Raw genomic sequence first — 72,089 nt, forward strand, 5'->3', positions numbered from 1 at the left:
TGATGAACTCTTCTTTACTCTTCCTTTTGAAGGTGAGAGACTGTTCTTTACTCTTCCCTTTGGAGGTGATGGACTGTTCTTTACTATCCCCTTTGAAGATGATGGACTCTTTTTTACTCTTCCCTTTGAAGTTGGTGGGTTGTTAATTTCTCTTCCCTTTGAAGGTGATGGACTGTTCTTTATTCTCCCCTTTGAAGATGATGGACTTTTCTTTATTCTTCCCTTTGAAGATGGTGGGCTGTTCAATTCTCTTTCATTTGAATATGATGGACTGCTCATTTCTCCCTCTTTTGAAGAAGATGGGCTGTTATTTTCTCTTTCGTTTGAAGCTGGTAGGCTGTTCATTTCTCTCTCAGTTGAAGATGATGAACTCTTCTTTACTCTTCCTTTTGAAGGTGAGAGACTGTTCTTTACTCTTCCCTTTGGATGTGATGGACTGTTCTTTACTATCCCCTTTGAAGATGATGGACTCTTTTTTACTCTTCCCTTTGAAGTTGGTGGGTTGTTAATTTCTCTTCCCTTTGAAGGTGATGGACTGTTCTTTATTCTCCCCTTTGAAGATGATGGACTTTTCTTTATTCTTCCTTTTGAAGATGGTGGGCTGTTCAATTCTCTTTCATTTGAATATGATGGACTGCTCATTTCTCCCTCTTTTGAAGAAGATGGGCTGTTATTTTCTCTTTCGTTTGAAGCTAGTAGGCTGTTCATTTCTCTCTCATTTGAAGATGATGAACTCTTCTTTACTCTTCCTTTTGAAGGTGAGAGACTGTTCTTTACTCTTCCCTTTGGATGTGATGGACTGTTCTTTACTATCCCCTTTGAAGATGATGGACTCTTTTTTACTCTTCCCTTTGAAGTTGGTGGGTTGTTCATTTCTCTTCCCTTTGAAGGTGATGGACTGTTCTTTATTCTCCCCTTTGAAGATGATGGACCCTTCTTTATTCTTCCCTTTAAAGATGGTGGGCTGTTCAATTCTCTTTCATTTGAATATGATGGACTGCTCATTTCTCTCTCATTTGAAGATGGTGGGCTCTTTTTTACTCTTCCCTTTGAAGATGATGGGCTACTCTTTACTCTTCCTTTTAAAGGAGGTGGACTCTTCTTTACTCTTCCCTTTGAAGGAGATGGACTGTTCTTTGCACTTCCTTTTGATGGAGATGGACTGCTCTTTACTCTTCCCTTTGAAGATGGTGGACTGCTCTTTACTCTTCCCTTTGAACATGATGGGCTGATCTTTACTCTTCCCTTTGAAGGAGATGGACTGTTCTTTACTCTTACCTTTGAAGGAGATGGACTGTTATTTACTCTTCTCTTTGAAGGAGATGGACTGGTCTTTACTCTTACCTTTGAAGGAGATGGACTGTTATTTACTCTTACCTTTGAAGATGATGGACTATTCTTTACTCTTCCCTTTAAAGGAGATGGACTGCTCTTTTCTCTCTCATTTGAGGATGATGGACTGTTCTTTTTTCTCCCCTTTGAAGATAATTTTAGAGCTTCTTTGGAGTCTGTTTTATTCTGTTCTTCCCATTCCGATCCTACCTCTCTCTCTTCAAGATCTTTTTCAGACTCTGTCCGACTATCTTTTTCTTGCTCCCCTGCCTCTTCAGGATCTTCTCCGAACTCTCCCTCATTCTCTTCATTATATTCCTCTTGATGCTCCCATCTTTCTTCAGGATCTTCTCCGAACTCTCCATCATTCTCTTCATTATATTCCTCTTGCTGCTCACATCTTTCTTCAGAATCTTCTTTGAACTCTCCCTGATTCTCTTCATTATGTTCCTTCTGCTGCTCCCAGCTCTGTACAGGAACTTCTCCAAAATCTCTCTCATTCCCTACATATTGTTCTGCATGCTGCCCCCAGCTCTGTACAGGAGCTTCTCCAAAATCTCTCTCATTCCCTACATAATATTCTGCAGGCTGCTCCCAGCTCTGTACAGGAACGTCTCCAAAATCTCTCTCATTCCCTACATAATATTCTGTAGGCTGCTCCCAGCTCTGTACAGGAACTTCTCTAAAATCTCTCTCATTCCCTACATAATATTCTGCAGGCTGCTCCCAGCTCTGTACAGGAACGTCTCCAAGATCTCTCTCATTCCCTACATAATATTCTGCATGCTGCTCCCAGCTCTGTACAGGAACGTCTCCAAGATCTCTCTCATTCCCTACATAATATTCTGCATGCTGCTCCCAGCTCTGTACAGGAACGTCTCCAAGATCTCTCTCATTCCCTACATAATATTCTGCATGCTGCTCCCAGCTCTGTACAGGAACGTCTCCAAGATCTCTCTCATTCCCTACATAATATTCTGCATGCTGCTCCCAGCTCTGTACAGGAGCTTCTCCAAAACCGCTCTCATTCCCTACATAATATTCTGCAGGCTGCTCCCAGGTTTGTACAGGAACTTCTCCAAAACCGCTCTCATTCCCTACATAATATTGTTCAGGCTGCTCCCAGGTCTGTTCTAAATACTCAAACTCCATTACTCTCTTTTCAAAAATAGGTTCTATCACTCTCTCTTGCCTCTGTCTGTCTGGTGAACCTGCCACTGCTACAATGATTTGAGCAGCAGAATTCTGCTTTATCATGTTACCATGTAACTGAATGGGTGGGGAAAAGAAAACAGTAGCCTAGCCAGTGGAATGTTATTTGCATGAAGTGCACCATACTGAATAGCATGACATTCCCACTGAAAGTATACACTGTCCAAAAGCAGCTTCTCAGAGCTGGAGGTGACCTTTTTAATTATACATGTGCAAATGAACAAGTTGGCTTCTGGTATAGAGAAACTGAATAAAGCCTAGAGTAACAATGCATAAAATGTCCATGTTTCCATTCTTGTCCATCCAATGTCCATCCTTGGCTTTACTCATAACTCTGTATCTACTTCTGCTTGATTTTCTATGGTAAAGTTCTCAGTTCATTTGTTAGTCTTTCTAAAAACTGCCACAGTACTCTCTAAAAGAACCAGCTTCTGATGCTGTGAACAAACTGTGATCAGGTGGAGAACAACAAAAATACAGCATTATATGTTTGGGAAACAAAGGGAACTAAAAAGTCAGACGATGCTCTGTGGACCAGAGTCCAGTGTACCAGTTTGTGGATGACAACTTGGTCAGGGCAACCCTCCTCAGGGCTGTGTGCTCAGTCCACTGCTGTTCACTCTACTGACTCACGACTTCACTGCAAAGTACAGATCAAATCACATCATCAAGTTCACTGATGACACGACTGTGGTGGGTCTGATCAGCAAGAATGACAAGTCAGTGTACAGAGAGGAGGTGCAGCGGCTAACGGACTGGTGCGGAGCCAACAACCTGTCTCTGAATGTAGACAAAACTAAGGAGAAGTTCCTTGGTGTCCATATCACAGATAACCTCACCTGGTCCCTCAACACCAACTCCATGGCCAAGAGAGCCCAGCAGCGCCTCTATTTCCCACAGAGACTGAAGAATTTGGGAATTGCACTGTCTCCAACTGCAAGACCCTACAGTGTATAGTGAGGACAGCCGAGAAGATCATCAGGGTCTCTCTCCCCTCCATCATGGACATCTACACCACACTTTGTCCGGAAAGCCATCAGCATTGTGGACGACCCTGTCTAGCCCTCACATGGACTTTTCTCACTGCTGCCATCTGGCAGAAGGTACTGGAGCATCCGTGCCACCACTGCCAGACTCTGCAACAGCTTTGTTCCTCAGGCAGTCAGGTCTTTAAACTCACAAGGACTGATCTGAAAGCCCCCATCACAAACACTCAACAAACACAATTCTTTTGATGCTCTACTTGCACAATCTGGCACATTGCTGCTGCACTGTGTTTACACTGTTTACTCAGGTTTTTCTACCTCAGTAACTGCTGTGTTTATGTCCGTCATCTGACTGCGTGACTCACAGATCACAGCATGTTAATATCTCTGCACCTTATTCTCACTACCTCATGTCCAGAATGAGCGTTGTGTCAGTGCTGCACTGTCCTGTCTGTTTACTGTGTCTAATGTCTGTTTATCGTATTTATTGTTTTGTTTCTAGTTTCATTTTTTGTTTGCACACTTTGTCTGCATGTTCGCACTTTGTACTATTTGTTCTGTGGAGGAACATAAGCTTCACTCCACTGTGTACTTATACATAGATGGAATGACAATAAAAGCCTCTTGACTCTTGACTTTTCTAGGCCATGGGGCAGGTGACTTTATGACAGAAGTTCATGATAGAAGTAATTCATGTTTTGATGTACTTATAGAATGTTTTGTAAACAAAAAATAAAAAGAATGAAACATTTTAAAATGTAGAATTCAGTAGCAGATTAAAAGTTTTTGAATAAATTGTTGATTTTCAATGCAGTGTGTTCTTTATGAGCTCCTTCCTCACTGATGATTGACAGGTGGATCTTCACCGTGCGGTGCTGTGTCCCTTCAGAACTGGGGGCTAAAGATAATGTTCACCATATTAGTTTATTAATTATACTGTGGGAAATGTAATACACATTTTATCGTTTTAAACCAATTAATTCATCTAAATCATCAGTGTCAGTCAGTAACTGCTTCCATCCAAAGGACTTTTTTATGAAAAATGTGGGCTGTGGAAGCAAAAAAGTGGGTAATATTTGCAATCAGATGTTTTTATTTTTTAAGATCCAGTTTAATACAAAATACCCCCACCCCCTCCCCTGTGTCCCCATGGCACCCATAAACCCACATCCAGCCATAAACCCAAGAAAATAATAGTACTAAATAATAGTGAAAAAGTAAACAAATGAATAGTCTCTATGACATATCATGTAATGCAAAACAGGTTTCAGTTGCTAACTTTCTTTCCAAACAGCTCAAGGTCCTCCTGTTCGCTCCATGGATCCTTGCAGTTGAAGGTTCCATATTAATAATATCCACAAAGGTGAGGATCCACTGCCGCCAGCACAGAGAATGTGGAAGTTGCCAATACAAGGCTAACATTTTTTTGCAGTTGTGAAACCTGCAAGCCAGATTTGCTTTTCCGCACAATTTAAATTTATCAGCACAATTTAAATTACATTCAGAATCGTCAATCAAAAGCAAAGTTTATACTGTATTTGGAATGGTTTTACTGAGAATGTCTGACATTGTAAAAGAAACCTTAGTCCAAAACTTATGCACATTTAAAATGTGCATCTACCATCAGAACAAAAATGACAAAGAGGAGATGCAATAAGGCGCATATGGCAGCGTCTGCAGGGGATTAAACCGGATCTGTGGATAAAATTGTTGATGTGATGTTATTCCATATAATAAGCCAATTGATTTGACCTTGGCCACTTTCTAGCTCTTTTTCTCATATAGTTTGTAGACCTAAAGGTTTATATACAGCACGTAGCATAATAAGATAAACTTTGGAGCTTACCCAGCTTTTGGTTCCCATGTTTTTCAGTCCATGTCATTTAAAATAAATGAATCTTCAATCAACATTTTAATGGAAAATGTGGGCTGCGTAAGCAAAAAAGTGGGTAATATTTTATGACTATTGACAAAATCTTTTTCCTTTTGCAGGAAAAGTATTTGTTGAAAATAAAAATAAAAATGAAAATGTTGCAAAAAGTTTGATTAGGAACTTTTTTTAATGCATACGTTTAGTGGCATGTCACACTTCCTTCACATGCCTTTTACACTTTTCGTGGAAATATATAGTGCAAAACCCCAATTTTTTTATCAAATATATTATCAGTAAGCCAACAAACAATCCTTAAATTGTTTCAGCTGTAACGTGCTTAATTACAGTTGCAGTAGTATTAGTAGGCCTTAAATTTTAAAATAAGCTTAAGTTGCTTGAATAACCAGCACCCAAAGAGGTTTCAAATCATACTGGATAAAATAAATTATTCTAAGTTGCTCAGAAAACCTGAGGAACCTCATAGAGGGCCTTGAATGCACTTTCATTTTTACATTTCACCTTGTTTTTACTGATAAAGCCAAAGTTATGAAAAGTCTTTCGCATGTAAATCATTTTAGCACTAAAAGTCATTTTGATGGAGACAAGACTCACATTTTTTCACTTTTTTATTACTATCAGTTTGATCAAAAAGTCAATGAAAATGTATCTAATGAAGACTAGAAAGCTGCAGCATCAATAGTCAGCCACCAGGGGGTACTGCAAGCATTACTAGTTTGAGCTCCTATTGCTGTGCAGATAAGCGACACTCAGAGTGGCACCCCTTCATGATCCAGCTGCAGCAGAAACTGTCAGAGGATGACCCTGATAGACATGTCGAGTTCTGCACCTGGGCATTAGACCAACATCAACGGGATCCTGCATTCACACAGGGATCAGCTGGGTTCCCCGGACATCAGAGTCACCTCAATCATCTCTTCTTTCGTCAATTGCATTTCATTCAATTCCAGCATCTTTGGGCTGTTAAACTGTGAACAAATTGAGCATGAGGAAATAAAGGAATGGATATCTTTATTCATGGATTCCCACCAATAGTGATGTCCTAGGAGCTTGTGTGTTCAGGTTTCTCCGGAATGACCAGATGGGCCAATGTTATAAGCTGGGTGTGGAAAGAGTCTGGCACATAATTTCCCTGGCAGACATTGGCTGGGCACTTCGAGATTGAGCAAAGCCCTTTCTATGTCTTCATCAATCTCTCATCGAATGGAGGAGATGGTTACATCAGGCATGACAGAGCATCAGAGGTCATGTGAGTCCCCATAGAATTCTGGGCAATGGAGTCTGTCACGGAGTCAGCGTCAGAAGGGAGTTGCTCAGTCATGTGATCTCCCAGTGGAGTCTGGGAAATTAAGTCCATCTCATTCTGAGAGCTTAATGGATGCGTGTCACACTTGGTCAGTAGAGCTGCCATATAAAAGTCTGTGGAGCAAAGTGGGACTACACTTTTTTTTTCTTTTTTTTTTTTCCAAAGATTTTTTTTATATATTTTTTTTCTCATTTCCTGGAGCTACAGATATACAGTTGTGTATCATCTGCATAACTATGAAAAGTGATGCCATGCTTATTAATAATCTGACCCAGTGGCAGCAAATACAAAGAAAATAGAGGTGGACCAAGTACAGAGCCTTGTGGTACACCACAGAGAATGTCATGCTAATCTGAGGTGCTTATGTTAGATTGATCAAACACTGGTTCTGTTCAGAAAGAGGGCCCAGGACCAGGCCATGCACCACCAAGTTGTTGCAGTCTCTGGGTGGAGGTCAGCTAATTTTGATTCTCTGCAAGTAATGATGTGTAGTCGCAGTAAATGTTGGGCCATTCTCCGTTAACTTGACTACCACTTTTAAGATGTGGACAATGTTTAGGTCCTGAGATCTATATTTTATCTTATCTTAGCTGCTAATTTGTGAAGTAATAGGCTGGGGCTAATTCCAGGGTTTAGGGACTAGTTACTGAGAGTCCTTTTTCTTGTCTCCTGGGCAGGACAGGTGCTTCCATGTTTTTTTTCAGGTGCAACACTATCTGAAGTAGATCTTGGTTCAATTATGAAATTCCTGACTATATCATGCACATGGACACGTGCACGTGTAGAGGAGGATGTAATGATAATACTGTTACTAAAAGCAGCCACCATTAATGTGTTAAAATACTTCAAAGTATTTTCTCCATCTTTCATATCAACAGAAGTAGACATACTGAAAAACACACAGTACTAATCTGAGATGGCACTAAATACTAAATAAAGCTTGTTACATGAGTATTTGTCATACTAGATATATGCTGACTAAATTAAACGTGTTTAAAAGTTGAATTCAGTAGCTTTTTTATCTGTGGCTTTACTGACATAAAAAATTTAATAATCAGTCAGAAAATTCCTATTATGGTTATTTACCCAGATGGACAATAGTTCAGACAATTCTGATAAGAAGGAGGATGTGTGTAACGTTGTGATGAATATTGTAACGTGATGAACAACGTAAGACAGACCATGCAAAAAACAAGGGAACAGGAACCGACACACAAACAGACCCCGGGACAGAAACAGAAGGAGAGACAGGAACAGGAACCACAACAGGAATGGGCACAGGCACAGGCACAACAGTAGGGTACAAAACAACATCACGAACAGAGGAGGGCAAAAACAAAGGAGCAGACACAGATGCAACAGGAGGCCCACAGGGAGCGACAGACACAGAATGTCCTCGGAGGCACGGTGACTGGCAGCAGGTCTGGAGGCGCAGGAGTGCCAGTTTTTTTTTCCAGATTCTCTAGATACTCTACTAATACTTTTAATGAGAGCAGGTATTTTAGATAATGAAATCTCCAAGTTGTTTACTGGTTTACATTGAAAAACTTTATTTTTGAATTCTTGCACTTGCATTTGCATAACTTGCCCCTTCACCCAAATTTTTTAAACATGTTGCTGTCATATAAATTCAAAATATGAAGGTGTTTTAAATTTTTTCTCAATTTTAAAATTTGATATGTTGTTTTTATACTTTTTTCAGTTAAATATACAGTTAAAATCATTTGCACATGGTTGCACTCATGGTTGTTTTTTTTTCACATTTTGCAGTGTCCCAATGATTATTATGTTTACTATCAGTGCTGGACTATGGTGATGTTATCTATAAATATGCTCCCTCCAGCTCTCTCAAATTACTGGACCCAGTGTATCACTCTGCCCTGAGGTTCATCACTGGAGATCCGTACAGAACTCACCACTGTGAGCTGTATAAAGTTGGGTGGCCCTCTTTAACGGTACGAAGGGAAACACACTGGTTGATTTTTATTTATAAGACACTCTCAGGTCATTTGCCAGAATACATCACTTCATTGATGAATACAAATAACAGTAATTATCAGACTCGCTCTAGTAACTGGATCAGCTGCCAGGTACCAAGAGTTTTTACTGAACTGGGAAAATCTGCTTTTAGTCACATACTTTAGGAACATCCTCGGAGTACAGAGCAGAAACAAATTGCGTATTGATAATATTTAACAATCATGCTCTTTTTAATTTCATTTCTCACCACAGAAGTAACATAATTAACAAAAAATAATGTTGGAAGAAAAATAATAAAGGCCCCACAATAAAAGCAAAGCGTACTCATCCAGCAGCTCTAATGACCACAGGAGGCAATGCAAGCAGTTACATAAAGAAAGTAAATTGATTACATGATTAAATGAGATACAGATGTAGATTTCAAACACAATGAAAAGGAAAATCAAAGACCATATATGATATGTTCAGTATAACAGAGTAGTATATTCTCTATATAATCTGAATCAATCTTGAGTGATTTTTCAGTGATCTTGATGGTTGATATCAATACGACAAAGTTCTGCAAAGAGAAAAAAAAATAGATGGAATAAATGGAATAGAAAACAAATGATAAAATGATCACAATATTCACAATAATTTAGGTGTTCTTGCTGCTGCCTCTGCCTAAAAAGAGCCCATGAAGTTATGAATCAGGATAATTAGACTCAAACTCAAGAAATATTGTGAAAATCATAAAAGGAGATTTAGGAATAAATTTGATAATAATCCCAACCATTAACTTACCCAATTTGGTCTCCGAGTTTGACAAATCTACAGCCTGATCTAGTTATTGCCATGGGCAGGATTCCCAGCTTCTTGCTGTACCAAAGCAGAGAGGTTGTTAAATTCAGCACAGAAACGCTTGCAAACGTCGGTCGTACCAGAGATCATGACTGTTTCAAGGTTGCGGCTTTCCATGACACCGAACTTATAAGTAGTACTCTTTTGTACAAAGAGTACAGGGGCAGTTCTTGAGAATGAACGTATTCTTCTCAGCCAGGCTTCACAACTGCCGTGTCTAAAAAGCAGTTTATTTGGTGACTTCAAATCAGGAGCTGCAAAAAGAACCCCAGGATTGGTTTCAAGCATTTTTTCTCTGTGGTCTTTTTAAATTTTTTTTATCTTGGCATTCTTTTCATCCTCATCTCTGATTGTCATCACTTCTGGAGGAATGACAAATCCGGCATACATTGGCCTGACAAGATCCATCTGTGCCATGTTGAAGCAGTGCTCAGCTGGTGTGTAACAGCTCAATTTATTCAGTATTTAAGAGCCCATATGACAATAGCCACACCCCATTCCACACAGCCATGCCCAACTCTATAGCAGAACAGCAACATTCTCACATTCTTTGTCACGTTTTTAACTGACTGTACCTTCTTAATCCATAATGTTTTCCAAAGATAAGAAATATTAAAAGTGAATTATGTTACTGTGTCCCGGGAATCATTACTAATAGGATGCTAGTCTCCACTTCCTCTCATTTCAGAAAGAGAAAAAAATAATGAAATAAAACAAAAATCGTTATTATACTTATACAGACGTGAGGATATATATTATATATATTTTCAGGGCTGTAAAGAGTACTGAAAATCCCTGCTCAATTGCAACTCCTCTTACTGTAGCTTCTTCTGCACTGGGACTCCAAACTAACTTCTCTGTGGCTCCTTTAAGAAGAGTAGCAAGAGGAGTGGTGATGGAACTGAAGTTCCTCACGAACCTTCTATAAAAACTTGCAAAAACTCAACATTTCTGAAGTTCTATAGCCTTATGCTATATGGTCATCTATTGTGATTACATAACCCAATAAAGACACTGTCTGTAAATGGAATTCTCTCCTTTTACAACGAGTAAAAGAGTGTGCAGAATTCGAGTGTCCCGAACAGGGAATACACCAGGACGTCATCTATATATATGCTATAATAAACTTCCCTATCATGTCCTGTAAAATGTACTTTATGAAAGATTGAAAGACTGAGGGGGTATTAGAGCCCAAACGGCATGACAAGGTACTCATAATGACCTCTAGAGGTCACAAAATGGCTTTTCATTCATCTCCGCTGATTCTGATCAAATTGTAGGCCATACGTAGCTGTAGTTTGGTAAAGTACTGGACTCCTCTGAGCTGTTCAAGAGCAACAGTGAACAGAAAAGGGTATAACAATTTCTTGGTGACTTCATTAAGTGATCTGTAATCTATACATGGCCTAACCAGAGGCTGAGGGAGATGTTGGGGGTTGGACAATGCCTTGAGGAGTCAAAATTGGAACTGGAGCTGAAGCTTGGGACCAGATCCAGAGTTGGAGCTGGAGCTGGACAAACTTCTCAGTGGTGGTCGTAATCTTCACGTAGAATGTTTTTGTAAAGGTTGGTCAAGACAAATTGACACAAAAATAAGCTGATCTAAAATCAGTTAATTGTGTCTACATGCCAGTTCCGTCAATACATCAGAAATAAGGTGATCTAAAGTCAGTTAACAAAGCCGGCTCATTCCAACCACTCCTGGCTGCTGTGGTATGAAAGTCCAAGGTGTAGGCAGCGATTACCTTAATGTGTTTTAAATAAGAGTTAAACTTTAGCACTATACGGAGCAATGTAACAAAAATCAACTACATTTGAAGTGTGAGCCATCAATTTTATCAAGCTTACTTACAAGAAAAGTGCTAAGACCAGTTTTGGAACTGGTAGACTGGGGAGCATTACCTGCGTAATGCTGGGTATTGGACTGGGTATTGTCCCAGGAGGTGGCCGTGAGTGTTAACAGCCTGTTGGACGTCTGCATGATGGTGAAGTATTCTGTCAAGCTAGGACAGAATTCATATGCTTGTAGACCACACTGAAGTAAAACAGGTTTATTAACGGAAGGAGTACCCAAAATCAAGACCAATCAGTCCAAAGTCAAAAGCCAAGGTCATGAAAACATGAACCATGATAGAAGTCCAAGAAGTAAAGTCCAGAATCCAGAAAACACGGTCAAACCAGAAATAACAATACTGAGAGGACTAGACAAAAAGCAAGGTCAAAAACAAAAAAACGTCATACACAGAAAAGAAAACAAACAGACAAGAATGCTTGATAAGCCTCTGTAAACAAAGGCAATACTTCTCAGAAGTTCTATGCTAAAGCCTGGTCTTATATCCTGAACTAACTGAAGGCATGGGCCATATTTCCCAGGAAAATGAACAAAAACACACATATTCACATCTAGGATTTGTCAATCGTGTGGGTCTATTTGAAATATGCTTTGTTTAGCAGGCTGGTTTCAACCAGAGTCTCACTCACACCTGTAATCTTACAGGCAGGGTGTGAATACGACTGTGGTTGAAGACACCTGTGTAAGATTTGAACAGTTCTTGATGGTGTCAGTCACGTTTCATTTGACATAGTCCAGTCATTTCTGGAGTTGTTCCAGCTAAACTATCCAGCATCCTGAACCTCTGCAGTGCTCTCTCTGATCATGTACATCAACTGTCAATTTAATTGAATAGAATAAGCGGTGAGCGCCCTCATGAGGCTGAAATAGGATAATGAACACAACAGGAATTCAGGACTTCCTGACTTCCTGCCTGTTGCTTGTTTGTCATGACAAACATGTTTTGTTGGTTAAAAATTCTAACAAACAAACAAAAAATTACTAAAATGTGGTAACTGTTGTTTTTCTGTTTTGGGATCAATAAAGTATCTATCTATCTATCTATCTATCTATCTATCTATCTATCTATCTATCTATCTATCTATCTATCTATCTATCTATCTATCTATCTATCTGTCTGTCTGTCTGTCTGTCTGTCTGTCTGTCTGTCTATCTATCTATAATTGATATGATTGATGCATGTGATCAGTGCGAGCATTGACTGGTGTTTAGAACATCAACAACCCCTGACGTGCTCATCACGTTATCATTTTTATAACCAGACTGGCTTCATGAACTCATTTCAGGTGAAAGTCCTCCAGCGTCTCTCTTGGTAAACCAGTCTTTTAATAGAACGTCATTAATTAGTGACGCTGACGTCTATTAAAATGATCAGAAGCACAAAACACTGAAGGTAAACAGTTTCCATCAGGGAGAACCGAGTGGCTCTGAAATCACTTTTTACACACAAGCAAAGTTTCAGTTTCAGATTTATTTACAACTTAGTTCCAAGTTTAAGTTGAATAAAAACTGGCTTTAAACTCAGGATCACAGATGAGCTCCTTTACTATGTTGATCTGTAGGCGTCTGTTCATAAACATAAACCAGCCCAAACTCATTTACTATAAAATGAAATGGTGTTTGTAGAAATTCAGAAAAAAGCCGCGTCAGTCTCGACTGCATATGTGGACATATTTCTATATTGTGCTCTATTTACACAAAGTTAGGTTAGTTCATCATTTATGTTGAACAGACTCTCCCAAAGTTTTACGCTGCTGCGCTGACGTTGAACCGAGTGCTGCACTGGGTCGGTATGACCAACAGGTCAAAACCAGCTCTAAACAAAGTGACCGCTGGGCCCTGATTGGTGCTCTGGCTTTGCGCTTCTTTCGTTTTGACATGTTACGTTTTTATACGCACAGAAACCAAAAGGAACGATTTCCCAAAATGTAGGAGGAAAAAGTCGGATATTAGACTCTGAAATGTAGTGGAGTGAAAGGAAAAAGTCGCCCAGAATGGAGAAACTTCAGTAAAGTACAGATACAAAAACAACAAGAGAGATAGAAACAGGGAGAGAGATGGGCAGAGACAGAGAGAGACACTGACAAACAGAGAAAGAGAGACAGAGAGAGAGAGAAAGAGAGAGAGAGAGAGTCAGGGAGAGAGAGAGACAGACAGAGAGAGAGAGAGAGAGAGTCAGGGGGACAGAGAGACAGAGAGGGAGAGAGAGAGAGAGAGAGACAGAAAGAGAGAGAGAGAAAGAGAGAGAGAGTCAGGGAGAGAGAGAGACAGAGAGGGAGAGAGAGAGAGAGAGAGAGAGAGAGAGAGAGAGAGAGTCAGGGAGAGAGAGAGAGAGAGAGAGAGAGAGAGAGAGAGAGAGAGAGAGAGAGAGTCAGGGAGAGAGAGAGACAGAGAGAGAGAGAGAGAGAGAGAGAGAGACAGGCAGAAACAGAGCTGGCAGAAAATGCCTTGGTAAATGTGTTCGCTGTAGAGCTTTTAACCTATTTTGACAAGTCAGCAAAACATTTTCACATGACTGTACGAAGCAGAGCAATAAAACAATAGATTGTCTTTAAAAGCAGTTGAATTCATCCCTTAATTTCCTGCCAGGAGGAAAAAAAGAGCTTATGTAATGGCTTTGGGGGGGGAATGACTCTCTCGGGCCGGACTGCTTGTCAAACGGGCATCACTTTTGTCACGTCGTGAAGAATTATGGACCAATAAAATGGAAAATCTAATTTTGTCACCCTTAGTTGCCACCTCACCTTCTCCCTGAGCCACATTTACGGCAGAAAAAGAGCTGTGGTAGAAAACAGCGCGCATGGCCGTGCATTTCAACGAAGACAGACTTCTGAAATGTCATCTCTGATCTGTTTGTCAAACTGCCAGTGAAAACACGCCTAACAAACAGCTATGAACCATCTTGCTCTGGACGGCCTGGTGCTTCTGCTCCGGATAAGAGTACATAGCCTGGCCTGCAGGATCGATATCAGCTACATGAATGCAATTCTATTAGCAGTGAGGTCAGAACTTCTGGACGGATCGAAGCTTATCTTTTGGTCTGTTCACAGTTCATGAATGAGCTTATTAATAACCCCTGTGTTCTGAGCAGGTCCAGACCTGAATAAGCCAAACAGGCCAGAGGTAGGTCTGATAAAAAGGGCTTATATTACCATTTAGAATGTTTTTCATGTCAGGTTTAATCCATTAATCCATTAACCCATTAAAAAGGCCATTTAGATATTACCACAGTAAGCAAACTGCAAGCCAGTGCATCCCAGTACAAACAGTACAGCACCATTAAAAACAATGGAATTGTTCACTTAAACCAATCAGGCATAACATCATGACCACCTCCTTGTTTCTACGCTCATTGTCCATTTCATCAGCTCCACTTACTGTATAGGGTCACTTTGTAGTTCTACAGTTACAGACTGTAGTCCATCTGCACAGTTTGTGTTGGTCATCCTTTAGTCCTTCATCAGTGGTCACAGGACGCTGCCCACAGAGGACGCTGTTGGCTGGATATCTTTGGTTGGTGGACTATTCTCGGTAAATTGGTATCCCAATAAAAATGGTCTTGTGCAATTTCTAACTGGTGTCATTTTAAAAGATTGCATTGGTTGGGAAGATCTTACACAACAAGTGCCAAATATGCTGAAGGTGAAGGAGCTTCTAAAGGTTCTCAAGAAGAACATTATAAACCACTTGATGAATGGAAACAACCACAGAGCCAAAGCACAGGCCTCAACATCCCTGCCAGTGCAATTGCTTTGATAATGTGAAATGTTGAGGAAAGTTCATGAGCAGGTGCATCATGCAAGATTAATCATGGTAGATTAAAGGTCACAAAGGTGAGGGAGACTTCAAAAGTCCTTCAAAAGGATCTGCAAGATGACTTGAAAGCATGTTTGGAAAGAGAAGGGTTGCGCATACGATCACAGGAACGCAGTGAAGTACGAAGGTGGGAGCGTCATGATATGGGGCTGTTTGTTTAGTGTCATCAGCCAAGAAACGTGAGGAGATGAACCAATCAAAGAGACAATGACCCCAAACATACTGCCAAAATAGCTCAAGATTGGTTTCCAGAGAAGGTGCAGGTGCTTGCATGACCTGCTTTGTGAAGAAAATGCATTTAAGTTTAATTTTTTTAGTGTATTTAATATAAAAAGTGCATGTTTATAATAAAAAGATGAGCTCCTTTACTATGTTGATCTGTAGGCGTCTGTTCATAAACATAAACCAGCCCAAACTCATTTACTATAAAATGAAATGGTGTTTGTAGAAATTCAGAAAAAAGCCGCGTCAGTCTCGACTGCATATGTGGACATATTTCTATATTGAGCTCTATTTACACAAAGTTAGGTTAGTTCATCATTTATGTTGAACAGACTCTCCCAAAGTTTTACGCTGCTGCGCTGACGTTGAACCGCGTGCTGCACTGGGTCGGTATGACCAACAGGTCAAAACCAGCTGTAAACAAAGTGACCGCTGGGCCCTGATTGGCGCTCTGGCTTTGCGCTTCTTTCGTTTTGACATGTGACGTTTTTATACACACAGAAACCAAAAGGAACGACAGATTTCTCAAAATGTAGGAGGAAAAAGTCGGATATTAGACTCTGAAATGTAGTGGAGTGAAAGGAAAAAGTAAAAATACTTCAGTAAAGTACAGAGACACAGTAAATTACTTAAGTACAGTAACAAATTACATTTACTCAGTTACCGTCCACCACTGGATATTTGTAGGCATAACTGTTATAACACCTGGAATACAAAAAACAAGAAAAAGTGCTCAGAGACGATTTCGCCTCACTACGCCCTGCATGTATCCCTCCGCCATGAATGGATTAAAATCCATTTTATGCCAAAACTTTGTCACAAAGCTATAATGAAGCAATGTCCCATCTGGTCTATGCTGAGTTTTCACCCTACTAAGATGATTTTGACTGCATCAGAGCACGTCAGCATTGGCTGATGCATGACTTTTTTGCATGTGCATCTGCCTTGCAGGCCCGTCCCAAAGCCCCCTGGTAACAGATGCTCTTAGACCACAGTGACACTGACAAAAACAGAGGATTAGCAGTAAGAGAAGTGATGTGTTTTTAACAAAACAAGCGCAGGGAAGTTTGTGAAATCAGTCTGTTAACAGTCTTTACCTCGGAACGAGAGAAAAGAAGATGGGTCTATATGGTGGGGAGGGGGGGGGGGTGTTGGGTGTTCTGGAAGGAGAAAATAAGGAACAAGCTTTGTTTTGGCAGATGTCTGCAGTTCCAGGGAAAGAGTGAGAGCGGCCCTCCCGTGTACAGCAAGCGTAAATTAACAGATCAAATTTGAGCGATATGGGTTTTCTTCCTCTTTTTTGGGTCGATCTCTTTCTAGACGAGAAAACCACTGTTTATTACTTTTGAAGACCCTTAAACTTCTTTTTTTTTTTTTTTTTTTAACCTGTCATGTCTGGCAATTTTTGCAATCGGAATGGTAATCTGAATGTACTGATGTACCAAACATATTTGTTTTCACAAGAAAAAGCTCTATAGGTTACTAAAGCCTATTCTTGTTAAAGTTTGTATTTTATTTGTTTGGCCAGGCCTGACAGGCAATAAAGGAGAGGACAGGAAAGAAAGAGAAGAAGGGAGAAAAAAAAAACTGATATTAATAATAATAATCAATCATAAAAATGATAATTAAATAAGTAAATAAATAAATAGAAAAAAAAAAAATAAAATAAAAGAAACAAAAAGAAAGAAACAGAAAAAACAAATAAAATAAGTAAATAACCAGACAACTAAAAAAAAAAAAAATAAATAAATAAAAGAAAAAATAAAAAAGACCCTTAAACTTCACGGAGTGCTTTATAATAAACTTGATCATAGTGACATCTACATTTTATACGCATAAGGTGCAATTTCACCTTATGAGACAAACGCCCTCATGCGTGACCTCCATACGCACAGATACAGGATTACGTGTCTGCTTTAGTGAATTGATGCCTGCAGCAAAACAAGAGCTTTTATAAATCTATTGCTGTGCTGAAGCTTTTTAATTTTATTTGAATCCTTTGTTGTTTTGTTATTTATTTTTTGTCTTTTTCTTTTTCCCTCTGTTGATGTTTCACAAAGAAAGTCCACTTGAAAGGTGCACTTGAAAGTATCCTACTCTTTTTCTGTTATTGTTTAAATTATTAAAAAAAAAAAAAAAAACATTGCTCAGAAGTTTGGGGCAGCACATCTAACATAAACTGGGGTAATATAAGGACAGCTTGTATGAGGACCCACCGTAGCATTTACTGAAACGTTTCCAGATTTTGCTCAATTCGCGGTAAACAGTTTGGCCTTTGTTGGACTACATTTCCCATAATGCATCGGTGATGACGTGGCCGCGCGGCCCGGCTCAGCTGATAAAACCCCGTGACTGTGTCCCTCAGCTGAGAGCGATGGCTGCAGCGGAGGGGTGAGCGTGTTTCTAGCACTTTGTAGGACTTATTTCACTGAAGTCAGGTTCTCGAAGCCTTTAATTTTAGTCTTTTCAGCTTTTTTGTTTTAAGTTATCTCAAGCGGGCTTTTACTCATGTAGCTGCTTTGCCGGCTTCAAATTCGCCAGCTTCTAGCTCGAATTTTCCGTTCCACCTTAAATGGTGCAGCAGTTCCATTCTCGTATCTCAGCTTGAAGCGCCAGAATGGGACTGCTGCACCATTTAAGGTGGAACGTGAAAGTTCGAACAAGAAGCTGGTAAATAAGACGCTGGCTTTAGCTTCTGTTCTTACATGCTGGGTGGAGGTGAAAGCAGAAGCATGTGCCGCGTTTTCAGGTTATTTTCTTAGTTATTTTCTCTGTCCAGTTTATCGTTATTTGTCGAAGGACTTGAGCTAAAATGCTTCAAATGTGTGAGCTGGTTGTCATTCTTAAAGGGGCAATTCGTCATTTTTCTCAAAGTCTCTGCATAATTCTGTTGTTGAAATGTAAACAAAGTCATTCAGAGTGGTTTGATATGAAATGATTTATTATAGACAAACTTCGAGACTAAGATTCCTTTATAGTGGTGCTGATAGGAACCAGGAGTCACCATGTCTACAACACAAATATAGCCGCCTACACGAGTCTTCTGTGTTTTCATATGTAATAATAATAATAATAATAATAATAATAATAATAATTAATGGGGAAAACAGTGGTCTAAATGGGGGGAAAGATCTAGTTTCCTTGGGTGGGCTATTTCACCTAGACCACCCTTCTCATATCCTTCCACCGTGAATGGATTAAAATAAACAGATTAAAAATGTTTGAGACTAAAAACTTTGTCTCATTAAACTGTGTCTCAGTCATCAGGCACCGCATTCATAACCGTTTCATGTAATAACTCTGTGAGGGGGCTTTTGGAGGTGGACGTCTGGTTCCTATCACCACCACTATGATCAGTTCTGTCTGTAAATTTATCTAGAACGGAGCTTTTTGCGCCAAACCACTCGGTGACTTTCTTGACATGTTGCCCATTTCATTATGCAGGAATTCTGAAACATCGAAACTTGAACTTTTTTCCTGCAAAATGTAACTGAATTAAAAGTTTATCTTTATCTAGCTCTCTTTATAGCTGCCTGTGCCGACCCTGCATGGATTTCTCTTGCCGTTACTTCACGTCTTGATCTTTGGCCGTTCGAAGGTCATTTCTTGACGACCGAGGAGGTTTCCGTAGGGATTTAAACTTTGCTCATATCAGTCTTTTAATGCCACGTTATGATCCGATGATATTTTATCAGCGCTGAGCTCCTCTCCCGCTTGTGCAACAGTCTGAGAGAGTTATCTGATTTAGAGCAGTAAAAATGCAGGACTCTGATCCTAATACGAAACTTTCGGAAGAGAAGTGAGCTCAGTGGGACTCGGATCAGCATCAAGTGGTCAGTTCCGGCAGTGCTGACCTGCAGACCACCCGAGGAAGTTCACCGCAGGTCTGCTGAAATCGTGAGAGCAGGGTTTTTCATCCCGGCATACGTGATCAGTAACACCGAGTTGCGTGACCCTAATGTGGCGGTCATGAGCTTCTCTTCCCTTTTCTAATGCAGCTGTTTCGCTGACATGTGCAAGTGGGCCGAATTAATGCATCTCCTGCATCGATGTGTCTCGTAGTACTTGTGTGATGACCAGGCTTTAGAGCAAGTTTGCGTGGGTAATAGATAGGTAATAGATAGGTAATAGATAGGGGTCACCCGGTTATCAGCCTCACCGATAAACAGAGCTGATATCCACTGTTATTTTAAGACATATTTACATTATTTATTACTGTTATCTGTGCAAAGCATTACTTTACATTCTCATATTAAACACGCTCGTTTAATGCAAGTTGTGATTTTTCACACTACAGACATCGCGTTCATGATAAATGAATATCAGCCCCAAAATATCGGTTATTAGTGTCTCATTACTAATAATCGTGCTCAGCTCCTAGTTTAGGTGGCTGGTTTTGTAGTACAGCTGATGTTGGGATGTGATGCCAGACACAGGCTGCCTGTCCTTGATTGTGAATATTCTTTATATTAAAGGGGCAGTCGTGGGCTGTAGGTTACGGACCCAGCCCTGTGACCGGAAGGTCACCGGTTCGATCCCCTCAGCTGACAGTCCATGACTGAAGTGCCCTTGATCAAGACACCTAACCCCCAATTGCTCCCCGGGTGCTGTGGATAGGGCTGCTCACTGCTCTGGGCAAGTGTGCTCACTGCCCCCTAGTGTGTGTGTGTTCACTAGTGTGCATGTGGGTGTTTCGCTGCACGTATGGGTTAAATGCAGAGGTCTAATTCCACAGTGTGCGAACACGGAGACATGGTTGTTAATTCTATTCTGGTGCTGACGGTCAGCGATATATTACAGCACCATATGCTTTTCTGAGTATATTATGACAAAGTCCATGTAGAAAAATCGGCTTACTCAGTGAAGAACCTGGCAACCCGCCCCGGTCAGTTATCTCCTGTCATATGACAGCAGAATCTTATCTCTTTGAATGGTGAGAGACCTATAAACCCCGAACTGCACGCCACATTAAACAGCTCAATAACAGATTTGAATCCCAAGTACAGTCTTTTTATAGCGTCAGCCTTTACACACAAGCTGACTGGCTCTCTTTACTGAAGGGTGTGCAGCTGCCATGATACAACTGCACTGTGCACTTTTCAACCAGCGAATTGTCCGACCCCATTTATTATGAGAGTGTAATTACTCTTGATTAATTGAATTTAGTACAGTACATTAAAAAAATCATCATTTTTGTAGTTTTTATTATTTTTTTTAATATACCGCTTTTTTTTGCTCATCATTTATCATAAAATATCATTTATGAAAGTGTCTTGACGTATTGCAAAAATATTTTTGCCACTTTGCTCTCCCCTGAGCAGCACGCTGCTTCTGCTAAACATGTATTATGTATTAGTAATTAATTCATGATTTCTCTCCACGTTTGAAACGTGAAACATGGTGAATGTTAGCCTTATTCTAGTTCTGAAAACTAGACATTTTTACATTTTTTGATGATTTGAAACCCGCGACGTTGAGCCGGACCTGTGTTTTAATTATTTGAATCAAGCCTTCAATTAAATGAAGCTGTTTTGATGTATTTTCAGTGCAACATTCATTTCTTCTGAACTTCTTTGTGAACGTGTGTTGCAGAAAAGCGGTGTACTGGTTGGGGAAAGACACCCTGCGAGTGTCGGCTGCTCTGTTTGCGGAGAACCGGCGGCGACTATGTGAGGGTCTGCGGGCCAAACAGGGACTTCAGCCCAAATCACTGGTGCTGCTTCAGGGAGGAGAGCAGAAGCAGAGATACTGCACTGACACTGATGTCGTCTTCAGACAGGTAGAGTCGCACACGGTCATGTGTCTCCAGATACACTCACTGAGCTCTTTATTAGAAACACCTCCTTGTTTCTACGCTCACTGTCCATTTTATTAGCTCCACTTACTGTATAGCTGCACTTTGTAGTTGTAGACTGTAGTCCATCTGTTTCTCTGATACTTTGTCTATTAATGAATGATCAGTTACAGTATCATCCCTAATTTGACGTACTGATAACGCAGACAGATGGTCAGTAGCCGTCTTATAATCTGATGAAAGCCTGAATGGCCTGTACTGCGACATGGTTATTCCAGCAATGTGTGAAAATCTGTGTATGACTCCCGTCTCTCGTGCAGGAGTCCTTCTTCCACTGGACCTTTGGAGTGACCGAGGCTGACTGCTATGGAGCTGTTGATGTGGACACCTGCAAAGCCTTCCTCTTCATCCCTAAACTGCCCGAGAGCTACGCTACCTGGATGGGAGAGTGAGTCCCACACCCACACACACATACTCTGTCCACACACTCGCAAAGAGATGGATGTGTCACTCATTCTCTTTTTTTACATACACCGACAGTATCAACTGGTCTGTGACCAGCAAATGTTATAAAGCCCTAACTGGGTGTTGAGTAGCTCCACTTACTGCTAGTTTAAAAAACCTGGTCATTTTGGTCATTTTTTAAAAAATACTTCATATATTCTGTAACAGGACGCCAGTATTCCCACGTGGGAATATTACCTTTAAACATGCCGAGTGATACTCCCAGTGTACCGAAACAGCTGGGCTGATTGAAAGCTCTCTATACTACAGGCACGTCATACCTGTACAAAAAGCCACGTATTCTACACCGTACATTTAATGACCTCCCAAACCGCGGCGTCCAGCTTCAGACAAAACTGTTTGCAGTCTTGTAAGTAACAGGGAAACGGCTTCAGGCTAAGCTGTGCGGCCTCAGACAGTAAAGTTTATGACATTCACAATTCAGTTCCCTGCTACAAGACTAACAGTGGTTTTGTGGTCAAATAAAAAAATGACCTTATACTACAACCACAACTCGCTGGACTTTTATGTTCTTTTATTTAACAAAGTATAAGATTCCACTTGAAATCACTGTGTTTGTTGAAATGTCCACTTCAGTGCCAGGCACTGTCTCAAAATTAGAGGAAGAATGGAAATCACTGATTATGTGGATTTTTCATGATGTTAGACATTCTGATTGATGGGCGCATGAGTAAAGCTGCCGTGTGTGCGTTTGTTTATTGAAATGAGTAGCATTCCTGAATGTGGACATACTTAAATATGCCGTCATGTGTCTTTACAGACGCACAGACTTAAAAAGAAAGCCTGTCTTGACGTTTGGATCTCTGAACCCTCACAAGACATTCTCCTTCACCGAGTTCTCCTTGAATTCTCTTTTAACACACTCACAATCATCCAGTTCCTCTCTGTTTCGTTGGTACAGGGAACCTACACTACAAAATGTTTGTCCACATGTTGCATGCAGTTCCACATTTCCACCAGGGAGGGCTCCAAATCTCAAGAATCTTAAATGGTGTACCTTAAGATGCTGGAAATTAGTTTGTATGGCAAAAATGAATAGTAACAGTGATTTCTATCTGATGTTATTGCCAAAACAAACAACAAAATACAGCATTTGGCCATCTGTGTCTGCAGGATCTACCCAAAAGAACACTTCAAGGAGAAGTATGCTCTGGAAGAGGTGCACTACACCTGCGACGTGAGTTGGACCGACACCAAAAATGCAACAAATTTCGTTTTATAGACATTTTCCTTAAAGGTAAACCAACATTCAGACAGTAGGTGGGGGAAAAGAGAAGCACACCCTTCCTAATTCCACAGTCATTAATCCAGGTGCTACTTAACGTACTTCCGGCGCCGCTGTGGGTGGCAGCCTTTCCAGTAGCTCCATGTTTTGTGTAGTGTTTTTGCACTTTTTTCTTACTTTTTCTCTCTTTCTGATTGCGTTTATTACTTTTTAGTGACAGTTTTGTTTGTACAGAGGGCATGGAGCCTGTTTTCATGCATATGGGTAGGCAAAATTTCCTTCGGGATCAATAAAGTATCTACCTACTTACCTACCTAATCAAGATTGATCATCAAAAGTGTCACTATCTCTGAGAAAGCAAAGCAGTTTTGGCAGTTTGGTGTTCTGGAGCGCTCGGCTGTGTGTCTACATCATCCCAAGAAGAAAAGACATCAGCCTCAGAGAAGCAGCATTTGCTGCTCATTGATCTGGAATGGGATATAAGGCCTCCGAACAATCTGAAATTCACCGTTCTGCTGCGAGAAGGATTGTTTACGAATGGAGTCTTCCTGACGGTTGCTAAAACACCCGATTAGTTTCTGTATTTGTTTAGCTGGAACATGATGCGCCTCCAGGGTGGATATTTGCATCCCTTTTGCGATTGAAGACGTCAGCCCTTGGTTCAGCTTAAATTTACGGCATTTGGCAGACACTCCTATCCAGAGCGACTTACAACTTGACCATTTTTACATAGGTAGGTGAAATTAGTATTGGGAGTCTTGCCCAAGGACTCTGGTATAGTTCAGGGTTCTTGCTTGAGCCGAGGATTGAACCCAAGTCCATAGTGTTGAAGGCCGAGGTGTTACCCACTACACCATACCAAGCTTCATGAGTGATCTTTCGATGAGGATTGAGGTACAGGAGAAGTCTAATATAAGCGGATGTTTCATAGACGTCTCTGAGGGTCTATAAAGGATGGTTTTATCATCAATTAACCACCATACACTTAAAAAGTGAATGTAAGCCCCAAGCGTTTGGAAACATTGTGCTGCATCCTGATTGGTGGTTGACCATCTGAAGCAGTCCTTTAACATTCTCTCTCTGACTTTGACTTTGGTTCGAACATACAAGGTCATTGCACATTGAATTGCAGGTGTCCGGCGCCGACACTCCGCATTGATGCTCTTCGAGTTTCTCATCACCACCCCCCCCCTCCAATTTTCTCCCCAATTTCAATGTGTCCACCTGCTAGTTAGAACTCCCTTAGTCACACGATGCCACCAGCGTGAGGAGGGTGAAAGCCATCACGGGCTTCCTCAGGCTCCTGTGAAGCGCCGATGCATCTTTTCAAACTGCCGCTAACGCAGCTTCGTTGGACAGCTGGACGCTCGGAGGATTCCATGCACATGAAGTAAAAGTGGAACAGCTCTGAACCTGGTAACAACTTCATCAGGTTGTCCAGGAATCCGTTTCACAAACCCACAGAAGAAGTGTTGGCGTAATCTAGGAGGAACGTGAGGATTAAAGTAGAGGAAGAAGAGCAGCTGTGGGATTCGCTGTGCTTATTTTACAGTTTTGAAGCTCATCTCTCTCTGTGGAGGAGACGAGCTGTGACTGCTCAGGAGTTCACCCCAGAATTCTCAGTGCAGCTCTTTTTAGGATTCCCGTCTGACTTTTCAAACGTTCGTGGTCGTATCCGGGCAGACGAGGGAAAGCGTTGTCAGGTTGAGCTTTTATGGGAAAAGTTCATTTCGGTCAGTTTCACTTCAGTAGTTGAGGTGAAGGTTCGCTGCACTTTGACAGAAATGTTTGAATTGTCTGGACGAGTTGAGTGTTGACGAGCTCACGTTTTGTTTGCAGATCGCTGAAGTCCTGACCAACTTCAAGCCATCGGTCCTCCTCACACTGGTAAGGCACTATTTTATGTCACAAGGCTGTGACATGAAATGAGTTTCCTCCTAAAACGTTTTAAAAGAGTAATCCGACAAAAGGCGTCCAATTACGTTTACCCCCTGGCTCCAAGTGTAGATCCGACAAGACGTGATGCTGTCTGAAGTTTGCATCTTTAGTTTTGTGCTGGAGCTACGAGGCTAATGAAGCTAACAATATTACAGTAGAAAACATGTATGTATGTATGTATGTATGTATGTATGTCAGAAACCACACTGTTTTAGGCCGAATCCCATTTCACCCCTCGCCCCTACCACTTAGCCCTTAGCCCTCCTGTTTAGGGGCAGGGTGTCCTGACTGTTGTTGGGATAGAGGGGTAGGGCGAAGCTTTAGGACTACATGGCCCTCCAAATGGATTTTTTTCAGAGAAATGCTCTAAACAGTGTTATGAGGAAAAATGTAAAACGGGCAAGATGCTGAGGAGGAGACCAAAGAAACCCACAATGATGTTTTATCATCCTTTTCTTCATAATAAGCATAAAATATTGCTAGTAGTGTGCTAATGTCTTGGTAGTTAGCTGGCTATATGTCCTGTTCCACAGTCCAGCAGTTCTGACGCCTGAAGTGCCAGAATGAAACTGCTGCTCCATTTAAGGTGGAACAGGAAAATTTGAACAAGAAGCTGAAGAATTGGGGCTGGGCGATCATCATTTTGAAGGCACGTGATACCCTAAATGTAGCTAAAGCCCAGAATCTCTCTCTCTCTCTCTCTCTCTCTCTCTCTCTCTCTCTCTCTCTCTCTCTCTCTCTCTCTCTCTCTCTCTCTCTCTCTCTCTCTCTCTCTCTCTCTCTCTCTCTCTCTCTCTCTCTCTCAGAGAGGTGTGAATACCGACAGTGGCAGTGTCACTCGTGAAGCGTCCTTTGAAGGAATCAGTCGGTGAGTTTCGCTCATTTTCTTCTATTCAGCTGCTGTTAATGTTCTTTACTGTATGTTATTCCTACTCAACACTGACTGTGGTCAAATAAACAGTAACAAGTACAAACAGACGAACACATCCAGTGCTGCCCTTTCATGAACTCGCTAAGGGTGGTCTGTGTCTCATCTTTGATGCAGTGTATAAACATACCGCTCACTGTCCCGTCTGTACAGTCCATAAACGGGAACTGCGCTACAAAACCAGCTCATTTCTAAATTTATGTGAGTCGTGAAAAAAAAAAAAACAGTACATTTACATATTCACCCACTCGGCTAAGTAGTGTTTCAGCCTGGACTGCTTTTTAAGTATGGTACAATACACAGCAACCAATCAGAACAGAGCTCATTTGCATATATCTGTGATATGTCCTTAAGGCAGGTTAGCAAACGCAGCCGGTTTAATTCTAAAGGATAAAAAGAAAGAAAATATGAAAATAAAATTGGTCAAAAAATGTGTTTGATTTTTTTTTTTGTGATTTAATTTTTTTTTTATTTTTTTTTTTTTAAATAAGCTTTTTTTCTGTTGTAGCTTCCAAGTGAACAACACCTTCCTGCACCCTGTAATCGTGGAATGGTAAGATGCCTTCAGACACACTGCTGTCCTGTTGTAGTGCTTCAGTCCAGACCCCCTCGCTGGCTGTGTTTACATGCAAAGATATTTGCCAGTCTGAGTTGAACACATTCTGATTATAGATGAAGACTGAGGTGTTTATATGCTCACTGTACTCAACAATCTGATCATAATCTTTTACATGCTCACTACAAGTAATCAAATCCAAAAAGTGTGTAGATGTTACCATGACAACGAGCATCACGTGAGTCCAGTCACAGAGAGATGAGCAGCAGTGAGCAGTGCTTGTGTTTTTAATTACCTTGAAAATATGTCAGACCCAGAAAAATGTACCTCACATGTCCTTATTAAAGAAGGCCGAGAGGAAGACGTTGTGTTATGAGACACATAAGCTGGACGTCCGTCCCACCGCCGTCTTTTAAAGATCAGAGCATGAACTTCGTCTCCTCTGCAGACCAGTTTCTGCTTCAGAACTGCAGAACGGACTTAAACTTTCCGATAGGGAATGTAATCAGATAGAGGCATTTACACGGATATTATTCTTCTATTTAATGGATCATTTACAGGATTACCCACCTCGTTCAGTCGGATATCAATTGTATTCCGAATGGCCTCAATTGGACTAGATTATTCCAACTGAGGAGTTGACATGGACAGATTCTATTCCGATTGAGCTGTTAGTCAGATTATTAATGATATCAGGCTGCATGTAAACGTGATTACTGAGCATCTCCACTGCCACTATAGTGACCACAACATGTTTTGCGTTAGGCATCCTTCAACAATGGTCACTTTTTGACCACAGAGGTGCTCTTGGCTGGATATTTGATAAATACTGGTCTACCACCTACAAATGATCTGGACAGCAATGACCCTGTGGTCAGAAACTGACCGGTCATGAAGACGGCTGATAAACAGTGCAGCAACAAAGCGGCTACAGTCTGTGATTGTACAACTATGTATTAGAAGTATTAGAGTGTTTCTAATAAAGTAGACAGTGTTTGTAATTTGATGATATAAATAAGTTTATCATAAATATGACTCACTGACTTTTTTTAATCTTTTTTATTTGTGTGGTTTTAAATGAAGCCCCACTGATGATTGACAGGCCGTCTCAAAGGATATTGTAACTGTTATCTCTCTGAATAAAAGTCCAATTAACAAAATGAGAAGACGTTTGGAAACGAATCAGACGAGGAAGTTTCTCAGGCCTGTTTAAAGCTTTGATAAGAGATGAAATGGACGGCGCTTCTCACTGTTTCTTGGCGAACCGTCAGCAGAAGTTCTTTGATCTGAGATGCTGATGGGTCGTGTCGTCTGTCGCAGTGATCAGTGTTATTTTCGTTCTTTTTTCTTTTTCTTTTCCTCTCCCATTTCTTCCTTTTCCTTTCTCTCTATCTTTTCTGCCTTGTCCTTTTCATGGTCCTCCGTTTCTTCTCTTTTCCTTCCCCCTTTTCTTACCTTTCCCTTTGTTTTCCTATATACTTTTTCTTTTCCTCCTCCCCCTTATCCTTTCTATTTTTTGTCTTTTAGTATTTCTCTCTTTTTCCCTTATCCTCTTCCTTTATCTTTTTCTCTTTCTATTCCTTTCTTTACTTTTACTTTCCTGTTCTTTTTCCATTTTCTTCCCTTATGTTTCCTTTTCCCCTTTATTCTTTTTTATTTTCTGTTCATTTCCTTTACTTTTCCTCTTTTTTTCCCCTTTTCCTTTTCATTGTCATCGTTGTTGTTGGACAGCAGTTAGCTGTTTTATTGCTGATCTCATGTTTAGGGTTACTGACAGTTTCATATCCGTTTCTGCTTCTCCTCAGATCTTCATAACTTTATGATTATAAAATACTGTGTATTTAACTCTGTCTCTGTCTGTCTGTCTGTCTGTCTCTCTCTCTCTCTCTCTCTCTCTCTCTCTCTCTCTCTCTCTCTCTCTCTCTCTCTCTCTCTCTCTCTCTCTCTGTAGTCGTTTGCTTAAGACGGACATGGAGTTGGAGGTTCTGCGCTACACTAACCGCATTTCCAGTGAAGCTCACAAAGAGGTAAAAAAAAAAGTGTGTGTTGAAGGTTATTTGGCCACGAGGGAGAGGGCACACACACTCATTACCCCAGCGAGGTGGTCTGGTCATTCACATTTTCTGGCACATGATATTTAGAGCACCTCTGGCCATGATAAGAAGTAAGACTTTAAAGCTCCAACTCAGCTGTCGGTCACTCCCACCTCTTTCTGCAGGGCTGTCAGTGCCGTGCACTTCAAAGAGTGACACATTTAACACATTATTTCAGATGTGGGGGCTTCAGGCTACTCACATAAGCGCGCTCCGTTTGGAACACATCCATGTCTTTTTTTTTTTTTTTTTTTTTTTTCCAGTGATTTTGTGTTTTTGCCTCACAGCTTTTATAATCAGCATGTGCCTTGGTCTTAACTGTGGCTGGTAAATTCTTTATTGTCTTATGTCAAATCAACAGCCATGTGAGTTTTATTTTTAAAACACATTTTAGAACAGCACTTTTCTAGAATCCACTGCTACTGCTTTGGAAACTCCTTTTAATGATGACTGGACCAACAGAACTGATCCAAAATTAAGGTAAAAAATCTTAAGTAATCTTCCATTATGAGAATAGAGATGAGAAAAAATATATATATCATATTTTCACTCCTTGTAAACTTACCAATTACCTAAAATAATAATAATCAGATGCACTGATACCACTTTTTTCCCTCCTACACCAATACCGATGGTCAAGTATCGGACCATCCAGTAGAGTACAGATACTAACTCTTTCTAGATTCACTAGCTGATAACAGGACTTATTTAATTTCTGGTCTGCACAGTTTGAGTCGCGTTTAATAATTTAGGCTTGCAGTCACATAATGCTAAAAAATAGCCTCTATTTTTTTGTTAGTTATATTCGCCTCGTAGCTCCAGTGCAAAACTAAAGATGCAAAATCCAGACACCAAAAATATCTTGACTGATTTGCCTCTAATTGGGGTAAATGGGGAAAACTGTGTCTCTCTTCTGAGCTATGCCATTGAGGAATCTATTTCCGTTGGAAACTGACCTCTGTGACCCAATGAATCCATGTGGACCAACTTTTCTCTTAGTTCCAAGGCCAACCTTGGAAAAGGCCTGAGGGGCCTCGTCCTCTTTGTGCTCCCGTCTTCACCAATAAAAGCTCACCTTGTATTAAAGGCCGTAGGTCTTCATAACTGCCACTTCTCCCCGCGGCTCATCAAGACAAAGGCCTCGGCCTCTCCTGCACCCCCCACTGCTGTTATCGGATATTCATTTTGGAGAAGAGCGGAGGCTCCTGACACCACAGCCCAGCTTCAGTTAATGCACTGTGAATGCGAAAAGGGGTCAAATGAGGTGGGAGAAAGCAGAAACGTGAGAGAGAGGGTGGGTTCTCTGTAGAGATAGAACAGTGGATATTTTTATGGTTTTGCCTTGTCTGGTGGGCAAAGGGCTTCATCCTTAATTGAAGTCTTTAATAACCTTTAATCTATTACTTTGGTAACCCTTCTGTATATGGGGTCATTACGATGCTCCTGTTAGGCCTGATCTTGGCAGTAGGTGGTAAATGTTCATTACATACATTAAGCAACAATTTGCATGAATTAAGCACTTTTAATTGTATATATGCTAGTTGTACATCATTTATTGAGATGAGGAGCTCCAGCTTCTGCTTTGCTTAGACAAGCTGGTGAGACTCCTGTCTCAGGGATGGACAGGGATGCTACCATGGTCATTCTGGCTTCCTGGGATGATGGCAGATGTGTAGCTCTGACTGCTAATGTGACATTTGATCCATGATGTTGAAGAAATGCATAAGTGAACAATTATCCAATGAGATGAGAATTATTGTTGATGTGAGAGGTCAGAGGAGAACGGGCAGACTGGTTCCAGATGATAGAAAGGCAGCAGGAACTCAAATAACCAACCAAAACCTCTGAGGAACGTTTCCAACACCTTGTTGAAAGTCTGTCACGAAGAATTAAGGCAGTTCTGAAGGCAGAAGGGGTCCAACCGTGTTATATAACAATTAGTTCAGACCACGCAAGCTGCTAACCACGCGGTTATTTCTTTGCAGAACCACTATCGCTCTGCTGAGATGCCGTTGCTAAGCATCGACTTTGACAGCTGTAGGAGACACTCAAGCCTTTTGAACGTTTTCATTTGTGCACAAACTTTTGAGGACAACATTTGACCCGCAGCCGATTTGGTCCTGAAGATGAGACGACATTAATTTCCCAAACTGTCATTTCAACTGAGCAGGTTTTCAGTCGGCAGCTGTGACTGAAGAACCCCTAAACAACCTGGAATTAGCCAGAAATTAACTGAATACCATTTGGGAAAAAAAAAAATTGGGCTGTAAGATGATTTACACACTGGCTGGAACAAAACATTAATATTGATCTGGCAAAAAATGACAAAACTGAGCTAAACTTGATATTGCGCCCCAATTTAGACATTTTTTTTATTGTATTTAACTATTGTATAAAAGCAACAGAACACTCAAGGTCATGTGTTATTGCGTGTAACTACACCCCCTCCTCTCGTGTTCTATTGCTTAAATGTGATTTTTGTCCATATTATTCAGACCTAGTGTGGTACTGGTAGTTTTTAGTGTCAGTTATATATGCATGGGCTATTGGTCAATCTGGAGATTCAATCCAACAGGTTAGGTATTGACTATAAGCTGTTTATAAGCACAGTTCAGTGCAGACTTCTTCAAACTCTGGCTTTAAACAGGACCTTTACAGGGGTATTTAGTACCTCCTTAGATAGTAACTGGAAAGCTTCACTTTAGAATAAAAAGTCAGTTTATCAGACTTTAATTAGAGCTAATTACAGTGCAAAGTGAAACTTGTCCATTGTGATTGGAATAATGACATGTCATAATCAACTATAGATGAATGCTGCTAATGAGGGAAGGGAAAGGATGCGTCTTCTCCCAAATACAGTTTGTTTTAAAATGTGGCTATTCGAATAGCAAGAAATGTGGATATTTGACTAACAGTGGGCAAATAGTCCATATGAAGTCAATCAACCTTTATTTTGACTCGGAAGTACGTTGAGGGCAGCCCTCATTTTCAATGTAGCCGAGCATTTACAAAAACCCGGATTGACATGACAAAGAAAATAATAACTACATTTAAGCATTTTAAATTAAAAGAATTTAAAATAACAGTAAATAAAAGATAAAAGTAGATAAAAATAGAACTTGAGATTTAAATGATAAGAAACTAAGATCAAAAGTAGATAAGAAATTAGTAAGGTAATAATACAATATCACAAATTAAAGTAAAAAATTAAAAAAAGCTATTAAAAATAAAATGAGAGGAAATAAATAAATAAAAACAGATAAAGAACTAAGGAGAACTAAAACAACTAAAAGTTCTGAATAAATATGATTAAGTAAAACAGGTGCAGGCTTTCTGTAGGTGGTTTGATATTAAAAGTTTAAAATGACTGAGTGACACCAGTGAGCTGAGTTTTAGTGAATTCCAGCTCACTGGTGCACTGTGACTAAAAGCAGAGTCAACAGTAAGGATGGAAACTTTTCAAATGTTCAAAGTAGTCATGAAAGTTTGAAAAACCGAATTACAATATTTGATGAGCAATTCGGCTTCTTTCTAATGTTACACGTTCTCATATCTAGGAACCATGAGATACCTGAACTCCACCAGGTGGCAGTGAAGTTCCATTTGATGCAATTTTGTTCAGAGGTTCTGATCTGTTTAGCCAAAAGGAGGAAGCATGGAAAGACTACTGCTGCCCTTTACTGACTACCGCACACCAGACGAGGAGTCCTGTACTGCAGCAGATTGTACAAAGTGCGGCTGTAGCATGTAGTCAGCAGTAATCTAATCTTGTGCCGTACTCAGACTAAATGAAATGGAACTTTTATCACTTGGTGAGTTTATCAGGTTTGTTTTAAACTAACTTTCCTTTTTAATATCGGCAAATCAATTTGAATCTCAGCTTGGACTGAAGTGTCATCTGGCTCTCCACTGTAAGACCTATCAAACAAAAGCTGCCTATCAGCTGCTGGCTGCTGATCGTACATAAACCCCACGTTAACAGCACAGTTATGCCGTTCTTCTGCTTCTCTCTTACACTTTTGTTGCTCCTTAAATCTGCCGTCTTGTCAGGCTTTCTCTGTGTGGCCCAGAGTGACTCATCTCACCAGGCGGGTAAAGTAGCGTGTAATTTGGAGGCAATAGTTTTGTCATTTCCAGACCCGTTCAGTGCCACTCCTCCACGCCTGCTCGCTGGAGGACCTTCTGGCCGTGAGATTGCACTTATTAGCCTTTGGCCAAGTGCCAGTTTTGGAGAGGCTGAGTGGGATCCGCTCTAGAGCCTCAGTCACATTTAATGATCAGATGCTCTGGCTCTATGCTTGCTTTTATTTTATTTATTTATTTATTTATTAATCTGTTTGTCTTCCACAGGTGATGAAGCATGTGAGTGCTGGCCAAAAGGAATATGAAATGGAAAGGTGAGTGTCAACAATGGTTACCCTACTGCATATAACCAGTATGAGCAATGAAGGTTATAAGACAGCAGAAAGGATGCCACGGCACCGTATCTAGGCTAACTAGTCTAACTGCTGATGGCTAAACCAAAAGCAGTGAAAGGATATTTCACTGTCCATCTTGGTAAACTGTTGTCACATCATCCAGTCAGGGAAAACCAATGCCTTGTGTAGTACTCTGGGTCCTTACCATATTTAATAGGACCTCTATAACCTCTATATTTGGGGCAGTCGTGGGCTGGAGGTTAGGGATCTGGCCCTGTGACCGGAAGGTTGCCGGTTCGATCCCCAGGGCCGACAGTCCATGACGGATTTGATCTTTCACGAGGTTAGCTTCAGTTTAAATTGGCGAAGCACACTTTTTAAAATTAATTTCATGAAGGTTGAACATAACATGCATGTTTTGTGAATTATTGCTTTGTCTGGCTGGACAAAGGACACTTTTCCACTGCACTCAGGCCCAGAGAAGGCGGCAGTGTTTCTGGATCCTGTTTGGTGTGTGGTTTCTTCGTTGCGTGGTAGAGTTTTAACCTGCATTTGTGGAAGCAGTGATGAACTCTGTTCATAGATAGTGGTTTTCAGAAGTGTTGCTGAGGCCCCGCAGGGATTTTCACTGCTGAATCATGTCTGATTTTAATGCAGAGCCATCTGATGGCCTGAAGTTCGTGGCCACCCGGTATTAGTTTTTTCATTTAATGAATCATTTAATTATATGTACCATATATGATCATCTTCAGGCTCGTTACTGTTTTATGTTGAGAAACATTCTTAAGTTGTTGTGTTTGCCTGTACACTACTAAGTATACTTGAATATCAAAATTATTCTGAATGTACGTTTCTAATATCACCAAGCCAGAGCAGCACTATGGCCTTCTACTGACAAGATCTTCTCTGAGTGAAAGCTCTGATGAACTTAAGGCTTCTCTAGCCTTTGTTGCTTGTCAGGAGGACAGAGTTGCCCTGGACTTGTTTTGCTCTCCTTGGCACTACAAAGGAAGAAGTTAAAAGCAAAGTCCAGCTCAGACAGCCATGGATTACTGACCTGCTTGCTGCTGGGGCTGACCCCAGGGCTTTGAAGTGTGACGCCTTTTCTGAAACGACTCCCTTGAGCTCTTTACTTGCATCTCCAGCACCGCAGCATGCTGGAATTCTTTTGATCGCATGCCTGAGGTTCTTCTTCTCCACTCCTGGTTCTTCTTCTGATTCCATGTTTGTCCTTTTCTTTCCTCGGTGGAGTATTCCAGCTTTGAAAAGTCACTGAGGGACTTTAATATGAGAGTGCTTTCAGCTTCATATGCATCCTAGATGTGAGGCAAAGGAAGCAGTTTGCTAATGGATATTCTGTAATGACTGTGTACATACGTCCATCTTTCTTGTGGTGTGTGTGTGTGTGTGTGTGTGTGTGTGTGTGTGTGTGTGTGTGTGTGTGTGTGTGTGGGGACAGGGATGTTGCCAAGGTCACTCTGAGGATTTAATGGCTTCCTGGGATGATGGTGAAGGGTTCTAATATAGCTCTCACTGCTAATGTGACATTTGATCCTTGATTCATTTGATTTGCATGCGTAAGCATGGAATTATTCATTGATAGGAAAAAATGTGATTTTTGTCCATATCGCCCAGACCTAGTACGGGCAGTGGTACTTTCTAGGATCTATCATATGGGCACAGATCCTTTCCAGAGCAATACTTGAGACCTTGTTGTTAATTAAGGATCACTTATTGAGGTACTTTGATGCAGTTATTGAGGTAAGCTGACGTTGGCTTTGTATTCACCAACTTTCTAAGTTCTTTCTAGGTTTAAGGTGCCTTGGTGTAACTGCAGCACCATTTAAGGTGGAACGGAAAATTCAAATGAGAATCTGACTTCAGCTTATATTATACACTCACCTGCCACCTTCATTCTTCATGGCAGACTTTCAACAAGGTGTTGGAAACGTTCCTCAGAGATTTTGGTTGGTTATTTGAGTTCCTGTTGCCTTTCTATCATCTGGAACCAGTCTGCCCATTCTCCTCTGACCTCTCACATCAACAAGGCATTTCCGTCCACACAACTGACCGCTCACTGGATATTTCCTCTTTTTCGGACCGTTCTCTGTAAACCCTAGAGGTGGTTGTGCGTGAAAATCCCAGCAGATCAGCAGTTTCAGAAATACTCAGACCAGCCCGTCTGGCACCAACAACCACGCCACGTTCAAAGTCCCTTAAATCCCCTTTCTTCCCCGTTCTGATGCTCGGTCTGTACTTCAGCAAGTTGTCTTGACCACCTTTACATGCCTAAATGCATTGAGTTGCAGCCACGTGATTGGCTGATTAGCTATTTCTGTTAACAAGCAACTGAACACCTAATAAAGTGCCCAAGTGTATATGTCTAAGTAAAGAGCTTTGGTAGCCACTTTTATTATGTTCTGAGCTTTGGAGATGTGCAGGTTGTACAGATCTAGTCCACCAGTCTAGCTAATCTAGTCTTCTCGTTCTGACCATCCATCTGTCCGTCCATCCCCCAGTGTAATCTTATGTGTCCTTGCCTGACATTTTTGCAATCAAGTGTGCATTTTTATGGACAGTCGTTGATTCTAAAGTCTGGTTTCAGGACACGTCTGCGGTATGAAGGCAGTATAATTCAGCGGTGCATGTAGTTAGCTGGCTGGGAGACTGAGTAGTCATTAAAAGAGGCCTGAGGGTGAAAGAGAGGGAGTGAAACCAGAGGGACACAGGTAGTGATGTATGGCGAAATATGAAAGCTAAACTTTGCTGGTGCTAGAACGGTGCCTTGATGTCACGGTCATCAAATTCTGAATTAAGAAAAACATTCAGATCATTGACTTTGAGCAAGGACATTGTGACCAATTTAAACTTGCCCACCAATTATTGGACTGGAGTTGTGATACTGCCGCTTGTTTCGGGAGTTTTGGGAGAGGCTTCTTTCTTCTCTTGCTGGAGGGACTTTATCTGGGTCACCTTAGATCTGAGCCTGTCTGATCATTTGTGGTAAACTTGAATCCGAGTCACATAAGGTTACCAGCCTGAGCCTTGATGGTGAGACGAGGATTCCAAAAATACCGGAATATACCAGCTGGGAATTCTACTACCTTTTTGGGGAGGACTGCAGTGTCTGAGCAGTGTCTGACAGATATTTTAGGAGCAAATCTCCCGAATGGTCTGTCCCTGTCGCGTGAAGTATTAAAGAATTTGTCTTTTGTGCCGAGGTGTCAGAAGTTCGGAGTGCTGTCACTCAAACGGAGCTAAAAAGATTCCACTGCATTTGATTTTATAATGAAACTACGTTTATAGAAGCTTCTGATGGATTTAATTGAGACTAGAAGCATTTGCAAAGTCCCCCCCCAGAAATTTGCAGGTGTACCTTAACAGATAAATCATTAAAATCCAGCTCTGAGGTGCATTAGCTAGCTATACTGTATAATTGAACACTACCTTGGATGGAGCAGCGCTGCAGTGGAGAATAGCCGGATTAGTTCCACATCAGAAAAGCACTTCTGTACAGCCGTAGTTTTGCTCTTATCTTTGTCTTCCGACAGCCTCTGTAGCTCAGTGACGGCTGGAATCGCATCAGAGGCTGAAGCATCCGAGGAGCGGGTGCTGTTATGGAGTCTTTTGATTGGCTGGTTGTGCTGTAGTTGAAGGTCCTCCAATGGCAGACATGCACCGTGTGATTTCAGGAGTCTTCTTATTTGATGACTTGCACTGTACATTCAAACAGACCATCACGTCCTTACAAAGCCTTTGATTTTTGTACTTGCGCTCGACCTGTGCAATGTTACACTGCACTCTTACACAGTCAAATATGTTTATGAACAGTTTGAAATAAAGCGGATTTAATTCAAAATAACACGCCACACTGAGAAACCGAGCAGCGCTCCCAACACTGTCCACTGAAGTCAAGTCAGGTGGTGATGTACACAGTAGGACAATACAGTCTGTCTGCAGGTTGTTTTACACAAAAACTCACTATATTGATGTTTATACCTCGTACTACTGCTGAGTAAAGTCAGCATGGACAGACTTTGGTAGCAAATGTTGACTTTGTGTCTGCTTGGCTGGCCTGCATGTCTCCACCCATATTGGGGCAGCAATTGTGATTGAGTGTATAGAAAGGACTTAAATCACAGTGTATTCCTGGTAGGAATCTGGCAAAACGGAATGTTTTAAAGTCAGTGACCACTGTGTGTCCGACTTGGGCGGTGATGGTAGCACTTCAGTGTGATCAGACTCTTTCACTCCCAGCCCGAGTCGTTTGCTCATCAGCACGGCAGTGTATACTCGGCTTATGCTGCACAGTATCTTCAGGTATCGGAATTCTGGTATTGGTGAATTTTCCTGAGTACAAATCAGTGCGTATGATATCAGACTGATACCGGATACCAGTAACAGTATCGGTGCATCCCTAATTTTGTGTGTGTGTGTGTGTGTGTGTGTGTGTGTGTGTGTGTGCGCATTCTCTCTGTGTGTTTGTGTTTCAGTCTGTTCAGGCACTATTGTTACTCCCAGGGAGGAATGCGGCACACATCCTACACCTGCATCTGCGGAAGGTAAGGGGTCATCTATAAATTAGCCACATAGAGGAATATTTTAGTTTTTAAATTTGCTCTGCGTAACATCCGTTACTATGGACAACTGTCTTTCACTTGATGACTCAAAATACACTATTAATAGAAACTAATGGGAAGGTGGCTACATGGTCTCATGGGGTAAAAAGAGCAACATGAAACAAATTAAATTTCAATCCTGTAAGAAATATTGCGTCTTTTTCTATGTCTGGCTGGAAACTGCTACCATGTTAAAAATACTCTTTTTATCTGTTTTCACATGCGTGTGACCCCCATGGTATGGAAGGCTGCATAGTGCAGTGCGGCACATCAAACAGTGCCTTTATTGTGTCTGGTGTAAATCGGGCTTCAGGATTAGAGTCCTACCTGTTTCAAAGATCTCAGGATAGTTCTCAAATACTGCACATGATGCTGCTAATTGTTTTTCTACATGACCAGCTGGAGAAATTCTGCCCACGTGCTATTGACATGGCTGGGGCATCACACAGAAAGATGGGTTACAAATTGGAATAATCCAAAAAAGCGTGGACACAGGCTTTTTTTTCTTCTGCACTTTTTTTTTCTTTGCAGGTTACCTGAATCAAGGTGATGTGCCATTAACCCATAGATCCTGGGCTGAATAAAATCGAAGCGCCCAGCTGATCTAGCAGTTCATTAATTAGATAAGCATCGCGTTTACAGGCCGCATTGATTTTGTTTCAATTGGCCGCTACACCTAACACAAAGCAGTATCTCTGTGCAATCCCAAGAAATGGTCCAACAAGGTCTATACCACTTCTCTTGGAGCGGATCCCGAATAAGGGAGGGGGCGAAAGGGGTCTTTTGACGTGGTCCATGGTTTTAACCACCTGTGTACATCAGTGAGAATTCAAGGCCAACCGAAATCGGCCATTAGATGGTGCAGTGTTTTTTTTTCCTGACCTAACAGAGATGGTGTGGTCAGAGTTGATAAGTGTGCTGTGCGTTTGTCTTGCCTAAATCTTTCAGCGGACATAACTCGTCTGTTCTGCATTACGGCCATGCTGGAGCTCCCAATGACAAAACCATCCAGGATGGAGACATGTGGTGAGTGTAAATCACAAAGTGCCCTTCAATTTGCTTTTCTCTGTAAATGACTTGCAGAACTTCATTATGAAATGTGCTTCTTAATCAGTAACAGTACTTATTTCTTGTATATCGGATTAATCATGGGGCGTCTTCCCACTGCACGTTCAAAAATAGACCCAAATAAGAACCGACCAGTTTTAGGGCTCTATTCTAGTTCAGGTTTTGGTGCTTTATAACTTAATTATTTACATTTTTACAATTATTTATACACACTCTGTTTGAACAGGTGTTTCTTTGTCTACTGTAATTTTTTTTTTTTCTTCCATTAAAAAAGTGAATAGGAATCTATTTTGGTCCATACATATTTAGATATTGATTAGGGTGGGGGTGGTGGTGGGGGTGGTGTAAAGAATGAGAGCAGAAGGCAGACTTTTAACTTTACTTTGAGGGTATTTGCATCTGGCTGGGTGAATGGTATAGAGACTACAACTAGTTGTGGGCATATTCATAGTGCATATGGACAATAATGAGGGCCATACTATTAATAAATAAATAAATAAATAAATAAATAAATAAAACAACCCAAGTCTTTTTATTTCTTTTTAACGCAGAGAAGTAAAATGTTCTGCAATATCTAAGTCAGTCACCCCAGCTCTGTCCATTTGAGCTTACCTTTCACTTACTGAAGGCAGAACTCAAGGTAAACAAGTGGGAACTGTAGACAGATGCAGTAAACGCCTGGCAGAGCTACTGCTTTCTGTGATGTCTGCGAGTTTCAGACTTCAGACAGTTACTGACTGCAAAGACTTTGCTACATACACTTAACTCTGTTTATTCTAGTCTGTTCGACATGGGTGGAGAATATTACTGCTACTCCTCTGACATCACCTGCTCCTTCCCAGCCAACGGCAAGTTCACCCCCGACCAGAAGGCCATTTATGAGGCGGTGCTCAAGTCCTCCCGCGCCGTCCTGGCTGCCATCAAACCAGGTGCGTTTGCATTTACATTGTCGTCAGGGAGGGAAATTTTGATGTCGTCCTTATTGGTAATTCTATGCGTCCACTGGCAACTTAATGAACTCCACGTGCCTTTTAGGTTCCCAGTACAAGTATAGTACAGTTCATCCTTTGTCCGTTTCTGACTGCAGGACCCCTCAGTTCAATCAGATATTATTTCAATGGAGATCTGTCGACAGCACAAGAGTGTTGCTGGGATTCTTACACACATTAGTGTTCACTCTAGGGTGAGAGTCGACCACTACCCAATAAATATCCAGCGCCGTGGTCAGAAACTGACGGCTTGTGTAGGTTTAGTGCTGGGGGTCACTGATCTTATTCGTGAAGAGCTGATGTAGCTGCAGACTTTCATTACAGTTGATTCCATCCATCCATCCATTTTCTAAGCCGCTTCTCCGTCAGGGTCGCGGGGGGGAGCTGGAGCCTATCCCAGCAGTCTTCGGGCGAAGGCAGGATACACCCTGGACAGGTCGCCAGTCCATTGCAGGGCAGACAGACAGGACACAGACAGTCACTCACACCCAGGGGCAATTTAGCATGTCCAATTGGCCTGACTGCATGTTTCTGGACTGTGGGAGGAACATGCAAACTCCACACAGAGAGGACCCTGATCACCTGGCCGGGGAATCGAACCCAGGCCCTCCTTGCTGTGAGGCGACAGCGCTACCCACCACACCACCGTGCCGCCCTACAGTTGATTCCACCGGTTTAATTTGTGGGTTTCGGTCTTCAAACAGTGGATTAGTTACACCAGACGTGCTTCCGCTTGCTGGGAATGAAACCCTGCAGTCACCCCGGCTCTTTGTGGATAAGATCGGGCTGGGAAATGGTTAAAACAACCTGGGCTTCAACAGATGAGCTCAAACTGAACACCAGTAATGTGGAGAAACAAACTGAGGTTTCTCATTTTATTTAGATTAAATACTTAAGTGTTTAATTACAAAACAAGATCATAGCCTTTCCTGTTAAAAGTGTACCTTCCATGAAATCGAGCCACGTTACTGAATGACCTGATTCATTTATTTTCTCCTTAATTATTTAACTCCTGGGGGAGGACGAGGTGGCCTTCCTAACTTTTTCATGCCAGGGCCCACATGTCAAGGCAGTGTTTGCATTCATATTTTATCAAGTGAAATAAGACAAATTTGTTCAGAAGTCTCAGGGAACACTGTAAAACATGAATGTTTGTTTGATTTTAAAACTGAGTGTTTTAACCTCAACTCCTTGAGACCACCGGTGGTTCCAAAACCCACTTGGTCATGTTCTTCATAACGTTCATATTCCATAAGCTCCATTCAGAAGCTGGGCGTCGTGTGAGGCTGTTGCTCTTCTCTCCAGTCTAATAGACGGTGACGTCATTTTAAACCCTTATGATAAAAGAAGCTGAACTTTGTTTTTCTACTGAAAGTCGACCCGTTTTTCCCCAAATCTGGGCTCTAAACTATAAACAGACGGCGTCTCTTCAGTGATCTGCTCTGGAAACATCACTTTTAGAAAACAACACAAAGAGCGTCTTAGACTTTTTTTGGCTTTCAGCAGTAAATTGTAAGCATATAGTGATGAGTGTGATCATAAAACACACGTTCTGTTAATCTGAGGGGAGATTTTACAAATAAATAAATAAGTTTACATTTATTTCATGCAGTTAGTGAATAATTTGCCTTAGGATTTGGTCACGAAAATTCAGATGGGGAAAAAACAAAATATACGCTGGAGAATAAGAGGTTAAGAAAGCCTTCCATCTCTGTTTACTCTACACGCTGTGTAAAACGCATAACTGGTTGGAAAAACAAAAAGCCTGCTCGCCTCCCACCCCACAGTTTGGAAAACAACTGATTTCTCTAAATAAACTCCTGCCCTGTAGGTGTGAAATGGTCTGATATGCACCGTCTGGCTGACCGGGTTCACCTGGAGGAGCTGATTAAGGTTGGCATCCTGCGCGGGAATCTGGACGACATGATGAAGGTTCACCTGGGTTCTGTTTTCATGCCCCACGGACTGGGACATCTGCTGGGCATTGACGTCCACGACGTGGGAGGTTACCCAGAGGTAAGTTACAACTAGAAATGGAGGACAAATGCTATGAAATTAATGGGGTGAAAATTAGCATCGAATCTAAATGTGTTGTTTTATTCTAATGAGTTTTATTTTGAACAAATAAATGCTTATTTTATGATAAATACCAAGTCAAACCACGTTTGTCACATCACATTTACACAGGTGGAAAGTCTTAGGTGCGTAGCCCCCTTATAGAAGTTAATACAAAAATATATGAATATCTAAGAAGAAAGATTTTATATATTTATAACCTCGTATCTCCGTTTTTGTAATTTTTCAGTTTTTGAGATACTTTCAAAGGACCTTTTGTCCTTTACATTGTATGTGAATTTCATGATGAATGGACCAAAAGAAACGGCCCAAAATGACTTTGAAAAAACTACAGTAGGTTTATTGTTTCTCCTGTAAAGTTACCATTTTGGAGATGTGAGGTTTTTTCCCGACTGTGTGTGTGTGTGTGTGTGTGTGTGAGAGAGAGAGTGAGTTTAGTTGTACAGACATAAGTTATGAAATAACTATGAAATGTACTGCATGCAGTATAACTCTGAGTGGACCAAATAAGCTGCATCAAAATTTACTTTAAGCATTACTTTCCGTAGTTTACTAGCATCGTTTTCATGGTGCATGGTGCTATCGCAGAGTTCACAGTAAAAATTGTGATTTCCATACAGTAAGCATAGATTTCAGTTTATCACCAATGTACGAGATAAACGAGAGCAACAGTGGCTGCACGTTACAATCAAAGACAGCATGTATCGTACATAATTGATAGCGTCAGTGGTTCCAACTCAAAAGGTGGGGCTTTACTTTTGCTGTTGTTGGTTTGATTTGTCTACATATCTACTGCAAACACACAATGAAGACCCATGTATAAAATCAAGGTAAAGGGATGCACATTTCATACTATGTAGTTTTATTTACCTGCATGAGTAGTGAAATATAACAAGTGAAGATTCCTCCAGACAGGAGTACTGCGTGCTCTGTGGCCGGTCAGCTGAGCCCTCTTGACTCCAGTTGTGGACAACAATGGCTGGAAGAAAAGATCCGTGACTTTGAAAGAGGGTTCATTATTAGGGCTTCGATTTTATTAGGGCTTGGACTTCAGGCACAAAGACTGCTCTGCTAGAGTATGGATAGCGACTGTGACTACAGTGACCTCTGCATTCAGGTCTGTGGGAAATGCATCGGTAAACTGTGGTCAATGGTGCATTAGTGTGAGGTGGAAGGAAATCAGAAGAGCAGCTGTTCCTCAGACCCACCTACATGTAGAGGGATATTATAGTAGGATGCAATGCACAAACCCCTCATTACAGAAACAAATGACCATTTGAGAGCTCAGTGTTGTACACCATCAGCACTGGTTTCCAGAAATGTGGAAGAGATTATGTTCAGTTGAGTCATCCTTCAGCAGGTTCTGCACAAGTGGGCAAGTGCATGTGTGGCATACATGAAGAGAACGGTACAGGTCTGAATGCTTGAGAGGGTCTGGTGGGTCCGTTATGCTGTGTGGATCATTTTGCTGGCACAGTGTGCGTCCTCTTGTAAGCTTGGAGACGACAAAGGTCACCTCAAAACAAGTTGAAAATGTAAATATGCAGTGTGGAATGGGCATGTGAACTGACCTCACAGTCAGGTTTAACATATGTATGACCAATATTTTGGTATCTGCTCACCCATTTGGTTTGTTTACATTTCGCTGTCCTTGTGTTCAGCAGTGTCTCGTCCTCTTCCTCCTCTTTCTCAGGGTACTGAGCGTATTGATGAGCCAGGGCTGAAGAGCCTGCGGATGGGCCGTGTGGTGCAGGAGCGAATGGTCCTGACGGTGGAGCCCGGCATCTATTTCATCAACCACCTGCTGGATAAGGCCCTGGCATCTGAACAACAGAGCGGCTTCATCAACAACGAGGTGCTGGCTCGCTTCCGCGGCTCTGGAGGGGTGAGACCACCACAACGATACTTTATTATGCTACAACAAGAACACATTTTTGGAACTAATGCTTGCTTTAATAGGTGTAGTAAAAAAGAAATAATAATAATAATAATAATAATAATAATAATAACTTTTCATTATAGCATGTTTGGAAGAAGTAGTACTTAAGTCTGCTGTACAACAAAGTGATGAATCAAAAATCAGGAACAAAACATGGCAAACAAAGCAATTTCATGTACTTTGGTTAAAAAGTCGATTATAAAATAATTTAATTTATTAAATATATTTAAATAATTAATTTTTTTTTTTTTTTTTTTTTTTAAATAAATTGAGTTGAGTACTGAGCTTGGCTGCTTAATAATACAGTAGCCATCCTTTTTTTACACTTAACTTTTTATTTTAAAAACTAAATAATCAAAAATTTGTCAAAATGTAAACGGTGTAACCGTGGCTTGTGTCCGTCCTCACAGGTGCGCATTGAAGACGACATTGCAGTCACGGCTGATGGCGTGGAGCTGCTGACCTGCGTCCCCCGCACGGTGGAGGAGATCGAGGCCTTCATGGCGGACAGGAACCCTGAGAAATCCTTCAGCCCCACCGTCAGCAGCGAGAAATTCTAATGCGATAAAAACGCTCCACGTTCACGTCTTCTGCAGAATCACCGCTCCCTTCTGCAGTTTACTCTGCTAATTTTAAGCGAATTCCAAACCTGACATCGGCCTTCGGGTGAAGTTTATGATCTAAGACACGTGATTATATTGTGTATAACTGAATGCATTTTGATTGGTATTACCAAATGCATTTGCACCGTATTAAGATTCCATACACTTCATTTGTATGAATTTTTCAGCAATTTTGCATAAATTGAGCTGAAATGTGAACATGGCATTAAATGTCAGCACCTCTGAGGGACGATGTTTGCTGATTGAGCCAAGTAATATTAACTGAGCAGCAAGCAAACCATGAACAGTACAGTCAAACTGTATGACCATATTTCTCTAAACATCACCATCATTTGGCTGCAGACTCTGAGCTAACAAGATATACAGTGTGCACATTATTTTCTGTGATTGCTGTTAGCAATATAAGAATTTTTCAAACTCCTCTGGTCAGTGCTGTGCCCATTTCTCCACTAGTAGAACCGTGTTCTTCGATGCCTGTGACACAGTGTGGTTTGCAAGCTGGTCAAAATTGTCAAAGAACTCTAGATCTGAAATCTGAAAATGTCAAATATTGAAACAAACGTAATGAATTTAGCTCTCGCATGCACTGTTCATATTCCAACAGTGTATTAAACATAAAGACAGAAAAGTGAAGTAGCTCTGACCTGCATGCTCTTTAAAATGGTTTCATTAGTTTTGATTAGCTCGCTTTTCTGTTATTTTTCTTTTTGTAACTTTTGCTCTTGTAGCCAAACTTCTTGAATAAAACTTTTCTAGCATTTAAGTATTGTTCTGTGATTTCTGCATGAAATTTAAGCCAACAATTAAGCCAACATTCCAACTCTAGGTACCAGGTGGTGTAAATATTCTGGAGCTCATCAGTTTTGTCCTGAAGGTTCCAGATTCCTTGATGAGGAACTTCTTGCATGTGTCAAAAGTTTCCAATAGCTTACTTTTTTTTTTTTCCTGATTTTGTTTTGTTTTGTTAGTTTTTGCCCTGTTTTTCTCCCAAATTTCTCAAATTTAGTTGTGTCCAGTTCATACCTGCTAGGTGCTCTATACATAATATACATATACTAAGCTGGGGAGGGTAAAGGCTAGCATGCGTTTCCTCCCAATCAACTTCATCTTTTCAAACTAAGGGTAACACAACGTCTCTGAATGGCTCAACACGCTTGGAGGAGAACACTAACTCCTAATTGAGTCACTTTTGTTGATTCATAAAAATGTATCACTTTTTTTCAGCAGCAAAAAATGTCCACCTCAGAACATACAAACAAAACAAAAAAAATCCATCAAGTCTTTTTCAGTGAACATCAAAATAGTAATAAATACAAAGATTTAATATTTTGTTCCATTAAGAAAACAAAAAATTATTCACTCAAGTTTCTAAAATGTATAAACCGCTCTATAAGAGACTATATGATAATATCCTGACCTCAGTCTTTAGCAGCATAACATCTGAAATCAATCAATTATGAATTTGTTATGCTAATTTGGGACAACATGAGCTTCAAAGATCCACCATTAGGCAAAATCTGGACGTCAAACATGTCTGATGGACTATACCTAGGCTTAGTGGACCGGCCAAGCAATTCCTTTAATGTAACAAATCTATATGTATTTATTACGCCAAGCTGTTTTAGCTTTTAATCCTTTTTTTCTTGATATCAGGAATTGAAAATTCAGTTTTTCTAGTAAGAATAAAATTTTCACGTCAGTTGAATTCCAGATGTCAGGAAAAAAGGATTAAAAGCTAAAATGGCTTGCCATAGTTTAACCCTAACCAACAGGACTTCAGTTCCCCAAAACTGAGCTGGCTGCTAAGAATCTTTTTTTTTTTTTTTTTTTTTTTTTTTAATGAGGCTAACAAGTTATGGACCAAAATTTATTTCTGTCTTCTTACTTTCACTGATTTACAATCACATGACCTTGATTTTCTAATTGAAGATAAGTCCTTTACAGAGAACACGCCTGAGTGCTGCAATTTTTGCTCCCTCCAATACATTTAATTTGGTAAAAAACAGTAATCGGGCATTAAAATATGAAGTTTGTTCTCTGTTCACTTCGAAAATCAACAAACCGTGGAATTTAACCAGGAGGCCCTAAGCCTTTACACAGGAACTTAACTTCTGCACTAACTCTGTAACTTTAACTTTTAAAAGAATGTCGACACTGCTGGGGAGCTGCTGCTCTCTGTGCTGCCTTTTCTGATTTTCTTCTCAGAGTTTGAGACAGTTTAAGATCTGATCTTCAAGCGTTCCTCTGAGCATGCCCTTCATACTCTGCTCCTCGCCAGAGAACACACTTTTAGTGCGACTGGAATTCGGCGTAAACTCCGATCTCTAAGCCACTTTTCCAGGCCAGTGTGCTTTATAATTCAAAGAGAAGAACACTGAAGTTGATTTAAGCTAGTGTCATGTTTGTCCAGTGCATCATCATAACTGCACATGCATGTTATGTACATATCACTGTTGTCAGAAGAAAACCTTGCATCTCCAAGAAAAGAAGGAAAAACAGACTTTAATGTAAGTCAATGGGCCCAGACATTTTTCCCCAGAGTAATTTTGGGCTGTTTTTTGGTCCATTTATCATGAAATTTCCTTACAATGTAAAGGCCTTTTCAGATTATATGAAAAAACAAAAAATGACAAAAATGGAGATATATTTCCAAAGGTTTTCACTCACCCATCCAAATCATTGAATTCAGGTGTTCCAGTCACTTCCATGGCCACAGGTGTATAAAGCCGAGCCCCTAGGCCTGCAGACTGCTTCTACAGACATTAGTGAAAGAATGGGTCGCTCTCAGGAGCTCAGTGAATTCCAGCGTGGTACCGTGATCGGACGCCACCTGTGCAGCAAGTCCAGTCGTGAAGTTTCCTCACTACTAAATATTCCACAGTCAACTGTCAGTGGGATTATAACAAAGTGGAAGCGATTGGAAACGACAGCTACTCAGCCCCGAAGCGGTCAGCCATGTAAAATGACAGAGCGGTCAGCGGATGCTGAGGGGCATAGTGCGCAGAGGTCACCGACTTTCTGCAGAGTCAATCACTACAGACCTCCAAACTTCATGTGGCCTTCAGATTAGCTCAAGAACAGCGTAGAGAGCTTCATGGAATGGGTTTCCATGGCCGAGCAGCTGCATCCAAGCCTTACATCACCAAGCGCAATGCAAAGCGTGGAATGCAGTGGTGTAAAGTGCCGCCACTGGACTCTAGAGCAGTGAAGACGAGTTCTCTGGAGTGACCAATCACGCTTCTCCATCTGGAAATCCGATGGGCGAGTCTGGGTTTGGCAGTTGCCAGGAGACGGTACTTGTCTGACTGCATTGTGCCAAGTGTAAAGTTTGGTGGAGGGGGGATCATGGTGTGGGGTTGTTTTTCAGGAGTTGGGCTCGGCCCCTTAGTTCCAGTGAAAGGAACTCTTAATGCTTCAGCACCAAGAGATTTTGGACAATTTCATGCTCCCAACTTTGTGGGAACAGTTTGGGGACGGCCCCTTCCTGTTCCAACATGACTGCGCACCAGTGCAAAAAGCAGGTCCATAAAGACGTGGATGAGCCAGTTTGGTGTGGAAGAACTTGACTGGCCAGCGCAGAGTCCTGACCTCAACCCCATAGAACACCTTTGGGATGAATTAAAGCAGAGACTTCGAGCCAGACCTTCTCGTCCAACATCAGTGTCTGACCTCACAAATGTGCTTCTGGAAGAACGGTCAAAAATTCCCATAAACACACTCCTGAAGTTTGTGGAAAGCCTTCCCAGAACAGTTGAAGCTGTTATAGCTGCAAAGGGTGGGCCGACATCATATTGAACCCTATGGATTAAGAATGGGATCTCACTCAAGTCCTGCTCTTTCTTATAACTTGTCAAATTTGACATAAACAAACAAACAAAAACGCATAAGCTTATGAGCATAGTTTTTCATGCTACACCCCCAGGAGCTGTTTTTAAGCTTGCTGCATTCATTGTTCTCCCAGCAGCAGAACCTGTAATGCCACTACACTAAGCGTGCCACACTGTAATCTGTGCAGTTGGGGCTTCTTGTGCTTTACGCTGGAGTCTCCATAAGTCTCAATAAGAAGGAAACCATAGATTTAAAAGAACATTTATTGCAACTTTTGAGACATTTTCCATGATAATATACACTCTGACTGAACTGGAACAAGACAGTATCAAAAGGATTCATTACAAGTAGCGGGTAATATCAGGCCTAAAACAGCAAAGCTTACTCTTCTAGAGGCCCTAATGACCACAGGAGGCAGGACGAGCGGTTACAGACAGAGCAAAATGATTAAAGGAGTAAATAAAAAAGAAAGACAGTTCAGTTTCATACAGGCTTTGCTCCTCCAGAATCTTTGGTCTCCCTCTCGCTTCCTCAAGATCACATTTGAGCTCTCTCTCTCTCTGTCCTTTCAAGATGATCTTCAAGCTCTGCCGGTTCCTTTCTGAGATTTTGGAGCTGGCTCTCAATCCTCTCCATATCGTTTCTGATCTCTTCGCTTCCTCTTGAAGATCTTTTTTGATCGTAGCTGCCGTCACTCTGAGATCTTTGAGCTTCTCCTCTGCCTTTTCAAGATGTTTTTCAAGGTTCTTCAGTCTTATTCTGAGATCTTCAACCTCACCGCCCATCTCCGCTGCTTGCTCAAGCACCTTCAGTCTCTCTTTGACATCTGCTTTGAGTATGGTCACTCTGTTTTTGAAATCTTTAAGCTATTTTACTTTATCCAGTAAATCTTCAAACGTTCTCGTAGTTTCTTCACAGTCTTCTTTGTACTGCTTCACACTCTCCTCAACATCTTCAGGCTCCATCTTGCTCTCTTTGGAATCTTCTTCGGATCTGATCTCTTGGCCTTCAGGATCTTCGAGCTCTGTCACTCGCTCTTGACTCTCAGTGACTGGTCCATCTGCTACTGTCTGAGTTCCATGATGTGCACTGTGTTGACTAGCATGAAGCACTGAAACTATATATTGCCCAAAAAAACAAGACTAAAGTAGATTTTTCTAAGAGCATGAGGAGGAACCACTATGAGGAACCAAGATTCAAAAGGAGAACCTTCTTAAGAGAATGAGGAAGACCCACTGAGAGGAACCATGATTCAAAAGGAGAACCTCCCTAAGAGAAAGGGAATGAACCACTGAGAAGGACCATAGTTCAAAAGGAGAACCTCCCGAAGAGAATTGGAAAGAACCACTGAGAGGAACCACGATTCAAAGGAGAACCTCCCTAAGAAAATGAGGAAGAACGACTATGAGGAACCATGATTCAAAGGGAGAACCTCCCTAAGAGAATGAGAAAGAACCACTGAGAGGAACCACAATTCAAAAGGAGAACCTCCTCAAGACAATGTGGAAGAACAAATGAACGGGACAATGATTCGAAAGGAGAACCTTCCTAAAAGCATGAGGAAGAACCACTCTGAGGAGCAATGATTCAAAGGAGAACCTCCCTAAGAAATGAGAAAGAACCACAACGAGGAACCATGATTTAAAATGAGAACTCTCCTTAAGAGAATGAGGAAGAATCAATGAGAGGAACCCAGTTTCAAAAATAGATACTCTGTAAGGGCACAAGTAGAAACCACTAACAGGAACCAAATCCCAGAAGCAGGAGAAACTGCTCAAGAAAACAAGGAAGCCCCACTAAGAGGAACTTAGATTCAATAGGAGAACCGCCCTAAGAGCATGAAGAAAAACCACTGAGAGGGACCAAGACTCAAAAGTGGAACCTCTCTAAAAGCATGAGGCAAAATTACTGTGAGGAACCAAAATTCAAAAGAACCTCTCTGAGAATGTATATGTTTTTGGACAGTGGTGATATGCAGGCAGTACATGTGTGTGGAAAAGTGAAGAAAACACTGTTGAAAATGGTTATACAGCGAGTGTTCACTATTAGAGGCATTATAAACGAGGAGACAATCACTGGTTAAGAAAGGAATGGAAACACTCGTAACGCTCAACTTGGAGTGTTCCTTTGAAGAAAGTCCCACCCTTCCCAAGAAAATAGCCAATCAGCTTCCTGTCAGAGGGGAAAGCCAGAGAACTTTTAGAAAGAAGAACTACCACTGCGTAATGTCTTGTGGTTTTCTCAAACACTAGAGGGCGCTCCTGAGCAAGTCCAAAACGAATGGGTTAAGAGCAAATTCTTAGTTTATAAATGATTAAACACTTTTATGCAAAGTAATACATTCATTTCCTGAGCACTTACTACCATCAAAACAGTTTAACACTACTCTTATATTGTTAAAAGCTTTTAAACTTGAGTTAGGAGTTGGTGCCTCATGTACATCCATGACATCGGTGAGTGCAAACATCCAATGAGCTGCCCCGCTTGCCAACCGATCAGCACTCAGTAGCAGTAACGTTAGAGTCCTGCTGCCCAAAGCCTGTTTAGAAAAAAGGAAACACACAAACATACAAGTTTTCCTTGCTTTTGTAGCAAAATACGTCTTTCTACTTTCTAAAATTAAAGGGAAGGTCTAGGCGAGTGATTAGAAACTATTTTAACATTTAGTTTTTAGCCGTTGAGCTCCATTCACCCATTTATTGAGGAATCACTCGTGGGCACCCTCTGGCATTTTGCAGTCCTGTTTTTGATATAACGAGGGAAATAGGAAGAGGCCAGACTCCTCATAAACCAGCGTTGGCAAAGCCTCCTCCTTGCAGTGGAGATCTGCTGCTACACTAAGCGTGCCACACTATTATCTTGGTTTATGGTGCTTGTATTTTAAGCTTGGAGTCTCCAAAAGTCCCATTAAGAAGGACATTGTAGATTTGAACTTTTATCACTGTAGATATTGAGATGTTTTCCTCAGTAATATACACTCTAACTGGATCAAGATGGTCTCAAAAGGATTAATTACAAGTACAGACAGCAAGATAAAGCCCAAAACAACAAAGCTTACTCTTCTAATGGTCCTAATGACCACAGAAGGCAGGACAAGCAGTTACAAACAGAGCAAAATGATTAGAGGAGTAAAATAGACTAGAAAAACAGTGGAGGCTTCTGGGGGAGGGAGTCACTAGAGGCCCCACAACATGATACTTGAGGCACGGTATGATTTTACCTTGATTTATGACATCTGTGTGACACCGAGGCCTAGAAATCAAGACCAGTCCTTATCCTTATCCTGCTGCTTGCAGATCACTGTCTGCCTTTTACATCCCAATGAATTCTGACCTGAATTTAAACTGGAATTAACTCACTGCATTACAGATGCTCAGGTACGGGAAAAGGGAAGCTGCTTAGTTTTAAAGTTTTCTCTGGAAGCCAACACTATCTTTCTTTCTCCACAGGGGTGACACTAGAGGTCCATGGATGGGGGGCTAAGCCTGTACTAGAGGGCTCTGGGGGGCCTGTCCCACCAGAAGATTTTTTTAATGGCCCCAAAATGTTCTTTGTGAACTTTAAGACTAGGAATAGCCGGAAAACACAACAAAAATGGCTATTATGTCACTCTGGCACACAGTAGGTCTGTCTCTATGTAGTGTCTTTTAAGTACAGAGCTCATATTATATCCACTCACAACTCTCCTTGCTTTCTTCTTGATCACTAACCTCCATCAGATCTGCTCCTTCTGTCCAGTCAGTGTCCTTCAGCTTCGCTCTCTCCCTCTCTTCCTGTGTTTAGTAATGCACCTATTTTATTAAACTCGATGGATGGATTTTTTCTGGTGAAAGTCCTCTCATCTGACTCGCCTTCAATGGAGATGCCGCCTCTTAATTGTCATTTACAGGTTGAGGAATTGACGGTTGTTGTTTAAAAAGAGAAATATAAAAATGAAGATAAAGAGCTTCAGTGAGGTCATCGTCTCTCACACCTGTTCACACTCGCCCTTTGATGTGTAGGTAAACTAGCTGGCTTGTCAGCTAACATGAGATAGCTAGCTAATGTTAGTGTTAGCCTAACTCCATTCTTTGCCTCACCTAAAGTCAGCTAGTTGACTCAGCTTACAACCAAAGAAAAACCTATGATGGCGTTTTAGGGCCACTGTTAATAAAAATAAATAGTAAGGTTTGGGAATAAAGTTGAAATATTTTGAGAAAAAAATCTTAATATTTCGAGAAAAAAGTGGCAATATTTTGAGAATAAAATGGTAATATTTTGAGAATGTCATAATGTTTGAGAAAAAAGTTGTACTATTTTGAGAAAAAGTGATATTTTGAGAAAAAAGTAATATTCCAAGAAAAAAGTGGTAATATTGTGAGAATAAAATCGTAATATTTTGAGAATAAAGTCATAATATTTTGAGAAAAAGTGATAATAATTTGAGAAAAAAGTAATATTCCAAGAAAAAAGTGGTAATATTGTGAGAATAAAGTCATAATATTTTGAGAAAAAGTTGTACTATTTTGAGAAAAAGTGATATTTTGAGAAAAAAGTAATATTCCAAGAAAAAAAGTGGTAATATTTCAAGAAAAAAGTAATATTTCAAGAAAAGAGTCATAATATTTTAAGAAAAAAAAGATGTAATATTTGGAGGATGAAAGTGGGCTAACTGTAGGGGGGCTGCCTTAACGCTTTGGGGTCTCGGTTGCTGTACCCGCGCCGGAGCTCCACTCACTCGTGTCTCTTTGTGGATCATTTTGATCATCATTCTCTCTGTCTGTGAAACTTCATGTCCTCTTTGAATGGTGTGGAGATGCAGCCCCTGATAGCCGTGTAGACGGTCAGTGCCTGCAATTCTCCTTCAGCAAAACAGCTGTTTCAGCGTTTCTTACACTAATACCAGGCTGAGCTGATGTGCAGGAGAGACGGGGGGCTGAGTGTTTCTTTATGGGTGAATCGATATGAAAGTGCAGCTCCACCAACTCAACGCCCCTCATTTAACACCAGGAGGTGCTGCTTCACTTTGCAAAGACTTTGGCCACAAAATTGCAACCTTTCCTGGTATAAATGCCACTTTAATGCCGCAATTCTGTGATAATAATTCATAATTCTTCTTTTTGTCTCAAAATATTACTTTATTTCTCAAAAAATTATGACTTTATTCTCAAAATAATATGACTTTATTCTTGAAATATTACGATTTTATTCTCAAAGTCTATTATTTTTATTTTTATTCATAACAGTGGCCCTAAAACGTTGTCGTAAAAACCTGATAGCCAACTATACTCACCATAATTTGCCACAAATCCATGTCCAGCATCATCTCCTGCTGATTACTCTTCAGCACAAAGTCAGAGACCCTCCCCCTTTTCACATTACTTTAGTCAATGGCAGCACAGCAGAGGTAGCGCCCCCATCAGGTCACGTTGCGCTACTACAGTATATTGTGAAGAATAAACTACAGGTGATTTGAACTAGTAATGTACATTTATTTGGGAAAGGGTGGGCTGAATAACATTTAAGGTTGGGGGGCAAACTCCGAGTTTCATATAACATGAAATTTAGCTCAAAAATCATTCAATTTGTAATTCTCATGAAGTTTAAATTCACTTAAGGTTTAAGATGCCTGGGTGATATGGAGAAAAAAATAATGTAACAAAATGACCACCATAAAGACGATGATAATGAAGAGGAAACGGAAAAGTGTCCAGTCACACGACAAACCAGCGTAATACTGTGTCTCTGCAGTGTAAACCAGTCTAAACAATAAACATGACATTATTGGTTAATATTTTTCCCTGGTGCATGATGTCATCAAAATCAGAACAGATTTTGGAGGCGGAGTCAAATTCATTACATTTTAACAGAAGATTACAAGAAAACAAATGTCTATTAAACAATCTAATATGATGAATTGTTCTTCCTATGACCAAAGAGGTGATCGAACAAGGAAACCACACATCCTTCTACACATTGCAGGAAAATGGTGCTTTAACCTTCTTTGGCCACCAGGAGGCGACAATTTACTGCTAATGTGGCACAAAGAGGACAGAAATGTAGCAGGAAAAAAGCCTGTGTGTGTGTGTCTCTGTGTGTGTCTGTGTGTGTCTGTGTGTGTCTGTCTTTGTCTGTCTGTGTGTGTGTGTCTGTGAGTGTCTGTCTATGTGTGTGTGTGTGTGTGTGTGTCTGTGTGTGTCTGTGTCTCTGTCTGTCTGTTTTGTCTGTGTGTGTGTGTGTGTGAGTGAGTGTGTGTCTGTCTGTGTGTCTGTTTTGTCTGTCTGTGTGTGTGTGTGTGTCTGTTTGTGTCTCTGTGTGTCTGTTTGTCTGTGTGTGTGTGTGTCTGTTTTGTCTGTCTGTGTGTGTGTGTGTCTGTTTGTCTGTGTCTCTGTGTGTCTGTTTTGTGTGTGTGTGTGTGTGTGTGTGTGTGTGTGTGTGTGTGTGTGTGTGTGTGTGTGTGTGTGTGTTTAAAAGAGTTTTAAGCTCTTGAGAAAATCAGATTTAAAAAGCTGTTTATCTGGGCAACAGGTGTTTATACGCTCACAAAACACCAAGATATTACAAGATATTAATTAGTGTCTGCATTTCTAAATTACTGTGTGTTTATAGACACACGCAAACACAGTATAATGCAATAAACACAGAAATCATTCAATAATAATGCAGAGGACTGCTGGACCTGTGCTTTATAATTGTTTTTTTAATTACATTTTACGTTGTATTTGTTATTATTATGTGTATTGGATACATATATATATATATATATATATATATATATATATATATATATATATATATATCGCTGTTGTCAGATCAAAACCTCGTATCTCCAAAACAGCAACTTTACAGGAGAAGGAAAAACCTACTTTACTTTTAATGGAAGTCAATGGAGCCAGACGTATTTCCACGTCATTTTGGGCCGTTTTTTTTGGTCCATTCATCATGAAATTTACACACAATGTAAAGGACAAGAGGTTATTTCAAATTATGTCAAAAATGGAGATAAGAGGTTTTGTCCCGACAGCAGCGATATATATATATATTTTGCACATTTCTATAAACCTCTCTACAACAAAAAGCTATTCTTTGTAAACAGGCTGCCATTACTGTCTCATTATACCATCATGTAGAGGTAAAAGAAGGATACAATCAAATTGTGGATGAGCCACTGGAGCAGAAAACCACTGTATAGATGAATAAATATAAAAAACTGACACTTTCTGACCACATCAATGAAAAAACAAATGGTTATTGTTCTTAGAAAATCATTTAGAAAAATCGAGGGGTACTTTGTAATTTAGGCTCACCACAGGTCTCCGTCCTGCATTGGCTGTAATATATGAATGTTTGAATTATTCCCGCTGTGGAGATTCAATACAATATAAAAACTCTAAGCGTCTTCATCACTTCATCATCAACCATATATATATATATACACACACTGATCAGGCATGACATGATGACCACCTCCTTGTTCCTGCGCTCATTGTCCATCTTATCAGCTCCACTTACTCTACAGTTACAGACTGTAGTCCATCTGTTTCTCTGATACTCTGTTACCCTGTTCTCCAGTGTTCAGGACCCCCATGGACCCTCACAGAGCAGGTACTGTTTGGGTGGTGGATCATTCTCAGCACTGCAGTAACACTGATGTGGTGGTGGTGGTGTATTAGTGTGTGTTGCGCTGGTCTGAGTGGATCAGACACAGCAGTGCTGCTGGAGTTTTTAAACACCTCAGTGTTGCTGCTGGACTGAGAACAGTCCACCAACCAGAAATATCCAGCCAACAGCGTCCTGATGCTGGGAAAGCCTCCCCCAGTGAGAGTCCACTCACTGTCCACTCTATTAGACGCTCCTACTTTGTTAGTCGACCTTGTAAATGTAGATGTAAAGTCAGAGACGACAGGTCATCAGCTTCTGTTGGTCATCCTTTAGTCCTTCATCAATGAATAAAGTTTAGGGCTAAACTCGGGCGTCAACTCAAAGCTGCTGCTGCTGCTGTCTCCTGCTACGCTAATGTACTTTTGTCCATCATGTAGATTTCAAAACATCCTATATTGTCAGAAACGATACACACCAGTAGGTTTCATATCATTTAAACTCGTTCTGGTTGGAGAGAGCAGCGCGATGGTTTAGGCCTGCAGTTTCCACCATGCTGACTGCTTTTCACCGTGACTTGTTAGCTACATTAGCATTGTAGCTAAAGAAGCAAACATGTCTTGGCTCACTGGCTAATCTGGGTAAGAAGAACACTGTAAATATTAGATTATTAGACAACACCAAAGTAGGCCGCTGATGCTGGGCTGGCACAGGTTGGCGCGGTGGCCGGCCCAGACACGGGGCAGCCAGGTGTTTCTAAAAATAGGCCACGTGCTTCCTGCTGCGTGTTTGGACTTTATCTGGCAGGCCAGCTGCATGTTCAGATGATACAGTTGGACAACAGCGCTTTGAACTGCAAAATTCACAGCTCCCCACAGGCGTCGACAGCCAACAGAGGCTCGGAGGAACTCCCAATGAGAGGCTCGCTCGCTCTCTCTCTCTCTCTGTCTGTCTGTCTCTCTCTCTCTGTCTCTGTCTCTCTCTCTCTCTCTCTCTCTGTCTCTCTCTCTCTCTCTCTCTCTCTCTCTCTCTCTCTGTGTCTCTCTCTCTCTCTCTCTCTCTCTCTGTGTCTCTCTCTCTCTCTCTGTCTCTCTCTCTCTGTGTCTCTCTCTCTCTCTCTCTCTCTCTGTGTCTCTCTCTCTCTCTCTCTCTCTCTCTCTGTGTCTCTCTCTCTCTCTCTCTCTCTCTCTCTCTCTGAGAAACGCAATAACGAATGTCCTGTTTTTTTCTCTGGGGTTATTGCAGTCTAAGGACTTGTAGCGTTTACTGGAGGCAGGCCGTCGACTATTGTAACAACTGGTATAAGCGTAGATTGTGTGAGTTTAGTTTAGTTTGGTCGAGTTTGTTAGTTAAGCATCATGCCTTTAGACTTTGAAAGGAGTTTTTTAGCCTAATTGCTAAATCCTGCATCTTTACCTACCTTTAGCATGTTTCCTCGCACTGAGAAAATAACAGAAAGGCCAGTTGCTGAACTCCACTACATGGCCACAAGTGCGTTATAACATCTATTCTAAACAGTGGGTTCACGCTTCAGTCAGAACACACAACCCAGGCTGAATCCCAAACGGCTCTGTACTCCCTAAATAGAGTGCTAGCTATAAACGTTTAGACATTCTAGCTTCTAGCAGCGAAACAGTGCATCATTTGTCGAGTGTGGATGTGTCCGAGTCTCAAATGACTAACTCTTAGCTGTATTTTGCTCTGTTGGTCTGTTGGGCTGCAGAATCCAGTACTCATATTAGTGCACTATGTAGGGAGCAGGGAGCTGTTTGAGAACCAGCCCAGTGTGAATAGAAGGGCTGCTGGATTGCTGGATATCATATGTTCGTGACCTCATTCAGTGATCCCTGGTTGATTCACAATGATACCGTGCTATAAAAGGAAAACTTTATGTTTATATTGATTATTCTTAGTAAAAACAAATTATTTTCTGAAAAAATGTGCATTTTATTTTATTTCATGTTGGGCACCATTTCATAAAAGCAATAAGCCACTTGATGCCATACATTACTGTGATTTTATCACAGGGAAGTTTAAATAATCTGCTAAAACACCCTTTCCGTGATACAAGCGCCGTAACGCACTGCTTTATAAAATGTCCACCAAGGCAAACACAAGTTTAAAATGTCCACCAAGACAAACGCAGGTTTAAAATGTCCAGCATGCCAAACACAGGGTTAAAAAGTCCAGCATGCCAAACACAGGGTTAAAAAGTCCAGCATGCCAAACACAGGGTTAAAAAGTCCAGCATGCCAAACACAGGGTTAAAACGTCCAGCATGCCAAACACAGGGTTAAAAAGTCCAGCATGCCAAACACAGGCTAAAAATGTCCAGCATGCCAAACACAGGTTTAAAATGTCCAGCATGCCAAACACAGGGTTAAAAAGTCCAGCATGCCAAACACAGGTTTAAAATGTCCAGCATGCCAAACACAGGGTTAAAATGTCCAGCATGCCAAACACAGGTTTAAAATGTCCAGCATGCCAAACACAGGCTAAAAATGTCCAGCATGCCAAACACAGGTTTAAAATGTCCAGCATGCCAAACACAGGTTTAAAATGTCCAGCATGCCAAACACAGGTTTAAAATGTCCAGCATGCCAAACACAGGGTTAAAATGTCCACCAAGACAAACGCAGGTTTAAAATGTCCACCATTGTCCACCACTGGTGTATTCAAACTTTACCCTGCATTACTAACCCTTTTGTCATCATTAAATATGTATCACGTCATTGTAAAGAGAGGAAAACAGGTTTGTTATCTTGAGGCAACATCATGCAAAAGAAAGTTAAAAGACCTTAAATTATTGAACGGAACAGTCTTCCAAATGAGAACACACACAAGCAGAAGATGCAGGAATAACGGCAACCCGGCGGAAGTCGTCAGAATCGTCAAACACCAGCAGTGTTGTAGGACTGTGGATGATAACTTTCCCAACTCCGCGCTTGAATATAAATAACTACAAACGCCAGATATTCTCCCTTGTCAGGCACAAGAAAGAATAATGTGAATCACAGGGAGCTGCAGAGATATGCTGCCCCCAGCTACGAGCTGCGTCTGTTACTGAGAGAGAGGGAGGGAGGGAGCGGGAAAGAGTGAGAGGACAGAAAGTGAGTTTAAGAGACAAATAGAAAGAGCTGGAGAGAGAAAGGGAGACAGGGGGGGCTGAAGATAACAGAAACAAACACAGGCCAGCTCCTCCCAGAGCGAAGAGAAGCAAAGTGACTTTCTCTGAAAAGTGGTAGAGCCAATTAGGCTGATAGTGAACCGAGCAAATGTAGAGTAAATGCGGATGTTTCTTCTCCGAGAGGGTGTCCAGTCCAGTCCAGCCCAGTGAGATGAAGCTTTAATTAAAAGACAAGCTGCCAGGCAGGAATAAGCAGAAGGACGTCTCTGTGCATCGGGGGCTGGTTTTCGTTATCTTGCTGCGGGTTTTCCGGCGATGGTGCAGAACGAACACGACAGCACCCTCAGTGGGCCGTTTGGAGAGAGAGGAAAGAGAGATTAGTGGAAAGAGTGGGCAGGAAGAGGAAGGTGAAATGATGAGTATGTCAACACAATGCTTGAGTTCCCGTGCGGCCAATGGAGAGGGATCTGAGAGAAAGCACTTCATTAGAAGAGCGGTCATACTTGGGGGCAGTTTTAGAAGATAAGGCTATGTTTGCACAGCAGGCAGCAGTGTGAACAGCAAAAATGCATTTTCAATTCCGACTTGAGACGCTTTGATATGTGGTACTGAAATCCGATCCGTATCCGATCTGCGGCCATGCGACTCAGTCTGAACAGCCAAATCGGAATTCATGTGACTTTTACGTCAGTCCAGCTCGATGTTCGTCATAATTTTGCGCTGCTGAGGCTCATAAACATTTAGGCTGATGTTTCAGAGTCTAATCTCAGTTGCTCCGTGTTTGAGGAGGTTTTGAACGAAATGGCCTAAAGAGGCCAGAACAGCCCGAGGCTCCAGCGTCCGAGGACATGAACCAAAGAAGTGGCTGTGGCCGAATAACATGCCCTTCTTATGGCGAACTCGAACACATTCTGGGTGGTGAGCTCAGCTCTCAACCACTGGAACTTCAGAATCGCTCCTGTGACGCTGGCGTAGACGAAACCGGGAGCGTCTAGTGTTTGCCAGTCGTCATGATTGTTTACCTCTGGACGAGCCTCGTGAAGCACTGCTATTTTGTGCATGTGGGTTGGTTTGGGAGCTGATCTGTTCAGACTGATGTCACATATAGATCACATTTAAAAGACAATGTGAACAACAAAAATCAGATTTGGTGAGAAAATCAGATTTGGGCCACTTTTACCTGCTGTGTAAACGTAGCCTAAGTGACCCTTCTTAGCCCCACAACAGGGAAATTTCTCCTATGTTTTTAACCCATCCATGCAGTGAAACACCACATACACACTAGTGAATGCACACACACAATAGGGGGCCGTGAGCAAACCTGCCTGGAACAGTGGGCAGCCCTATTCACAGCGACCGGTGAGCAGCTGGGGGTTAGGTGCCTTGCTCAAGTGTACTTCAGTCATGCACTGTCGGCTCCGGGGATCTGGTCACAGGGCCGGATTACGAATATTTTGTGTAGTCATTTGCTTAAATTTGACTCTAAATAAAGCTATGCAAGGGGTAAAATTGAGCTTCGTTATGTACTTATTACTTTCAGTCATTCAAAGAGGTTATTTTCCGAGGCAAGGCCGCCCGGAGGAGGATGCAGTACTCAGTGTCTCTGTCGAGACTGTTTGCCACCAGCGCCGAGAGAGGACGGGGAGCATGCATCACTAGCATTTGTGTGGGCTTGGACATTAGACATTCTGAAATGGATGAAAGGATGAATGTTTTCTCCTTTGCTGACACCACAACTAAAATAACACTAAAAGACAAAGCAGGGTTAGTGAATTAGCCGTAAGATCAGTAAACCAGTCTGACTTCTTGTCCGATCAGGTTAAGTTGGATTACGTAAATGAAATAAACACTGTGGCACATCATCACAGGATCAAAAGGAAAGCATTCAGCTCCGAGAGCAGTTCAAAGATTTCAGACCTCTCTAGGACCCCCATGCTTTAAAAGTCATCTTCCTTTCCTCTAATCAGGGGAAGGCAAGGCTGATCAAATGGTTGTGCATCTCTGAGTGCAGAGGAACATCAGACAAGATCAGTTTTGGGCCAAAATAAGGGCAAAATGACATTTTCACCAGATTTTAGTGAGTTAAGAATCTATTTAGCTTTCCAGTGGGGGGGGTGGGGGGGTGGGGGGTTGTGTAGGGGGTGCTGGAGCCTATCCCAGCAGTCTTCAGGCGGAAGGCAGGATACACCCTGGACAGGTCGCCAGTCCATCACAGGGCAGACAGACAGTCACTCACACACTCACACCTAGGGGCAGTTTAGCAAGTCCAATTGGCCTGACTACATGTCTTTGGACTGTGGGAGGAAACCCACGCAGACACGGGGAGAACATGCAAACTCCACACAGAGAGGACCCCGGTCACCCGACCGGGGAATCGAACCCAGGCCCTCCTCACTGTGAGGCGACAGCGCTCCCCACCACGCCACCGTAAAGATAAAAAAGTGTTATCTGAATGCATCACATCATGGCCTTTATTTACAATATATACAAACACACACACACACGGACCACTCTATCAAATCAGCTCAAACTAAAGTCCCATTCATCATTCATATGGGTATCTGTCTAAATTTACACCTGTGAAAATCATACTTAGTTGCTTTTTTATTTTTGTCTTATTTCTTTAAAGTGATGTTTAAGAATTTTTAAATTCATTTTATTTAAAAAATGCTGCTCTATAATTTCATATCACTACCGAAACACAAAGAGTTTTAGTCCATAGGCTGGGCCATATTTTAGCCACGCCCCTGCCTTTTACAGCAGAAAGCGAGACTGCATCCCTGTCCCTCATGGCCACAGTTAAATTTCATTGTTTTGGAATGAATGTGTCCCAAAGGCCTGAAAACCAGTGTGGAACATTAGGGATTGTCATATTTCCTACAATTAATTAATGATGTTTTTTGTTTGTGTCTTTTCATTTCATGTGTGAGTTTAATTTTAAGTGTTTAAAGCTGTGTTTGCTAGTGCCTGGGCAGCGCTTTTGACTTATACTCAAAATAAGCGAAATCTGTCACTAAAACAGTTACTACTGAAACATTTGGTAAAGTTTAAAGTGAGTGATGTTATTATTGCTTTGCTTTTTGTTTATTTATGCCTTTGAATATTATGTATTTACATTTCTATTCATTGCTCTTCATGCATGTGCTGACGATGCTTTAAGGAGGTCATAACTACTATGTAGATAAAGAGAGCTGAGCGAACTGGCTAAATATTACAACATATATATATATATATATATATATATATATATATATATATATATATATTCATTATTATTTGATTTCTGTTAAAGATTTTCATGAAATCAGTTAAAAAAGTATAGAAGTGAGCTGTGTTTGTGTTTCACTGTTGATCTGCTGCAGCTCAGACTGTTTGAAGTAAATCATATTGTATTATACTATATCACAATAGTAAAAACAGAACTGCACTATATAGATAAACCTCAACCTTAAGTGCAGCATGCAGTGCTTTCCTGGGTCCTGCAGCAAAAGTGGTATAAATGGTTGGTTTATGTCAAGTCTTTTGTCTTATGCATGCATTTAAGACACTTGAACTTACACCTATGACTCTCAGCCTAGAATAAAGTCATTCATGCTATTAATGCAAGTTACTGATAACTGAGGATCGGACCCTGAAGCTACAGCAGTTTCCATGCTACGCGTAAATGTAACACGGCGTCTGGACCGCATCAGAGTACAGCTACCTGCACAGTGGAAGGTGAGAGAGCAAAGAGTGCTGCATTGTCATTTCTACTTGAAACACGGGTCCAAAACAACATCCCTGACTCAGCCATTCAGCTAAAGGGGTTCATCTCAGCATATTTAACAGTTATCTGCACTTATTTGTAGCATACCTGTATAAACTTTATGACAACACTCCAGTCTGACTAGGAATCCGAATACTACTACCCCGAGCGTTCAGTGGAAAAATGAGAAAGTTTTAGAATTTCAACGATTAAAAAAATAAGACATTTAAAATGCAGAGAAAATGTTTGAAATTCTAGGTCACTGGTCCAGTTTATGAAAATCAGCAAATTTGTGAAACTGACCATTGAGGCCATTAAGGTTTTTGTTCCAAAAGGCCAGATTGATTTAGTCCTATTCCTTCCATTGTAACACGTGTTCAGATCACTCACAGGTGGACTTCATCTACATATCAAAGACTTTTGTACAAACTCACTGAGGCCACGATAGCTCTTTTGCTTTTAAAGCAAAAGGGGTTCATACCAAATACTAATAAATCATGGAAGTTATACGAAGATTCTGCTTTTCACTCGGATTATTAAGATAATAATATCATTTGTAATGAAAAACTATTAAATTAAACCCCATTCCCAAATAAGCTGGGTCGCTGTGCAACATGTAAATCAAAACAGAATTCAATGACGAAGTTCGTTAAACCCTATATTTAATTGAAAGTACAGCATCATATCACATGTTAAAGTGTTCAGGAATTGTATTTAAAAAAAAAAAAAGGTGTCCATTTGTGATCTGATGCACAGTGTCAGTGTCAGTGGTGTAGAAAGGCGTGCAAAAGAAGCACTTTCACCAGTGGTCTCAGACTTTTGGATCCCACTTCATATTAAGCCCCGTGCTGAACAACAGAGGAAACCAGATTTTGTCGACCTGCGTCTGCAAAACTTGACTCAACTCCCAGCTGCTGCAACCCTTTTGTTTGCTGCCACAGTCGCAGTATTCCCTGTTAGTCTCAAACTAACTTGGGGAGGAAACGGACAGCAATCATTGATTTTGCTGTAATTAATTTTCAGAGGCCTTTAGCCTGTCCCAAAGAGAAATCACTCAAACCCAGATTGAAAAGTTCACAGCATGAGGCAGTAGCCCTGAAAAGGTCAGGCCCGTCCTAATCGGCGGACTTTCACATTGTGATCTCCACATTTTCTGATGGCTATTAAAATGCTGATTGGATTTGCCCTCGTTATACAGCCCAGCATTGTGAAAGGAAGAATTAGCTGGTGATCAAGGCGACTGGCCTTTAAAGGCTTTTTGGCTTCAAGGACTCTTTGTACCAGCACACACCTGGGGCTTAAAAGCTCAATCCGAAAACTTCAAGATATCAAGGAATAGAACAATGTATTTGTAACAGCGACATCCATGCGTGTCACGTCAGGTCGACTTTTTGAAGTCATTCATTTCTTCAGGCCTTCAGTGTGAAGCAAATTATAAAAAGCTTCAAATATCCATCTTTACTCAATATACTGTTATTTACACTCACATAGGTTTTTATTAGGAACACCTCCTTGTTTCTACACACATTGTCCATTTTATCAGCTCCACTGACCATATAGGAGCACTTTGTAGCTCAACAGATACAGATTGTAGTCCATCTGCTTCTCCACATAATGTGTTACCCTGTTCTTCAATTTTCAGGACCAACAGGTATTATTTGGATGGTGGGTCATTCCAGCATGACACTGCAGTAACCCTGATGTGGTGGTGGTGTGTTAGTGTGTGTTGCTTTTTTAAGTTTTAAACTTGTCAGCGCTGGACTGAGAATAGTCCACCAACCCAGAGCAGCATTCTGTGGCCACTGATGAAGGACTAGAGGATGACCAACACAAACTGTGCAGCAGCAGATGAGCTGTTATCTCTGCCTTTACATCTACAAGGAGGTCAGACAAGGTAGGAGTGGACAGAGAGTGGACACAGTGTTTAAAAACTCCAGCAGCACTGCTGCGCACTCAGTATCAAATTAAGAGGAAAATTGTTCTAATACTAGGTAGGGCCTCCTTAGACTCTCAAAACGGCCTCAAGTCATCAAGGCACAAGACATTCCTTTGAGATTCTGATCCATGTTGACATAATTGCATCATGCAGTTCCTGCATTTTCCTCAGGTGCACTTTCATGCTGGGAATTTCACAGTCTATCATATCCCGAAGGTGTTCAGATCTGATGACCGGGAAGACCACTAAACATCACAAAACTCACTGTCGTGCTCATGAAACCAGCTTGAGAAGATTTTTGCTTTGTGGCATGGTGCTTCATCGTGCTGGAAGTAGCCATTAGAAGATGCTAAATTGTCGCCATGAATGGACGCAGATGGTCAGTAGTAATACTCAAAGAGGCTGTAGCATTCAAGCAATGACTGATTGGTATTAACAGGCCCAAAATGTACCAAGAAAACATTCCCCACACCATTACACCACCCCCACCAGCCTGGACCGCTGGCAGGTTGGGTCCATAGATTCATGTTGTTGGTGCCAAATTCTGGCCCTACGATCAGTGTGCCTCAGCAGAAGTCAAGATTGATCTGACCAGGCTATGTTTTTCCCGTCTTAAACTGTCCAGTTTTGGTGAGCATGCCAACTGTAGCCCCACCTTCCTGTTCTTGCCTGATGGAAGTGGAATCTGACATGGTCTTTTGCTGTTGTAGCCCATCCACCTCAAGGTTCAAAGATGCTTTTCTGCTCACCACAGTTGTATGGATGGGATCTTTGTTACCAAAGCCTTTCTGTCAGCTCAAACCAGTTTGGCCATTGTCCATTGACCATTTTTTCATGCCTTCTGATGGTTGATGTGAACATTGCCTGAAGCTGCTGGCCTGTATCTGTATGATCTTTTATATTGCACTGCTACCACATGAATAGTTGATTAGAGAATTGCATGAATGAGCAGGTATACATGTGATCCTAATAAAGGCCTTTGCCATAGTGAGTAACCAAGCTTGATTATAATATAATGATGAAAATAAAACAAGAAACTGCAATATTACATGTATAGTAAGATAATGTTTGAGTGACTTACCATGCAAGGTACCACCACCAGGGGGGCTTTATCATAATGACAACTATCAGTAAGTAAAACTATTTAGTCATGCAACTCCTATCATATGGTTCCTTGTGACCCTCATGTTCCCCTCTATGTGTCACGCTTGGCTCCTCCCTCTCCCCCATGTGCTTGTGTTGTGTTTTGGTCTAGTCCACGTGCTTTTTGTTTTGATCCCAGTCCGGGCCCTTGTTTGGTTACTCCGCCCGTGACTGTTCCCACCTGTGTTTCCACCTGTGTCTTGTGATCCCTAGTTAGCCCTCATGTATGTAAGCTCTGTGTTTGCCCTGGTCTGGGTTGGTCTTTGTTCTGTTTGATGTTTGTTTGGTTTAAAGTATTTGGAGTTCTGTGTTCATTTTTGTCATGTCTGTCCCTCCTGCTCTTCATGTCGGCTATATGAACCTGGCCATTGACCATGACCCTGGATTTGCCCATAATAAAAGTCGCTTATCTCCGCCTCATCGCTCCCCACCGTTACACTATGATCCAGCAGTGGGCCGTGGCTCACTCTTTAAAACTGATTTATTGAACCAAAAGTGTCCCGTACTGTGATTTCTAGAACATATGGTGCTTTTTGTGTGTTTTTTCATAGATAATTCATAAGATAAGCAGAGATCCTTACCCTGGGTGTGAGCGTGTGAGCGACTGTCTGTGTCTGTCTGTCTGCCCTGCGATGGACTGGCGACCCGTCTAGGGTGTATCCTGCCTTCCGCCTGATGACCGCTGGGATAGGCTCCAGCACCCCCCCCACGACCCTGAGGAAGAAGCTGCTTAGAAAATGGATGGATGGATGGTGTTCACAATAAAACAATAAGTAATGGCTAATAAGTAGACTCAGCTATAAGCATAAAGTGTGGCGACTTAACAATGCTATCACGTAACAATACAGCATATAGTCAATTTCATCATTCATCCGGTGAGAAAAAAAGCTGTGATGAAGCCCTGACTCTTTCTGAAAACACTCTCCTGTCAGAAGAAACACTCACATTCCAGTCCTGTTAGCTAAGCCTCTCATACAATGAATCACGGTAGGAGGCCCAAATGCTTTCAAAGTTGAACAAGGAATAATTACACCGTCAAACTGCTGGCTTGTCGGCGGTAATGAATGATAGCGATTGTGTTGCGGCACGCAGACAGCGATTAACTCTCACAAAGAGCCCGGATGCCTACGCTCTGCTCAACGTGTGCAAATTAACACAGTTATGATATGTAATCACCAGGACTAAACACAGAGTTAACTGAATCGTTTTCTGCTTGTGATTTTAAATAAGCCAAGCTTCTTGTCTCACATAGTGAAATTGTCACAGTTCACAATGGAGATCTTAGGCTAAGCTGAGGTTGGGAAAAAGATTGTGTGCTATTCTGAAAGCAACAAGTCTAAGACAATTAGATTAACAGCACACAAGCTGGATGCAAATGCAGCATTTGTTTCCCCAAGAGAAACTGGATCCCCATGACATTCAATCCCTCAGACAACACTGTGTTAAAGCCACTTGGGCTCAGGAACACTTTGACAAACTGTTGCCAATAAATACAATTTGTCTCTTCATCCACAAAGAGAAGTTAAGACAGTACTGCACAGAATGGAAGGCATGTGATAACATCCAGAAACGCTGCTGACTTCTCTGGGCCCAAACTGGGATAGAGTTGCTCAAAAAGTGCTTAGCTTTAATGCAAACCCTTTATGCACAGAAATAAATGCCACACTTCCATCTAGCACTGCTTTTCCCCACCGTAGTAAACCTTGGGCCATGACTTCACATCGCCATATAGCATTTTCTAAACATGAATGGTGAAAAACAGCAACTGTAAACATGTTGGCCACACAAACTGAGCTGCAGGTTGTAATTAATATTCTAAAACATGAATCACATCAGGATGTTCTTCACGTTTAAATCAACAATTCATGCAATTTTACCTTTACATTAAATGTTGCTCAGCCACAATGTTTGGCCCAAAGTTTTCTTTTGTAGTCTTGCAGTAGAGCCACAAAGCTATGCAGGAAAAGGCATGTCTACATCATCATGCACTTGCCTCAGACGCAATCTGAAACAGACTCATATGACAACATATCAAAAACCTCAACTGAAAAAAGTTGGTACTGGACATGAAATGCAAATGCAAATGCAAAAAAACCCCCAAAAAAACACAAAAACAAAAATATTAAATGTTTAAACTGATGCCTGATCAACATCATTGTTTTAATGCTTATCCTGAGATTGAAATCCAGAAACACTACCAACTTCTTTGGGCTCAAGCTCAGAGAAATTAAACAGACTGAAGCATAGTGGAAGCGTGCATTGTCTTCCAGATCATGGAAACATTGAATGTTGTGTCCTCTGGGCTAAGGAAGAAAAGAACCATCCAGATTGCCCCCATGTTAAAATTCAAAAGTCAGGTCTGTCATGGTCTGAGGATAACGTACACATCTGTGAAGGCACCACTGACACATGTAAACACATTTTGACACATGCTGCCTTCCAGACTACGTCTTTTTCAAATTTTAACACGCCATATTCTACACATACTACAACATTATGGCTGCACAATCAGAGAGGGCAGGTGCTAGGCTGGCCTGCCTGCAGTCCAGATTTGTCTTCCAATTCCAATAGAATGTGTGATGTGGTGCAATTCCACTTTCAAAACCGAATCAAATGGTGTTCAGTCCTCAAATGATTATGTGCTTTTAGAAGGAAATGTGGTAATACAGCAGTAAGCATGAAAACATTTGTGAAGTATAACATCATATATTGTGTTTCTGTACTGTTTTCTATTGAATATAAGTCAAACAGAATTTACTGATTTTTTTTGCCCTGCGATGGACTGGCGACCCGTCCAGGGTGTATCCTGCCTTCCGCCCAATGACTGCTGGGATAGGCTCCAGCACCCCCCCGCGACCCTGACGGAGAAGCAGCTTATAAAATGGATGGATGGATGCTTTCTGTTTTGATTACTGTTTCACAAACTGTCCCAAAAATTTTTTGGAATTAATTTGGTAAAAAATGCTCAAAAATACAGAAGACTCAGATTTGAAGGTAGCTGCTACTACTGCTTTCAGCTATCCAAAACTTTTCCATTTTTATAGGCAATATTATGTCAATTAGCGTCAGAAACAACATATGCAAGACAAAGCTCAGCTTCAGTTGCTTGTTAGCAGCATGTTAGACTTGTAGCTCTGGAATGAAGCTAAAAAAGCAAAGACATCTTGGCTCATCAACTAAGGGGAGGGGAAAATTGAATAATTCGATTTTTGGCAAAACAATCATTTTAAACCAACAAAACGGGAGCCGAACGTTAAACTCCCAGAAGACGGAGCCCAGTTAGCTCATGTGGGTTGGCGCTAACCTCATGCCATTGGAGTTTCTTCTTGAAAAGTCTTTCATCCTCCTACTCCAGAGCCTTCGAACCTCCCTTGGCTTTGGCATTGACGGTGGTATCAGTGTAGCGTGCCAATCTGCTGCCAATACTGATCCCAAGGCCAGTGGGCTGATTAGCCACAGCGTGTTGGGAGTGCTTTGCTTCTCTCTTTATTAATATCCCTGTGAAAGCTGCTGCATGAAGCAGGAACAGAGGGAGCAGAACTAGGGCGGAGAACAAAATAAACATGTCCATAGGAGGAATGAGAATCCGCGGCAGTGTAAATAACCTCACATACATGCACACAGGCAAACACTTGGCCAGCCTTCCTGATTAATGTCCCCTCGTGCTCCAGGCCGGCGGAATACAGAAAAATGCAATCTTGCCGTCACAGCGAAGGTGAAGTCTTGCGGACACTCAGAAGGTGACCGAAGGCAGTTGATTTAGCATTGGCCCAAATTCCCAAAACACCCTTGGCAGAGCAGAGAGAGTTCTGATTGCCTGGAAGATTACAAAGGCCCGGTTTCCACCCTTTCAACTCCCAGATGCACCATTGCTCAGCAGCCATTGTGATGAAGTGTATGTACTGCTAACAGCTTTTGTGATTTACAAACAGCCCAAAACTTTCAGCATCTGTCCTACGATCCTACACGGCCCAATTCTTCATAACAACATGTATCATTTCATGCCATCCATAAGAATGAAACGCTACTGGCTCGCTGTCCCAAGGACAGATCTCTAAGACATTTGAGTTAGTGAGCAAAACAATGGTTTCAACTGCGAAAGTAATGTGCAGTTCATAGATTCCTCCAGCGGATTCGTTTTTAATCTCTTTTTGTTGCATCATGGAAGACGAATAGATATTTGGTACAAGAAAGGCTTTTTTTTACTTAAGTGCTGCTGCATTTCCAGTCAAAAGTTTGGGCACCTCCAAACGAATGTGTTTTCCATCATCTTCAACAATTTTTCTTAGACATGGCAGTGCCTTTCGAAACCTCGTGTCGCCAAAATGGTATCGTCTTAGGAGAAGGACAATGGTTCAGCATTTTGGAATGGAAGTCAATGGAAGTCAAAGGTGCCCCCACCCCCACACACAAGTTCTTGGAACATTTCTATTACTCCATTCATCTTGAAATCTTCACACAATGGCAATTAACGCAATGGCATCCTCAAATGCGGTTTTAAAAAAGAAGAAAGTTTTACATTTCAGTAACATGTTAGTCAAAGGCTTGTTTTATAACGATAGGGACATTTAGCTAAAGGGAAAGACTTTTGTTCTGTTTATATCACTCTTATAAGGGATCATTCCCAAACAACGGAACTAGTCCTAGCCAAGAAGGCCATGTATCACCACGTATCAAAGTTCATGTAAAGCAGAAATAAATGTGTTGTACGTTTGTCACATCACAGAAAAACGTGTTATTAACCATCCTACCAAATTTGACGGATAGAAAAGAAAAAAAAGCTGTATAAAATTAGGCTTCAAAATTCAAAAATTCAAAAATTGTGCTCTAAAATGCTGTTGGTGCTTGAACCACGGCCATTTGTGGGAGAGGTGCAGCCTCTCTTCAGCGATGTGTTTGCCAGAATATAATAGCTGTACTATTTAAGGTGGAATGGCTAAAAACAGAAAGCTGATTTAAGCTTCATATTCACCAGAATGTAACTGCTGCACTGTTTAAGGTGGAACGGGAAAACGTGAACCAGAAGCTGGCGAAGAAGAAGCTGACTTCAGCTTCATACTAGTGTTAGCATATCCAGCAAAGCCTCCCTTGGACTGAAATGAAGCTGCTAGCAGAGCTTCAGCTGAAACAAACAAACATAATTCGCACCAGCTTTATTGGACTGTACAGTCATACATGTTTGAGCAACCAGAGCCCAAATCCAATTTGGAGCCAAAGCAGACTGACCTACCCGAGACTCAACCTCATTCCCCTCAGTCTGCAACAGAAGGGTCATGTTAACAATAGCAGCGCAACCTATCCAAGTACAGTTAAGCTGGAATAACCACTGATGCTAATACACTCTGTTACAGCTTTATAATGCCATAAATGCTATTATTATAATGCATTAGCTTTTGCAGCATTATAGTGTTAGGAGGGAGGTCATGGCTTCATCGAGCCATGATTTCAGACCTGCTCAAAGAAATCCTGGAAACAGCGTAACGGTCTAACTCCACAACTCAGGACTACGTAGTTCGCGGTCTTGTCACGTTTTCGGCGATTATTTTCTAACATGGATAGAAGGTGTTTGGAAACAACTCTGAATTCATGCAGACTTTAAGGAGACACGTGTAGCTACAGATAACCTTAATGTACTTTCACTTTTGATACTTAAGTACATTTAAAAGGAAGCAAGTTTGCAAGTTTGTACTCATGTTGAAATATAAACAGAGAACTACAGGGAGATTCACTCGAAAGAGGCCCCGAATATTCTGCAGTAACGTCCGTTAGGATGAAGCAGTCTGAACCGAAAAACACACTACATACCTTGAAGAATGTGTAATCGATTGTATCATTTGCGATGCTGGAAGTGATCTATGTTTTCTGCCAGGCACACGAAGGGGTCAGGGGTCTGCATCTGAAATTCGTGAACGGAGGTTAAGCATCGTGACGGCTGTCCTCATCCGCACCTACCTCACCGCTCCAATACAGGGGCATCCCGGCTTGTTCGAAGCTCCGTATACTGAGGAGCTCGTTGCATGTTGCTGCGTTCAGATTGCTTTATCCTAGCGGGAGTTATTGCAGAATTTTCAGGGCCTCTTTCGAGTGAATCTCCCTGTAAGGCGTGTATTGGAGCAGTATTTTGCCAAAGATATTTCTACTTAGTTTCTACTCTGTTTCCAGCATGCTTATTCATGCACAGGGTAAAAGGTGTATGAACAACATCACTTCAAAGGCATCAAAACCTTCCATAGAAGTCATGTATAGTATTCATAACCAGACATCTGCCCTACACCTGGGAATGATGCTTCATAACGGTGTTATAAACGGAATATCCATTCATCACACCCATCACCTCGGCTTGTAAATGTTCAAGTATTGCTTCATAAACATGTTATTCAGTGCTTATGCATGTGTTATGAGGTCTGTATGTAGGTAGCCTTGAAATGAAGTGTGAGTTGTCTTGAAAACAATGTAAATAATGTAAAAAATAGTATTTATCATTTAGATCTAGGGTGAAATTTA

The 72,089-nt window shown here is 41.3% G+C and overlaps 1 protein-coding gene and 1 long non-coding RNA gene across 3 annotated transcripts; one reads left to right on the plus strand and one right to left on the minus strand.

Moving 5' to 3' along the window:
* Window positions 1-8,938: 8,938 nt before the first annotated feature.
* LOC119263700 lies at window positions 8,939-34,040 on the minus strand. The gene is made up of 3 exons (XR_005130476.1): window positions 33,972-34,040; window positions 9,491-9,565; window positions 8,939-9,266 (listed from the first exon to the last, which is right to left on the minus strand). It is a non-coding gene; the product is annotated as an uncharacterized LOC119263700 (long non-coding RNA).
* pepd (peptidase D) lies at window positions 17,782-44,991 on the plus strand. Of its 2 annotated transcripts, none has more exons than XM_017717179.2 (15): window positions 17,782-17,828; window positions 21,030-21,216; window positions 21,552-21,679; window positions 22,870-22,933; window positions 24,821-24,868; window positions 25,726-25,787; window positions 26,356-26,400; window positions 28,355-28,430; window positions 32,847-32,893; window positions 37,408-37,476; window positions 38,482-38,559; window positions 39,382-39,530; window positions 41,422-41,606; window positions 43,360-43,551; window positions 44,016-44,991. In XM_017717179.2, the coding sequence occupies exons 1-15, from the start codon at window positions 17,812-17,814 to the stop codon at window positions 44,163-44,165; spliced, it is 1,497 nt and encodes a 498-aa protein (XP_017572668.1). In that variant the 5' UTR covers window positions 17,782-17,811; the 3' UTR covers window positions 44,166-44,991. The 2 variants fall into 2 exon arrangements, with proteins under 2 accessions (XP_017572668.1, XP_037396002.1); XM_037540105.1 differs by lacking the exon at window positions 17,782-17,828 and adding an exon at window positions 18,155-18,186.
* The last annotated feature ends 27,098 nt before the right edge of the window (window positions 44,992-72,089 follow it).

This window comes from Pygocentrus nattereri, chromosome 7 (genome assembly GCF_015220715.1).
Source record: "Pygocentrus nattereri isolate fPygNat1 chromosome 7, fPygNat1.pri, whole genome shotgun sequence".
Classification (NCBI taxonomy): domain Eukaryota; kingdom Metazoa; phylum Chordata; class Actinopteri; order Characiformes; family Serrasalmidae; genus Pygocentrus; species Pygocentrus nattereri.

Bases quoted from the DNA above. Each gene is read 5' to 3' on its own strand.
- pepd (XM_017717179.2), top strand. The intron at 24,869-25,725 runs GTAAGGCACTAT...TCTCTCTCTCAG, and splicing joins CATCGGTCCTCCTCACACTG to AGAGGTGTGAATACCGACAG. The intron at 43,552-44,015 runs GTGAGACCACCA...CCGTCCTCACAG, and splicing joins GCTTCCGCGGCTCTGGAGGG to GTGCGCATTGAAGACGACAT.